The sequence below is a fragment of the Lygodium microphyllum genome, chromosome 6 (genome assembly GCF_053477565.2).
Source record: "Lygodium microphyllum isolate KBCC chromosome 6, Lygodium_microphyllum_v1.1.10, whole genome shotgun sequence".
Lineage (NCBI taxonomy): Eukaryota > Viridiplantae > Streptophyta > Polypodiopsida > Schizaeales > Lygodiaceae > Lygodium > Lygodium microphyllum.
In genome coordinates this window covers 86967170-87039258 of record NC_141140.1, presented here as the reverse complement: position 1 = coordinate 87039258, position 72089 = coordinate 86967170, and positions in this window count along the sequence as shown.

The window sequence follows — 72089 nt, the reverse complement described above, 5'->3', positions numbered from 1 at the left end:
CCCCCTCACCATCTTCATCATCTTCCTCTCCATCCACATCAGCTTCCTCCTCGGGTCATCGTTGACAGCCTCCTCGTCCACACCACCAACCACTTCATCATGGTCCGCGTTCTTTTCCTCTCCCACTTCGTCATTATGCCACTCTCTCTCCCTGTCGGTGACGACAGGGGGGAGAGGGAAATTAAAAATTTTGCATAAAAAATTATAGGGGGGAGGGGTTTCCTACGCGGAGCGGCTAGAGAATATTACAATAAGGGTGCTTGGCTTGATCCTAAGGAAGGGAGAGAGGCTTGTGTGATCTCAATTGGTGACATTGAGGGCTACTTTGGAGAAGAAATGGGGTTTTTTTTTGTTGAATAGCTATGGCATCTTACATAAGGAGAGAGAGAGAGAGAGAAGGTCTGAAGCAAAAAAGTAACTAAGGTTTTGCTCCTTCTCTAACTAGTGTGTTGTCATGTAACCCCTAAAAGTTGCATAGGAAAGATTGAGATTCTACTAATTTAACCATTTTATCTCCAAATATTTCAAAAGCTTCAGCCATAGCTTTTACTTGTCTTCAAGAAGCCTGCCACTAATTATAGTACTCCCTACTATTTGCACCTATTTCCTGGGTAACTAGGGTTTCCAAATTTGAAAAGGAAGCTAGATTGGGAAAAGGGAAAAGTAAGAAAAGACCAAAGACTAATGCTTTGATGCCAATTATAATGAGGGAGAGGAGAGGGAGATTGAAAAAGAGAGAGAGAAAGAGAGGAAGAGAAAGAGTGAGAAAGACTAGGAGAGGAGAGAGAAAGACAATAAAGGAGGGAGAGAGAGGAAGAAAGCCATGGAAGCCAAAAGAGAAGGTGAAGAATTAATTCTTGATTATATGTCAATGCCCTAAACTAGGTCTCTTACACCTTTTATACCCTGGTTGTTAGTGTGACTGGCTATCTAACTTCTAGTTCTCATGCATCTTGTTGCTTGTTACTGATACACTATTAGATCAAAATAGATTTGGTTTCCCTTTATACTATGGTTTAATTGTCCAAAGTCCTCTCAACACATCAAGCATCCACATCTCCTCTATCATCAAAGTGGTGAAAACCATTGTTTTCCCATATATTTGCCTACTAAACATATTATTTATCTCTCAATCAATATTTATCAACACCAATATATCAAGATCATAAAAAACCATGACAAAAGGATGAGCCACATTGGATGCTTCAATTTCATCTAGAGTCTAGTTTTCTTGGTTTTTACTTAGATATGAGCTCTAAAATGAAATAGAGGAAGATTGATATGAAAATTCGAGTTTGGTGAGTTGTCATCTAGCATAACTTAGAAGTTGGGGAACCATTGTAGTCAATTTTATACTCAACCACCTAAAATATGTAGATAATGGGAATTATAAAATTGTAGAACCCTAGTTCCATGAAAAGCTATGCCATGTTTGATGGCATGCTCTCATCTAGATCCCTAGATGCATCTACTTTTATGAGTGGTCATTCACCTTCAATCAATATTTCTCTCGTGCCTCAATTTTTGAAGATTGTAATATCATTACTAGGTGCTAGCAAGTCTTTAGGTAGTTACAAGGTATGTGAAGTTGGCCTATGACATGAATATATGGTATTGAGTTTAGGGTCTTCAAAACTTGAATGTCATCCCATTTTTCTATTAGTTATATACCTAAGTTCTATACTAGAATCCAAATTCACACGTAGAACTTAGAATAAAGTACATTCTATAGCATCCTTGTTGAATAGATCCACCTTCAAATAATTCTAATGAGTCTCCTTTGCCCATTAAGAAATTAATGCATTGAACTTAAATAGAACTTGTCTTTATCATAGCTTTACATGATGTAGCACACATTCCTACTTCTAATTTTAGAAGCCTATGCAACATGAAACTTAAGTGACTATTTTCTTTAAGGTTTTATAAGTAAAACTATCACAAATTGTAGATTATGTTCACTATGTTTACACATAGTTGTGTGTGTGTGTGTGTGTTGTTGAGAATCAGCAATCACACTCACTCAAACAGCCTCTTTGTATGGAGCTTCAGGGTCAAGGATATGCAGGCTAACCTATCCCATATGCACAATGGTGCCTACTGCAGTTTCCTACTTTCCTATAAAGCATTGTACTTGCTTCCTTTTCTTAATGCAATGATAGTACTCTTTTCTTTTCAGTGAAGTGTCAATGTCATTGTCCACATACACAAGATTGTGTTTATGAGTCCAAGTCTCAATCTTGGAACCTAATTCACTTGTGTAACAAACAGTGTCTTTTCCATCATGAGTCCACACTTCTCCTTCCATCCTCCATAGCTTCCGCCTTTGCCATGCTCTAGATCCCACATTTCTCACATGGTATCAGAGCCCAGTTGGGCATGGCATTGCTTCTCCAACCTCTCTTGATTCCTCTGAACCTCAATCTAGCTCAATGTCAGCTCATGACTTCATCTCCCAACTCTACTCTCACTGAAGCTTCCATGGCAGCCATAGCCAGCAGCACCCTATCAGATTGAGCTGCTTATATCTCACTCCACAGGTCAAATATCTTGAAGTTTCCTTCTGGAAAAGTATTCCCCAACTCACAAAGCTTCCCTGTATCACATCAATCCAGGACATTTGACCATCTGGAGCTCAGCATTGTGAAAATTCTCAATCTTTGCTCTGTGTCTGCCATAGCCAGACATGACCTACCTCACTTGGAGCTTCAATAACTTCTCAATCAGGCCACTTCAGCTCTTAATTTCTTCTAGGGACTTGTTCCTCTACTCAAGGCGCTTCATCCTGGCATGAAAATCGATCACATTGTTGTGCCTTGACCCCAGCATTGCGGAAATCGCGAAAACCTGTCCTGAACTGCGCTGAATCTGTTCGACATGCTTGCGTGCTTCATATAGTCCACGATCTTGACGATTATCATGGGGCTTTGATAGCCCATGAAGTCAGCTTCCTAGGCATGTAAAAATTTTTGAAAATGATCAAGCATAGCTCCTGCAATGTTGAAAAAACCAGGCCCCTGTCTCAGAAACCCCAATTCCACCATAGCCAAAATTTCTCAAGCTTTTTTTTTCTCAGATTTTCTTTCTCCTGACACTCAACCCAAGCCTCTATCACTCTAATCCATTGACCCAGCATCAAATCAAGGAGGGGAAGGGCCTGAGAAGATTGAAGAACGATCGAACGATCTCGAACAAGAAGAATCAAGCTCAACATCAACACTGACATAGTGTGTTTTCACACTGTCACTAACTGTGTCTCTTGACACACTGCATTCTGCTCTTCTACTGATAAAATCTCAGAATTCTGGTGTTGATTTGCTACTGATCTTGCAACCTCAACATGGGAAAAGACTCTCCAAATGCTCGATTCAAAGGAGTCGGGTTTCACATCTGGCAAACCCGCATCAAGCTCATCTTGATGAAAAAGGGTCTCTGGGCCATCACAAATGGCAAAGAGAAGAAACCTCGGGACGCGGACCTTGCAACTACTTGGAAAAAGAATGATGATAGAGCCCAGGCCATTATCAAACTGGGGCTAGACGATAGTTATATCCACCATGTGGATAACTGTGAGACCTCACAGGATACATGGAAAAGACTTGACACCCTGTTCGGTGCACAATCTAAATCATCAAAGTATGGTCTCCTGATTGAGTTCTTCAGGCTTGAAATGAAGTCCAACACATCACTTGCCACACATCTCAAGTACATGGAAGGACTCCTAACCCAACTTGCAGGAATCAACATTAAAATGGATGAAGATGTTTGCATCGGTGTTCTACTTAAGAGTTTGCCTCCTGAATATAATAATGTATCAACAACTTTAATCAACATGCCAAATCCTGAACGTGTTGATATCCAGGCATCACTATTAGAAGAAGAAAAGAAACTTAAAAGCAAAGAAGAGCCCAGCACTTCAAAGGATGAACAAATGTTATATGTAAACAACAGATACAAAGGTAAAAAGGAACCGCTCTTCTGTGACTTCTGCAAAAGGACCGGACATACTGAAAAGTTCTGTCATGCTAGGAAGAGGTCCCAAAAGGCCTCTCTTGCAACTGTGAAAGAAGAAGAAGATCATGGACCAAAAGATGAAGATGAAGACCACCCGGATCGGAAGGACAAGACTCATCAGTCCTTCTACTCTCATAACTCTGATAGACTGTTTTAAAAGCCTTGTACTTCCTTGCCCTAATGCTTCCTGCCATAAGCTTTGTAAAACTCCTTATGTAACTTGGCATTACAGTCCCTGTACACTTTGTGAGGCCCCTGTTACAGCCTCTGGATGTCCACCATGTTTATGGTACCCACACTTAGCCTTTTCTGCGACAGCCTCTGGTGTTTTGCCATGTTTGTGGTATGCCCACACTTTGCAGGTGGTTCTCATTACAGCCTCTACACACTTTGTGCCTTTCTAGTTGTGATTGAGGAGGGGTGTTGAGAATCAGCAATCACACTCACTCAAACAGCCTCTTTGTATGGAGCTTCAGGGTCAAGGATATGCAGGCTAACCTATCCCATATGCACAATGGTGCCTACTGCAGTTTCCTACTTTCCTATAAAGCATTGTACTTGGTTCCTTTTCTTAATGCAATGATAGTACTCTTTTCTTTTCAGTGAAGTGTCAATGTCATTGTCCACATACACAAGATTGTGTTTATGAGTCCAAGTCTCAATCTTGGAACCTAATTCACTTGTGTAACAAACAGTGTCTTTTCCATCATGAGTCCACACTTCTCCTTCCATCCTCCATAGCTTCCGCCTTTGCCATGCTCTAGATCCCGCATTTCTCACATGTGTGTGTGTGTGTGTGTGTGTATGTGTGTGTGTGTGTGTGTGTGTGTGTGTACAAATATCACTCAGTGCATGGGTCTTTAACACATGGGTCTTGTTGGATTGATGGCAAGGACTAATATGGCAACCTACTCCTTCCCAACCCCACTTACCATTCCCACCCACTTGTCTAATCCTTCTCACTATGAATTTAATGAATAGAAGTTTAGATAAACACAATCAACTCATAACATTTTTCACATCAAATATTTTCTCCAACCAATAACAAAATCTCTTTTAAATAGACAATACCTCATGTAATACACACATATTTTTGCTAATTTACTCACTTTCCTCTTTTTCTTCCAATCCCACTTAACAAAACCTTACACTATACACACTCACTTTTCTCTTTTTCTTCCAATCCCACTTAACAAACCCTTACACTATACACACTAGAAATCAAATAGATAAATAATAGAATGAACCCAACCTCATCATGCCAACAACAACCATATTGTTTGATTTGGTTGGATGTTCACATTAGCACATGTTATTTCACAATTGTAGGTTGGTAATCTGCTCTATTTTTCTTTGATTTAGCATTCTTGCAAATGTGTAGTTGTGATTTGATTTATTGGATAGTGTTTTAGACCTTGACAGTACACCCACACACATCCAAATTCTTCTCTCATTCCTTTCTCTATCACTTAAATGCATAGTTAATTGATAAAATGTACCATCGCCACGTTTGGATATGCTTATGCACTAAACACACATTTTGAAGTAATTAATGTGAATCACTATCAATTTTTGCACACATGTCCATGGTAAACATACCCTTAATTGTAAAAATGAACTCATTGACACAATTGCACGTATGTTGTGTTATAATCACATTGCAATTTCAATTAAGGAATTTACATTTAGAGACCAATCCATCACATAGTTGGGTTACACCTTATCATTGCTCATTATAATAATAAATATTCATAAAGAGCTTAAAAATACATGTTATCTTTTTCTAAGGTTTAGAATGTAATAGAATTACATCAATTATTAAATGTTTTTTAAAAATAGACCAATGAACATTATTGAACTTTAATTCACCCACATTTTTACCACACCCATTCAATAAAGGAACACATTTTGGGGATGGATTATGTTGTATATCTTTATCCATTCATAGTCTTTGCAATTGTCCTGTTTCTAAGATGCCTTCTTAGTGACATTTCTCCTCCCAACCTCCTTGTATATGATCTCCAATCTTGTTATGTTGTTTATGGTCTGATCTTGTTACATTGTCTATCTTTATTCATTCACGGTCTTTTGTGGTATTCCTATTGGACATTTTTAAAATACCTTAGTGACATTTCTCCTCCCAACCTCCTTGTATATGATCTCCAATGTTGTTACGTTGTTTATTGTTTGAGGTATTACTTGTTGATAAGGTTATGGATTCTTGACTTCCTTTTCTTTTGTGTGCTTGTCCCCATAAGGCTTGGATGCTATTTGTTGCATCTCATGAAGCTATCAATTCCATGTTTCTTGTAGGATTGTCATGTTGAATATTTCTCATTGTCAAGACATTAAAGATGCTTATCCAAAACTAGAGGGGCTCTAACAAGAAGAGCTTACAAATGGAAAGTAATAATATCCATAGAAGAATAGGACAAGAAACAATAGAAACAAGTGAAACACAGGGAATAATCAAGATCCCATGTACAATATGTATTTATCATATTCGAGCTTTGGCTCACATTCAATATAGCATATACAAACCCTTTCAAACAATTAAATTGAGATGATAGCTTAGAGAGACCCCAGTTTAATTCAGCCCGAAAGATTTATAGTATGCCATACGTTAATGCAAGCTCAAAACAATGTAAATTTGACCTAAAACAAGGATTTAGACATGCATAAATTAGATAAAAATCAAAGCAACCCATATCTATCAACATAACTTGTTCTTGCCCTTAAAAGATCCTAGTTTTTTACATAAAATCTCTACTTTCAGTTACCTATAGGAGTGAGAAAGAGAGATCCCAAATCTGTCCATAAAAACCCCTCAATTGGGAGTATAACATGCAATAGAATCACATGATAGGACTCACTAAGCAAATAGTGAATAATAGTGGTCAGCTTGAAATCTTTGAACAAAGTAGTCCATAGGAGTCCAAAGACTCTTAGATCAATCCTCCCACATATCTCAATCATCCACAATCAACCTTTTATACAAAAACATTACTTATTCCCCCCATTATTCTTCAATTTTCCCTCAAAAGCATCAAATCCTAGACAAAAAACATGTAGCAAATAGGCACCCTTTTTTGCTCCCATAAAACTACACCAAAAAATGTAGGCTACTCTTGCAGGTCACTTCTTAGTGTAAAACACTCATGTCCCTTGTCTAGGGTCACTTAAATGACCACTAATGTCCTAAAAAAAGGTCCTACCACTTGGTACTAATCATTTAGGTGTAAACTAACTTCAAAACAACTGACATCTGAACATAGACAAAGTTAGTTTCAGTATAAACATTGACAAACAAGTCCCATAGACTCACACATAAAGTCTAGTCACTAGTAGTTATCCTATGAGATTTTAGTGTGTAGACATGGACCTGTGCAGCCTAACAAATGTTGAAACTTTGCATAGTTATCCTTGCAAAAGTATTTGGAATAATTTACCACTTGATCCAAATCCACTCAAGGTTGAATATATCCCTCATAATTGGAAAAATTGACAATTCAATACCACTCTGAATAATAAATTCTAGAAACCCCTTAGAGGGTGTGATTTTTGAATCTGGGGTCCTCAAAGGGGATTTTCTAGTGCTAGGACTCCTCTTTGACATCCTTGCACATCTTGTGTTACATGGAGAAGTGGTTGAAAGTACATCAAGGACTAGGCCTTTCTTTCCTTTAGCTGAATCCTTGGATGCTGTTGTGGAGGCCATCCTTCGTTTTATTTTGAGACTCAATTCTTTGGAAGAAGAAGTATGCAAGGACCCTATGTCTTAAAACATGGCAAGGTCAAGATGTAAAATAAAGGAAGATAAAGAAAACATGAGATTGAGATCCAAAAATAGAACTCCAAAGCAGATACAGTGAAAACATAAGATATTGTAGCAAGCTAGACTTTGTAGGTTGCTCCAATTTGGTCTTCTTCTTGCTAGTAAAAGGGTGTGAGGGGATCTCAACACTATGACAATATGGTATGAGAGGAGGTACTAGATGATCCAGCCGTAAGTGTATCAGTCATTCCGTATCTGTATGGTGAAGGTTAGCAATAGCACAAGGGGAGTTGTTGGAAGATTGAGAATTGTCTCAATTGCTCTATGTTAGGGGTGAAAAGGCTAGCAAAAATAATATGTAACCGCCATGAGGTATGATTTAATAGACTAGGAGATTATCAAAATATGCACGAGGTAAAAGAGTGAAAAAAAACTTTGCATAGAAGCAAATAGGATCTTTTATTAGGTCTACATGACATGTGGTAGAAATCTAACAATTAACAAATTGAGGATGACACGTGGCACAATTTCGACCATTGGATTCAAACATAAAAAATAGACGTTGGAGACCCTAGCATCTCAATCCAATGAGGCCTTGACATGTGACACTAGTAAGGTCATTATTACACCACCTTCAAAAGTTCAAGACAGAAAAGCCCCAAGAATTGGAAATGGAAGACAACCCGAAAGCAAGAAAAATGGAAGAGAAAGGCAAGCTTAGAAAAAATGCAAGAAAAGCCTCAAATGTAAAGGGAAGCACACAATAATAAGTGCATAGAATATTCTAGGAAAGAAAGTGCTAGGTGCATTGTAATTCATTTTGTAAAAGAGTACCAGGCTCCCTCTTGTGTAATTTATAAATGTAGACAAGCATGGGTGAAGGAACTCTGCAAATATGAAGGAATAAGGAAAGATGAGAGCAGATTTTTGGAGCCGGTTTTTGAAGCGCAAAAGTGGCTAGGAGGCATAAAAGACCAATTTTTTATGGAAAATAGAACAAGTGCGAATGGTCAAGCTAGAGTCTTCCTAAATGGATTTTGACGCCAGGAATGCAATGCAAGACTCGGTTAATCAATTGGAGTCTGTTTAACCCCCCATTTAATCCTCGGAATATTTAGCTTTCTAAAGAAATTATGTGATTCAAGAGTTGGAAGGAGTGTGAAGGAGGCCAAATTGATAGATTTCGACGCCATGGGGCTAGCTATCTAGTCAGATCACGATTTTGAGGCTGCTTGCACCCTCAATAGAGGTAGAATCACTTGCCAAACAGTGTGAACACTTTGTTGGTGAATCTGATATTTGATAAATGACATGCAATTAAATGTAAATGAAATGAAATGATTAAAAACTAAAAAATTGCAGTTGACAAGAGGAGGGGCGTGCCTCATCATGCCTCAATTTTGTGTCTCTTCCCAGGCTAGGATGATTTAGGAATGATGCCATGGCTCTGATCTATGTAGAGAGATCTCGGTTTTGATTGTATTCCTGCAAGATAAGATGCAATGAATGAAATTGTTGATTTCTAGTCTTTCTCTCTCCTCTGCATAATCTATGAGAGAGGGGGATGGGTCATGGTGAGAGATTTTGATCATGGGATGATGCTGAAGCGTGAAGGAGTGTAGATTGTGCTAATGGACCCTCGTTTAGAGTAAAGGCATTAAAAAAAATGTTTTCATACCTTCATAATGCTGATTGTTGATGGAAAATTTGTTTAAGCACTATAAATCATTCACAATTGCATTGCGTGCAACACATGGCATCATCTTGGATGCACAACAATTGTTTTCATTGAGAAATGACCTATGTTGACGAGGGGAGGTACCCTTAGCTATAGGGTTAGTGGTTTGTTTCCTTTTGGGGATTATTTAGTGAGGAATATATTATATTTCCTAGAAAGATTCATTAAAAGAGTAGAGCATGTGTCGTATGTGTTCTATGTATGTGTGGCACATCTGGGGGCTAATCCTCAAGGTGTAGGAGAGCCGTAGCGGGGTTGTGACAATCAATCGAGGGGAACTCCCTTTGTTTGTGCTTATGTGGTGTATTACACCGATATATGTAGGGTTTCCCTATGAGGAGTGTGGGAAGGGTTATATGTTGGATTACAATCCATACAAACATGAAGTTCTACATTAGGGGTTTGGATAGTATACCCCTTAGACGCTCTTGGGGCGAGGCCGAGGGGTGGTTTGGGTGTGTAGTAGAGGCCAAACTAGTGCCATAGAGCCAGTGTTGTGTCGGTTTGAGGTCCTAACACATGGTACATTTTCTTAGAGTTGCTAATAAGTGACAGTCTCTAAATCTTGTTTGGTAGGGACCAATTTATTAGTGTATGCCAAAAGGCAGTGAGATAAATTCAAAAGACCATCAAGTTGAGCTTCACAAGCAAGAAAAGAGTTGACCGGGATCGATGGTGAAGTGAAATTATTAGGAGATATTCTCCTCAATCAAAGGAGTGGTCCGATACCCCAACTAGGGAGGGGCTCAGTAACCCTAGCCCCATGCATAGTCCATTAGGAGGAGGAAGTTTCAGTACTTCCCCTCTTCCAATTAGTCAGTCCACTTCAAGTGGAGTAATAGTTCCCATCGTTCAAACTCCTTTAGCAAATCCAATTGTCATCATGGTGCAACCCATTGTAATCCTAGCAGGAACACTAGATTTGCTAGCCTTAGGATTTCCTCTATCCATTTTCAATGGGTTAGTAGAGGAAGATGCAAAACTATATATTAATGAATTCCAAAAGTTAATGTTCAATTTTTGAATCCAAGATGAAGGACACTTGATGATGTTCTTTGATATGACTCTGAAAGGATAAGCTATAGTATGGTATCATAGGCTAGAGGCTGGAACCATAACTATGATTGACCTATTTTTTGTGGCCTTCTGAAGAGAGTTTGCCCTTGAAGGGGGAGGTCAGTACTATTGGCTACATGTTCTTAATGTAACATGTCAAGAACCTCACGAGAATGTTTGAGGCTATGCCAAATATTCCTATTGAAGCCATTTCTCTATTGAAATACTTTTTGCATGGGCTAGACTTCAACATTCAAATGCATCTGAGTAGTGTTGCTCTTTGTTGACATTGATATGGCTATCACACGAGCATAGGAGGTAGAGTCGCAATTACAAGCAGTCTATACATCTAGGGAAAACTAGAATATGAGTAGTCTAGGTGTTGGAAATACTTTGACACTGACAAATGGAGGTCAAGGGATGCCCATGAGTACTTCCAATGGGAGAGGAAGCATGATTGAGAATGGGCCCATGTTGCCAACTCCTCCTAGTGTGACCATGCCTATGGCTAGTCAGATGGCTCCACCAAGTGTTGGAGGTCAAACAATAAATCCTAATGTTATTCTAGGGAATCAATGACCAATTTCTAATCAAGCAGTTAGGCAAATGGAATGATAGGTAGATGATGGCAGCTATGAGTCAAGTGCCTCGAATGTCCTTGGCAAAGTTAAGGATATGATGAAGCACTATACTGACATGATTTTTGAACAATATAGGCAAATAGTTGTATATGCCAATTTCCTTAGGAAGCAGTAGAATCTGATAGGGAGTTGATGCCCTTAAGAGGGTGTCCCCTTAAGATTTAGTTGTAAGTGGTGTGGTGGCCAACACTTCCCTAGGAATTGTCCAAATATTAAATGCAACATATGGGAAAGTCAGACCACTTAGCTTGTACATGTTAGAGCAAGATTATCTCTCTCAAGCAAGGAAGTAAATAGCCAGGTCTAGTCAGCCATTGAGCAAGATTATCTCTCAAGCAAGGAAGTAAATAGCCAGGTCTAGTCAGCCATTGATCACAAGGAAATAATCTCTAGCAAGATGAGGGACCAAAAAAAATATTACAAAGAAGGAAAGCTATTGTAGAGGATTTGCCCAATGGTGATGGAATCAGCCTTATTGAGGTAAAACCTGTCGAGGAAAATCCCAAGCAAGATGACAAGGGGATGCAAGTTCTCCTTAATATCCTGACATGGAAGGCAGACTCTAAAAGTCATTGATGGTAAAACTGACACAAAGAAGGATAAGGAATTGCCAAAGAATAAGGAAAAATCTAGAAAGAGACACCAAATCCTATTGAAAGAACAAAGGAGAGAATGGTGTGGTAGGAGAAGAGAGCTATTGCTACTCTCATGAATTTGATTTAGCAAGATCTCTTTGTGAAATTAAGCCAGATGTAAACCTCCTACAATTGATTAAGCTATCTTTAAGTGTGCATAAGAAATTTAAAAAGATTCTACATATTGGGTATATCATTGAGCCATTGGGCATATAGTAGGGGTAGGAGATGATTGATTTGAGCATGCTGTCCAAGGGTAGTAGCATATGTTGATGGCATATTAGTGGAATATGCCATTATAGATAGATGATCCTTTGTTAACATTATGAGTTTGGAATTGATGGAGAGGCTAGGGATAGAAATCCAAAAAGATGTCTCCACAATTCTTTGAATGGTTGATGACAGTTTAAGGCAACCTGAAGGTTGCATCACTAAAGTCCACATGACCATTGGCAATGTGGATTGTATTTTGGACTTTAGGGTTATCATGTTTGTAGGGCAACCTACCTATCAAGTATTTCTAGGTTGGTTATGGATCTTACAAGCGAACTATTAGGTTGATATACCTGTTGTTCGGTTGATCTATGGCAGAGGTGCTAGATCTGTAGTAGTAAATTCCTACCCTGAATCTCCTCAAAGTGAGAAAGTTTCTTTATCCTCTATAGAGATAGATACATTAGAGGATGTGGCTAGTAGTGTGACATCATCAAAGTGACAAATCTAGTAAGGGGTCCACTACTCCAGAGGTTATCTATTAAGTAACTTTGAATGAGCCAATAGAGGCTCAAGATAGGATAAGAGATGTAAACATAATTGAGTTGGACCTTGGTACGTTGAATGATTCACGACCAATTGGATTAGGGTCCACCATGCTCAGTTTGGAAGAAAGGAAGGACTATGTATCCTTGATTCAGAAATTCTGTCACATCTTTGCTTGGAGTTATAGTGAGCTGAGAGGTATTCCTCCCAGCCTTTGGCTGTTCATAAAAGGTAGCCACCCTATGTGACAAAAAGTAAGGTGTATGCCTTTTGAACTAAGGGACGGGCTATTCGAGGAGTTGACAAAACTACAAAAAGCTAGCCTAATATTTTTGCTACAACACACAAAGTGATGTTCACTAGTCGTTATCAGGAAGAAGAATAATAATAAGAATCGGCTTTGTGTAGACTTCAGAGAGCTTAATAAGAAGATGGTTAAGGATTGCTATCCATTACCATTCATTGATCAGATTTTAGATCAATTAGTTGGTAGAGAAATCTATTCATTTATGGATTGCTTTGTTGGATGCAACCAAATGGCTATTGCGGAGGAAGATAAGCTGAAAATTACATTTATCACTATCTTAGGTATCTTTGTGTATCATGTGATGGCCTTTGGGTTATGCAATGTGCCTGGTTCTTAGCAACATACAACAGATAAGACTTTTGGTGGCATCTCCCCAAAGTAGTTAAAAGTCTTCATCGATGATTTGGGGGTAGCCACCAGAAGGGAAAGACAACCGATTATTTTAAGGAAATATTTTGAGCATTGCAGACAATTTTGCATTGCTCTTAATCCATGAAAGTGGGTCATTGGGATGCCCTATGGGTTGTTACTGGGATATATGGTTAGCTCAGATGGTATCGCATGACTGACCCTAAAAAGATAAAGGTTATAGTTGCTATGAGTCTGCCACACACTCCAAAAGAGGTACACAACTTTCTATCATTAGTGGGATATTATCATAGATTGATCAATGCATTGGCAAAAAGAACATTGCCATTGACAAACTTGTTATCTTCTAACTATCTATTTAATTGAAGCAAAATTTATCAAGTATATTTTGAGGATGTGAAGTAGGAACTAGCAAAATCACCAATCTTAAAAGCACCCAAAAGAGGTAAGGTCTTTTATATATTTTCAGCAGCAACAATGCATAGTATTAGCTATTGTTTAGTCCAAATTTGGGAAGAGAAATGGTATCATTCAATAGCATTTGCTAGTCATAATTTGGGGATATCTAAAGTCAACTATACTTATATGGAGAAATTGTGCCTTGGAATGGTTTTTGTGAAAAAGAAACTTAGGCACTATATTCTCTATGAGAAGGTGGTATTTTTTACAAAGGCAGAGGGGCTTAGACTGTTGATGAACAAGTTCCAACCACTTGACCATTTAGAAAAGTGGTTAATTACCTTGTAGGAGTTTGAATATGAGATTAAGAGTAAGCCACTGCAGTTGCAGGACATTGTGGAATGTCTTGTGGATTTTAGGGAGCCAAAGGAAATTTTGGTTGAAGGGAGTGACATCGAAGGTCTATTCAAAATCCATACAGCTTCCATCCCTTCTTGATATGCATCCATAATGCATTATCTATCTATAGGAGAGGTTGGGGCTACTCTATCAAAGTTTGAGAAGAGAAAGATTAAGCAACAAGCACTACACTTTTCAATTATAGCGAGTGTCTTGTTTCGGAAAGGTGTGGATGAGATTTATTATTGATGTGTAGTACCTGATGAGGTACCATTTATTCTTGAGGAATGCTATGATTCAACATGTGGGGGACATTTTCCTAACCGGCTTACTTCCTAGAAAGCTCTACATGATGGATATTGGTGGCCATTGATTTTTAAGATGGTTTTAATTATTTTAAGCAATGTGATGTCTATCAAAGACACGATGCCAGAGAGAATTGTAAAAGTGGCCACGCTGAATCCTATTTTAGTTATGTTACCCTTTGAAAATTGGGGTATCGATTTTATTGGACCAATATACCCTTCATCGACTACATGAAAGCGTTATATCATTGTAGCAACGGACTACTTTTCAAACTGGCCTGAAGCTTGAGCAACGATGCATGATAACACTAAGGAGATGGCCAATTTATTATGGAGCAGATTGTTTGCCATTTTGGTCCACCTAAGAAGTTAGTGTCTAACAGAGGGACGCACTTTTTGAATAAGGTTATAGTAGCCTTAACAAAAGATTTGAAGATTAAACACAATAAAACTACCCCATATAATCTGCAAGCAAATGGTCAAGTCGAGAGTACGAACATCTTGTAGAGATCTTATCTAAGATAGTGTCTGAGAGTAAGCGAGATTGGGATAAGAAATTGTATGTGGTATTTTGGGCTTACAATACGCCATTTAAGAGAGCTACAAGCCACACCCCATTCAAGTTGGTATATGGGAAGAGTGTGTCTTACCATTGGAAATAGAGCTATCCTTTGTGCGATTTGCTCTCATGGGTGAGGCACAAGCATTGCACGAAAGATTTATTTCTCTTGTGCATATTGATGAAATTTTATTACAGGATCTATTACATCAAGAGGCAGGGAAGAAGAGAATGAAAGTGCTTCACGACCTTCGAGCTAAGAAATATAAATTTGTGAAGGGTCAGTTGTACTATGATGCTTGCCATCATGAGCTATTTCATGTTAAACTAGAACCCAAATGGGATGGGCTATATAAAATTGTATGTATAGAAAAAAATATGGCTCTATAGCCCTTTTAGCAGACTTGTAGGGGGGTAGGGTTTAAAAATAAAGTTAACTTTAATAAGTTGAAGCCTTATTATATGATGTAAGGGCTGATGTCAAAGTTGGTGCTTGTGCAGGTCCTTCATGATTCAGCTTTAACTTGCAGTAGGTACCAAGACAACTAGATGGGAAGGATCGTTCCTTATCTTGAGTATCCATATTTAGAGCAACGTTATCACCAAGGTTGAGTGATCTAGTGGAGTAAAGGTTATCAGGTTACTAAGTGGTAAGATAGATATTTCATGTGGGATATTAAGGTCTACTACCACCATTACCAAAGGATTCTTACGAGTATTCCTATCGAGTTCAGCAAGGGAGGAGAGATTGTACCTATCATACATCCTCTCTCTCGGCTTGACTTTGATTATCATGAGTACAACTGAGTTAATCAGTATGGCGTGACCTATCAATGATGAAGTCTGGTTCTATACTTTGTACTTTGATGGAGCTTTTAGAGGGCCTGCTAAGCATGCGAGTATTGGTGTGTTCATTAAAGATCCCCAACATAGGGTTGCTATGAAAATGAAAGTATATTTAGGACACTCTTTTACTAATAATATGGTAGAATACAAGGCCTTGCTTATGGGATTGAATGTAGCCCGATGTGGTGGTATTCACCACTTATTGGTGAAAGGTGACTTGCAATTAGTGATTAACTAGTTTAATGGGACCTATAGTGTATAGATCCCATCCTACGGATGTATCACCATGCAGCCTTGGATATGTTGCATATTTTTGAGATGGTGACTTGTGTGCTTGTTCCTCACAGTGGAATCACTTTGCAGATTCCTTGTCCAATTATACTTTTGTTGAAGATGTCTTTTTCAATTGTGATCTCGGGGAGCTCTTACAATTACCTTCTAATATTAGCCTAGAACTACTTTGGGGTCCTCTTGCTGACACACCCTATTTTGGCCACCAATGGCTAGTATGGGCTATGAGTCAAGTAGTAATTGAGACCTTCCTATTTGGTCATGGATACATAGGATCGTTTATTGTCATATTTTTCAAACACCCCTTGCTATTTATGTAGGGGGTTAGCCAATAACTTGATGCATTTAGTGTAGTAGGGCATGAGGAGCCCTTATCCTTAGTCCTAGTCAATCTTATGCTTCAATGGAGTTATGTCATGACCAAGGGTTTGTTTCAGCAGTACACTCTTTTTTGTGAAATATCTTGTTAGGCCAGCCATTCTGTAGTGAAATGTCAAATTTCATTAGGCCAAGAGGGCCATGTATCTGTTTAGTGTAGGTGCGGTTAATGGGTTTTGTTTTAGTATTGTGCGAGATAGATTTAGCAAAAGCTAGAGGGAGCCTCTTGCTGCGTAGAAGCTTATTGTGGTAGCCAAGTCTAGGTGATGTTCTTCCTTTATGACTACTTTTCTTTTCTGTTATATGCATTTATGTACTTGGGGAGAATTGTTCTTTTGTTGGGGACTAGCAATCAAGGCATGAAGTCCCAAGGTTAGGTTAGGTATATCTGGGGAAGATTCGGGTACTTGTCTACCTCCTGTAAAGACATTGTCAAGCATTGAAGATATGTTTTTAGAAGGTAGTTAGAGAAGCCTGCTGAAATGTAAAAAAAGAGACAAGCATGAAATTGAAGTATAAAAACTACAGAGGTATGTAAAAAGGGGATTCTAACCCTAAAATAGAGAATTCAAGAAAGAAAAATCTTTAGGGTAGTTAAACATTGCCTTGTGAAGGCTTGGTAGGTTCTTGGGGATGAGTCAGACCCAGGGCTGATGCCTTATCTTCCTAGGGATGACATCTAGCTAGAAAAATACTAAGGAGGGCTGGAGCAAAAACAAAAGTGAGCGGAAGAGGAAAAAAATTGAAGTGTCACCTTGCAAGGCCTAAGTAGGTTCTTGGGTGCCAAGTCAGGACCTAAGGCCGATGTCATATTCTCCTTGGGTCACTACGATTAGCTCTCTCCTTTTTACATGCCCAAGTATAGAAACTTTGAAAGAAAATGTGTTAAAAGAAAATATATATTGACCAGGCGATAGGAGTCCTTGCCTAGTAGGAGCTCATAGTCTAATTGTCCTAAGTTGGGTAGGTAGTCCAGGCCACCACCTAGGATGACTTATTTGATAGTTATTTTTATCCATATGTGTTGGAACGATTGTTTAGTGACTTACTCTAGACTTCTGTAAGTTATGCTGGGTCTATCCCTTGAGGATTTTCATGCCTTGATTTTGTCAGGGGTTAGGGTAAGAGCCGTGCTTGTGCTTTGTTTAGTATTTTGTTTTGTGGCATCTTGATATTTTTTATACTAGAAAGAGCGCGATGAAGGCCAGGTTGATAGATTTTGATGCCATGAAGCTAGTTAATAAGGGCTGATAATATGTTGAATTTTGGTTGTTTTTATTATGCATAGCATATAGGACACGTGGTTTTTAAAGTTAAGAGGGTCTAGTAGCACGAGCATGTTTAGTGTGCTAGCCCTATACAATGCAACAATCTCGTTTAGAGTAAATGCATGAAAAGAAATATTTTTGCACCTTCACAATGTTGGTTGTTGATGGAAAATTTGTTTGAGCTCTATAAATCATACACAATTGCATTGGAGCAATGACCCATATTAAGGAAGGGAGGTACCCCAAGCTATAGGGTTAGTGGTTCATTTCCTTTTGGGGAGTATTCAGTGATGAGAAATATATTATATTTCTTGAAATGATTCATTAAAATACTAGAGCATGTTTTGTATGTGTTCTATGTATGTGGGGCACATCTTTGGGCCAATCCTTGAGAGGCAGGAAAGTAGTAATGGGGCCGTGGTGATTAGCCAAGGGGCACTCCCTTTGTCTATGCTTATGTGGTCTATTACACCGATATGTGTAGGGACTCCCTTTGAGGAGTGTGAAAAGGTTATCCATTGGATTACAATCCATACAAACACAAAGTTCTACATTAGGGGTTGGGATAGTATGCCCCCTAGATGGCCCTAGGGCCACAAGGCTGAGGGGTGGTTTAGGTGCATAGTAGAGGCTCGGCTAGTGCCATAGAGACAATGTTGGGCCCATTTTAGGTCTTGACATGGCCTAGGCTAAAATAGCCAATCATGTAAAAAAAGGGATGGGCGCCCAAGGAGGAGTAGGGCATGTATAAAAAGGCAAAAAGTGAATGAAGAAGCTTATTCTTGTGCGTGACTAAAACTAGATCTCTTCTTCTTCTTCTTATTCTCTTGCTTGTGCTTCTGCTTCTGCTTGAGAGAGCAAGTGTGAGGGAGTGAGTGTGTGAGGGTGAGGGATCGGGGTGGAGAAGCTCTCCATTTTCTCCTCTTATTCTTCTCTCTCTTATCTCATGCACGGCTATGGAGCTTGGAGCTTGGAGCTTGAGGATCGGAGCTTGCACCTTGGATCGTGGAACTACCGAAGAGCTTGTGGGGGGAGGCAACTCGATCAAGTATGAAGATAAGCTCACTACACTCGTAGATGTGAGAGCGTGCACAACTACATGAGAGGTAGCCATTGCACTTGGCTTGAAACACTTGAAGTGATAAGCAGTTCGTGGGTCTTGAATCACTTGAAGATAAGCTCATTACACTTGTAGGTGTGAGAGCGTGCATAGCTACATGAGAGGTAGCCATTGCATTTGGCTTGAAACACTTGAAATGATAAGCAGTCCGTGGGTCTTGGCGATTGAGTGAGAAGCTGCCACATTTTAATTCCATTGTTGGGACAATGAATTCAAGCTTTGAGTGCTTGCGTGCTCTAAATTAAGTGACAAAGTAGGAGTTCAACTTCAAAATGAAACTTGGTTTTAGATAGGAAGCAAGGGAGTTGGAGGCTATTCAATCTCTTTTAAGGATTAGTTTAATTTTAGGAAGCTTCCTATGTATAGAGTAGGAATTGTGCATTTTGATCAGACTTGAGACATTAAGGTTTGGGAAACAAGGGAAAAAATAAAAGATAACTCTCTGGATAACCAGGAAACAGGGAAATAAGGGAAGAAAGGAAATAGATTTTTCATGTCCAAGAAGGAAAACTGAGTGTAAAGGGAGAAAGAGAGAAAAGAAAAGGTGAAAAAGGAGGGAGAGAGAGCTCATTTGCATTTAGTGAGATTAAGAGAGATCTAGTGAGAGAGACATGGAGTGACATGTCCACAGGCTACTATTGCACCAACGATTCTTGCCTTTGACACTTGCTCTTCCAGGTATGCTCTGAATCCTTGTTGCTAATTGTTGCATTGTTTTGGAATCCTGGGTATTATATTGAATGGTGTGCATTAAGTTATAAAAAAGTATATTTGTGCCATTTGGCGGGTTGTTGGGCACCACTCAAATGATGACCGTAGGCCTGAGACAGCGAATCGTGACCTTGGTTCGGACGTCCAAGCCACTTAAGTGACCCACTCGGGCATCTAACTCAGAGAGAGACTTGATCACTCGATCTTGGATGGGTAAACTTGGGGCCTCGGGATGGCCACTCGGATGGTCGGATAGGCACTCCTCATCTAAGTTTGAGTCTAACCACTCGGACAGTCAGCGGAACCAATGACTTGGATAGCTGAGTTTGGGACTAGGACCAGTTGTTTAGACACCCTATTTTGACTTATTTTTTATCTTCAAGGGCTTGTAGGGTCTACTCTCAACTAACTAGTAGCTAGTATGCATGTAAATGAAACCATAGGATTGTCTACACTTTTAAAAAAAATATGCTCAATAAAGCGAATGGTAAAATCATCTAACAACCATGAGCAAATCTTCTAGGCTGTGTCGGAGCCACTTAAGAGTCCCAAGTCTCCTACACCCTCTTTTCCTAAACGGACACAGGAAGCACAACAACAATCATCAAGTGCAGTTGCTCAATCCCAATCTCTATCTCCATCTAAGCTTCCAAATGTCTAAGAGGTGGGACATGACACCATCCGTAGCTCTCGGCCCAAGGATATGCCTGTGCACCCTAATGTGACTAGATCAACTCATGTTAGATCTACACAGGTGAATGCTCAAAGGGCAAAAAAAGACACACCCACTTCCGATCGCCCTAGGGACTTGACATCGCAATCCACCAAGATCAGCTAGCCCACTGGACTAGCCGCTACCACTTCCAATCAGGGATCACAATAGTCACAGCCCTTGGCCATGACAACGACCCTTGCAGAATGTGTCCTTAGCAGTTCACCTGGAGGGGAGGTGTCACAACCAGCATCCTTGACAACTCCAACACTTCCAAAGCACCTAAAGCCTAGGCTTGAGGAGAAACCTCTCAATGATGTGGCCAAGGAGATGGCGCATCTGACCAATCAACCTAGCAAGGCTATCCAGTAGGGTGCAACTACATCCCATGAGGACACACCAGAGAAGGGGAAAGCTGAGGCCCAACCAAGCACATCAACGGCTATCCTAGTTTAGGGTCCTGAGTCGTTAAGTTATGCACCTTCACTGACCAAGAAAGAGAGGAGAAAACAACGAAAACAACAGCATTTACAGGTGGTTGTGGACCCCAAGAACATTGAGACCAAGAGCGCTGGAGAGCTGAGGAATAAAGCATCAAGTCCATCCACCAATGAACCCATTGATGTCTCTCCTAATAGCAGTGAAACCTCATACACATCAATGTGCTCTGAAAAATCAAAGCAGCCGTTACCATCAACGGTTGCTTGCAATACTCAATCCATCGACAACAGAACTCGCATTGACCAATCAAGAGTGGATACAACACTGTCACAACAGGGTGACAAATTTATACCAGTCACATCCAAGGAGAACCATGACGCAATAACAAGGCCTCAGGAGAAACATGGAGACCCCGAGAGTATAAGCAATCCTAGCGTTGACCAATCTTGCTCATCTAGGCCTGAGCCCCCAGCTATGCTAAAGCCTAGGCAAACTCCTAGAGCCTTGCATGAGATAGCAACCGAGCAATCCCTCATTGAACATAGAAGTGTCACAAAATGCTTAACTGAGTTGGATGCTAAACTCAAAGTATTTGCATGTGTCTATGTCCTTGCGGACATGGGTGCATTCCCCAAGAAGAAGCTCAGGGAATACTTGCCATTTCCCCTATCTTGGGAAGAGCAAGAACATCTTGACGAGCACTATGACAGGGTTCTGCATGAACGCATGTGACTCACCTCTGACGAGGAAGTCGAAGAACTATGCTTAGCTGTAACATTCAATGATGTGCTCTGCCAACCAAATCTCTTAGAGATAGAGCAACTAAAGTGACAATCAGAGGGTCGAAGTCAATTTGAAAAATTTTGGTTTGAAAACCGCGTTGCAATGGCCGAACTAGGAGCCCAAATTATGAGAGTCTCAGAGGAGCGATTGGCCAGATGGCGGTCTCAAAGAGACCCAACCTATATGGCACCAACTTCCTTTCAAGTGTTGACTACCGTTCTTAGCTGAAACTAGCCAAGAGAACTTTCTGTCTGATAAGATTCTCACTGAGGAGGAGTTACATGCTGCTAGTAGACTTGGACAAGGTTCCATGCTACTCGATATTGCAAAATATCTATCGCTATTGAGTAAGTTGCCATGAGTACTAGATGCGTGTGCCACACTCCAATACAATCTGGAGTTCTGCAATTGGCTTTTATCCTCCTGAAGTGACATGGATTTGTAAATATATATATAAATAAACAATGAATTTTGTGACCATGTATAGACAATATCAAAACACACAAACAATGATAGTCAAGCGCAGGGAGAAGAGTTGGGTTTGATAGGCTAAGCTCCTCAGGTCCTCCTCTCACCACACATTTAGAAGTTGTGTGACCATTCCCACCTTTAGGTGGAGGGCATGCAACCCTCAGTATTTTGCAGGTCCCCCTACGGTAGTAGCCATGGACCACATAGTGCAGCTGGCATGCAAGGAAGCTCTCCGCCCTCGGAAAGAGCATAAGGCACTAGTGCCCCTACAGAATGCTACGTACCTACTCTAAAGAGGTACGTGCTGAAAAGAGTCCCTAAACAACACCACCCAAGACGCAGGCTGAAAACCCCCCAAGCCAAGAGGATGAGGGCTCAAGGGAGCACACGGGGTGTAGCAACACCAGCTGTGCAGGCTCCCACCAGACACTTGGGCACCATATGCTCGAAAGAGGAGAGGGCAGCTCGAGACAAGCAAGAATTTGACGCATTGTTTAAAAGCATTCTGGAAATAGTTGTGGTCAGGGACTACACCATCCGGGTCCAGCTGATATCTTCCCCGCCCAGCCTCACAGGAGCCCCTCACCGGCACAGCCTCAATCACCCGACCAGCCGGACTCGCCCCGCGTCATGCAAATAGAGTAGCCCCTATGATATATAAGCAGCTTAACAAAGGCCATCATGCCATAACTTTTTGTCTTTAAATGGTTAAAGGGGCAGGCTCCCCACCTGTATACACTTTCCTTACCTATTGCTAATATATGCCATGTCTTTAACAATCACCAGAATATGCATCGCAATTAGTATCATAGGATTTTGATAAAGTAATATCTTGACATGATTGCATCTATTCGTTGTACTTGAGGCATGCGACTTACATATACTCTCATGAAGTGACAAGTGGATGCAGGACGACGCAGGTCTTCGTGTGAACGAGTTCAATGCCCAAGTCACTGGAAGACCACCAACCTCACATCCGCAACAAAGCCACGCTGCCGAAAGTGAAAATCACCCTTGCGAGTGCCCACGTCGCATGGCCCAAAGCATGATCTTAACCACTTCCTCTTTCTGGGTTACACTCTACGTCGGGCACTCACGGCAATTATTACCCTAGTTGTACCAATATCACACATTCCAAAGAGGGTTGCAATATCTCAAGTGTATCTCCCCATCTCAACAACTGCTTCTCTAAACAACGAGGCTAGGACACAATCATCACTGTAATATCCATTTCCTGAGCCTTCGAAGCTTGAAATTTCCCAACCCATTGAAAAGCAGATAGCCTTAACATATTGCAATGGTTGTACTCAGGCAAGTCCAAAAAAAAAAAAAGAGAATAGAAAGAAAGAAAGAAAGAAAGAAAAAAGCATAAGAAAAAGAAAACAGAAAAGGAAAAAAGAAAATAAAAGAATGAAAAGATACGAAGCACCCACGATCACAGCACAACACCTAGGGGTCCTCAAATTAGGTATGGCCAGTGACCTTGGTCGGCTGGCTCCATCCCTAGTCCCCTAGCCCTTTAGCATCACCCACAATTGTTCAGGGTACATCAAGGGCAGGACATACCTAGGGAGTTTGTCTCCCTATGGTTAGACCTGTCACCTTGACCCATTCGTACGATTCCCTCTTGCACTCTGCCTTAATACCATTGCAATCAATTGTGGTAAGCACTGCACGAATGTGTTCAATTATGCTACATCATACAATCACAATGCAAAAGATATCTCGTACACCTTCACGTGTACTTCTTCTCAACATGGACAACTTTGCTTCATCCACACATTGTTACAAGAAACCAGCACGCGGTCTTCTAACTACATAATATCTAAGTATGCACGAGCACTCATATAATATCTGCACTAAAATATATACACAGTTTGGATCCTCAAGTGCAAGACAATACTCTTAGCTTTCTTAGAGTTCAACATATCTCCCAAACTAATTGAACTATATATTTTGCACGATAGAGAAGACTAGCATTACCCCTAGGGAGAGACCACCTATGAGAGGTTTTCAATTGCAGGTATTGAAGACTCCAATGAAAGTGTCATTCGCTCTTCATCGAAACCCAACTCTGAATTCTTATCCTTTATCATCCTGCAAGCCCGCCAAGAATCGTCGTGTGCAGAATCCTCAACAAACTAACACTTGTGCTGGCCATCAATGCAATCCCCAACAAAGAACAACCCTACCACCAACTCCAACAACCCTACCACCAGCCACCTAGGCCACCAACGTGCCCCCAACAACCTTCCTCCATACCACCACCAACACTCCTCCATGGCAACCACCGATGTCCCTTCCACCCATGTCTTTAGTGCAGGCCAAAGCCTGCTACCTACGATGGTGAGTGCCATGGAACTAGCACTCATCTAGGAGGGGGGTAATGTTAACCGTCGGACGAACAAGGTGGAAAATTTGGAAAAGCTAAAGTAGAAGACAAAGGCCAAGTTAAAGTGAAACGAAAGATGAAGGCGTGCCAAGAAAAATCTAGAAACACAAGAAGTGCAGAAAAGTCCTAAATAAGGAAAAAAGGCACACAAGGAAAAGCGCAAGTCAATACTTTTGTAAAAGAGCACAAGCACATCATGATTTAATTTAAGGAGCGCCGACTCTCACCCGTGCAATTTGTAAATGTAGACGGGCGGTGGAAAGGAAGCTAGGAAGATAGAAGGACAATGGAAAAAAGGGCCTCGGCCATGTAAAAAAGGGGATAAGGGGATGATTGCCCAAAAGAGATTTAGGGTTTTGTATATAAAGTTGAAAAGTGAATGAGAAGCTCATTCTTGTGTGTGGCCAAAAGTGGCTCTCTTCTTCTTCTTCTTCTTCTTCTTCTTGTTCTTTCTTACTTGAGCTTATGCTTGAGAGAGGGAGTGTGAGAGTGTCACGGAGTGAGTGTGTGAGGGTGAGGGACCGGGGAGAGAAGCTCTCCATCTTCTCCACTCTTCTTCTCTTCTTTTCTCTTCTCTTCTCTTCTCTTCTCTTCTCTTCTCTTCTCTTGCTCGCGGCTATGGAGCTTGGAGCGTGGATCTTGAGGATGGAGCTTGCTTGAAGCTTGCACTTGGATCGTGGAGCTACGGGAGTGCACAGGAGAGGAGGTAACTCGATCAGCATGGAGGTAAGCTCACTACACCCGTAGATATGGATGGCGTGCCAGCTATGTGAGAGATAGCTATTAGTGCTCAGCTTGGAACACTTGAAACAATAAGCGATCCGTGGGTCTTGGCGGTTGAGCGAAAGCTCCCACGCAGTGAGTGCTCAATATCTTTGAGTGAGAGACTCGAAACATTACTTATAGTGGATACAAGGTTCTCAAATGGATCCTTGTTTACACTTACAAGCAGTACGGCTATTGCTTCATCTTCATCAATATTCTTCTTAAGAGTTACAAGCTGGGTTTTTAGGCTCTTGAACTTGTTAATGTGCATGGTCATAGAAGCACTATCTTTAATATCTAGTTTATAAAACTGCATGAGTTTTACCTTTGAGTTCTTTGCTTGGGTACCAAACATTTTGTCAAGTTCCTCCCAAGCGGTTCTAGCATTTCTAATGCCAGATATATGATGTAGCACATCATCACTTAGTCCCCAGGCAATGATGCCTAGTGCCTTATTTGGTGCATAGATCGGACGCCGTATACGTGCGTAGTGAGCGTCAGAAGGTCCCCAAGAACAAAAGAGCTCTACTTTTTGCACAAAAAACAATGAAGAAAGCTTGCACGACATGAAGCAAGAGACTAATTGGATGCAATCTCCCCCCATGCCTTGTGTGAGTGCTCCACAAAGCATGTATTTTTATATATTATTCATCTTCAAGCTCAAAAAATAGCCCAATTTACAATTAGCACGCTTTAGCTTTTGTGTTTGCTTTTGTGTCACTAAAGAATTAAAGCTATTGGGCGCCCAAGTAGTCAAGCGGTACCCAAATACAATGTCCAATACAAATATGTAAATCGTGCATTCATGCGCATACAAAAATAATAAATAAATATCAAGTACTTTAAGCGCGTCAAAATATGGACGCCATGCCTAAGATACGCGCCCATAAAAAATTGATGATAATTTGAATACATGCTATCCTCCAATGCTTCCCACTGCCACCACTGCTTGCTCTACATATCAACTGAAGCATTCACAATTATTAGAAAAATAATACAATTAAACCGATAAAAGTGAATACCTAGCAGTCTTCAGCTACAAAAATAAATTGGTTAGAACTCAACCTTGCCCTTAATTTATTACGAGTATGCACTCTAAACTCATAAACGTTTATTAATTTAAATATGTATTTTGCAGAATCACCCGTTATGGAATCACCCACTTACACATTAAATTAACAAAATACTCGAAAAGGATAGGCGTCCCCATCAACTTTTCGCGCAAAGAATCCACCTTGTGTATGAGCCCCGGTAATAAAATTTTATGGAATCCATCGCAAAATCTCACGGAATCCACCTTGGAATATGCCTCCTGGCATCATACCCTCGGGGTGGGATAGCAATTGTCCTCAATTGCTATTAGCTCAATGTGGAGCTAACAATGTGGGGAAAGCACTTAGGTCTCTAGCGTGCATCCATTGGGCCTCTTCAACGGGATGATTTTTAAACTTGACCAAATATCTAGAATATCTACGGCTAGTTCTAGTGGTCATAAAGTCAGTATCTATAATAGTTTCAAGCTCAAGGATTTCAGTTTCGTTGTCTAGCAAAAGAGGGTTTTCATAGATAGGGTGTACAAGTAGTTGTTCTCTAAAGGGTCGTAATAAACTGATATGGAAGGTGTTGTGGATTTTCGAATGTTGTGGTAATTCTAGTTTAAATGCATTGTCATTGATTTTGTATATGATCTTGAATGGGCCATAAAATCTAAGTGCTAATTTGACAACGAGGTGTTTATTTACACTTTATAATCTTTGTTTTTCAATTCGTAACCAAACATAATCATCAACTTTAAAACTCATAGCTTGTCTTTTCTTGTTTGCTTGTTTTGTGTATGATTGCTGGGCTTTGGCAATCATATCTTTAACTTCATAAAAAATAGTAGCATGCATGTTAGCAATATCATCAGTAGTCTTAATTTTGTTTGATAATGATGTAACAGGTGTAGGCAATCGATATCCATAAATAATTTAAAATGGTGCTTTCTTTGTAGCTGTATGTGGTGTGTTATTATATGCAAACTGAAGTAAATGTAGATATGTATCCCATGTATGTGGTTTTGAAATGGTGTAAGCATGCAAAAGATCTAAAATAGTAATGTTAGTAGCTTCTGTTTGACCATTTGTTTCAGGATGAAATGCAAATGAAAAATCAATCTTTGTTCCTAAGTTAGCAAATAAAATAATCCAAAAATTCTTGCAGAATCTGGAATCACGATAAGAAATAATAACTTTTGGTAAACCATGGTTAGTGAAAACAGTTTTAAAAAACAATTGAGCAACTTGAGATGTAGTTAAGGTTTTCTTGCATGGAATAAAATATGCTTGTTTGCTAAACCTGTCTACAACAGTCCAAATCATATCATGATTAGCTTTAGTGTTAGGTAGACCAGTGATAAAATCCATTGAAATCTATTCCTATGGTCGTGATGGAATGGATAATGGCATTAATAAACCATATTGTTTACCATGGTGTCTTTTAACTCGTTGACAAATTAGGCATTCAGATACAAAATTAGATACATCAGTGTCCATGTGTGGCCAATAAAAATCTTCAATCAATGTACGCAAAGTAGATATAATTCCTCTATGACCTTGATATGGGGGACAATGAATTTCATGCAAAACAAAAGATCGAAATGGAACAGTTACACATAATCTTTTTTCATAAAACATAAATTCATTAGTGTAAGACAATGAATCAATAAGAATCCAATTATTTGCAGCTAGTTTATTCCAATCAGCTTGAAAAGTAGGATCCTGATGATAAGTATCTTTCATAGGAATAAGGAAATCAAATGATATCATAGAAATATTTTGAATTGTCGGTCTTCTACTCAAAGCATCAACAACAACATTCTCTTTTCCAGGTTGATATTGTATAAGGGGATGAAAACTTTGAATAAAAGCAGCCCATTTAATGTGTCGGTCAAATATTTGTGGTTGACTAAGGAGATGTCTAATGCTTTGTTGGTCAGTTTTGACCTAGGAATGCAGCCTTGATGCGATAATGTGTAGAAACAGTATGTAAATTCAATTCTTTGATTAATTTTACAGAAATAAAGTCATGTGTGCTCCCATCATCATGTAAAATAGTCTTTTCTTTACCATACACAAAACATTTCATTATTAATAAGGAATGGGGAGTTGGCATACCTGGCAAAGTATCAGATGTAGTATCAATGTCGTCATCTTCTTCCGTAAAGTCCGGAATCTCTTCACGTTCTTCATCTTCTATTGCTCCCAGATAATTGATATGAACAGATGGCTTTTTGGATTGACAATTGGCTGCTAGATGTCCAAGTTGATGACATTTGTAACAAACTATGGGTTTTGCTTTGGATACATTATTGGTAATGGCAGGAAGTTTAGGAATGTTGGGATTTAACTGTAGAGATGGCTTAGGGTTTGGATTTATGTTTGATGGCAAGGCAGGTGGTCGTGTCCAAGATTTACGGAATGAAGATGGAAGAAAACTACTTTGATTGAATCTTCAAAAATTTGAATTGAATTTTTTGGAACCAAAGTTACCATTAGTTGGGAATTGTTGTGGTCATTTGTCTCGTTCATGAATTTTGTCTTTAGTGTCATGGGCCAAGGAAATTGCATCTTCAAGGGTTGTTGGCTTGAACATATTGACCTCCGCATAAAAATGTCCAAGTAGGCCAGACATAAACTTGCGTTTATGAGTTGCTTCAGGTACATCTTCGAGCATTCGTAGTTGCAATAGAGCATTCCAAAAATGTTCAGTATATTTTGAAATAGGATCGCCATCCCTTTGTTGTAGAAGATCCCATTGCTTGATTGTTTTTTCGTGGAATTGGGGAGGAAGGAAATTCTGCAAAAATTTCTTTTGGAAAGTCTCCCAAGTAGTGGGACAATCAATGCTTTTGCGGACCACAGTCCACCATAAGGATGCTCGGTCAACTAAATGGTTAGTGACACATTTAATTTTTCCTTTCTCAGCATATGATTCTTCATGGAAATAATTATCAAATTGACTGATAAAAGCAAGGACAGTCTTTCCATCGCGTGATCCATTGAAAGTACAAAATTTGAAGTTTCTTTTACTTATCTTTGTTTCTTTCCGAATAGATTGGGCTTTAAGTGTTGCATCAATGGTACGTCGTATAAGATCTTCAGGTTGCGATCCATCTTGGTCGGTGGTAGATCATTGCAGATTGGCCAATTGAGCTTGCAAAGCTTGTCGTGCTCTTCGTTCCTCTTGAAGCTGCATCATAATCAAATCCAACTTTTGTCCCATTGTTGGTTCGGGTAGATCACCTTCAGCCATAAGATCGTCCATGGTTTGATCAGTCATCCTGCAAAATTCCAAAAGACCTCACACACTCGAAACCTTGTTAGCAGGATGAGCGTAGCTCAAAGGCAGGTTTACAAGGCTTGTATATATATGTTTTTTAGTTTGGCCTTTGTAGTATTTCTCCTTTACGATTGCAAAATTCAATGTCACAATCGTCTTCCAAGAAAGTAATTTTGCGTATAGACTGCGTATAGTCTGCGCATTGATGATTGATTGCTGTAATCTGCTTCTGTCAGTTCACATGTGTGAACAGGGGCTTCGAGAGGGTAGTAGACTGATTCGTGAGTTGCTGAATACGAATTGCCTCTATGGTAGTTGTTGAAGATGAATTTTATGACCTTAGTGACTTGGGTAACTTAGAGTTTTAGTCTCTCTAAGTAAGCGTGGATTTAGAGGACCTCAGTATCTTCTCACCCGATTCGGCGGGCAGTACATGCTGCCGCCGCCGACGGGTTAAAAGAGATTATGAAGCTTTTAAATAAGATTCTTTTGAAGCCTTATAGCTTATGTTTAAAGCTTGTAAAGCTATGGTAAATATTTTCTTATCTGAGAAGAAAGAACCAACGACTTCATCAAGGATCTTCCCACGTGGTCCTCTGCCTGCAAAGGTCGATCTCCCGCGATCTGAGTGTACAGCAGGGGGTTCTTAACTGCTAGGAACACGCTGGTATCGACCGTTTGCCACGAGACTGACTGTAGAGCTCGATCGTTCCAGGAGCTCCGCCTTCGCACGAGATGGTAAGCGATTGGAAGCTCTCGATCTCAGCTTCGCTCTGATACCATTGGCACAGATCGGATGTCATATCTGCGCGTAGTGAACGTCAGAAGGTCCCCAAGAACAAAAGAACTCTACTTTTTGCACAAAAAACAATGAAGAAAGCTTGCACGACATGAAGCAAGAGACTCATTGGGTGCAATCTCCCCCCATGCCTTGTGTGAGAGCTCCACAAAGCATGTATTTTTATATATTATTCATCTTCAAGCTCAAAAAATAGCCCAATTTACAATTAGCATGCTTTAGCTTTTGTGTTTGCTTTTGTGTTTGCTTTTGTGCCACTAAAGAATTAAAGCTATTGGGCACCCAAGTAGTCAAGCGGTACCCAAATACAATGTCCAATACAAATATTTAAATCGTGCGCCCATGCGTATACAAAAGTAATAAATAAATATCAAGCGCTTTAAGCGCGTCAAAATATGGACGCCATGCCTAAGATACGCGTCCATAAAAAATTGATGATAATTTGAATACATGCTATCCTCCAATGCTTCCCACTGCCACCGCTGCTTGCTCTACATATCAACTGAAGCATTCACAATTGTTAGAAAAATAATACAATTAAGCCGACAAAAGTGAATACCTAAAAATAAATTGGTTAGAACTCAATCCTAACCTTAATTTATTACGAGTGCGCACTCTAAACTCATAAACCTTGAATTTAGCTATTTGCTCAATCTTTGCCATGTTGCTAAACTTCAGTTAACCAGCAAAAGATTGTATTTTAATGTGTCAAGAGACACAAGAGAATCAATGTCAAATTGACACTAGTTGAGTGTTAATGGATACTAGTCGGTACTTGATCTGCTTTCTCTTAGGAACTTAGCGGACGGCTTCTGAGCTTTCTCAAACACTTCTAGAATAGTAATGAACTTCAGAGAGTATTGCTCAGTGATTAAAATCATTGTTGATGATGGTAATGAGAAAAGAAACAAGGTTGCCAAGCTTTTCAAATTTTTGGATATGGCTTCCTCTAGGGTTTCAGACAGCCGATTGTTCTTTTATTTCGTGTAGCTCAACGAGTTGGCCATTGCCCAAGATATTGCATGGGGAGTAGGCTTGCATAGTGAGCTTCAAAAGCCCTATGCTCACAGGTCGATCGCGAACTATATGATTGGAGACAATAGTACGACGGTGGACAAGCGTAGACATGACATCCCTATGTCGTCAATTGAGGTGCCATGATGAAGCGTCTTGAGCAGAGGAAGATACTCCAGAAGGAATCACTTGAAGATATGGCCCGTAGAGAGAGATCCAAAAGCTCCAAGGTAGGTAGGTGCAGTCTGGCTATGGTTGCCAGAAGGTCCAACTGAGATTTGAAGTTGAAACAGGAGATGTGAGTTGAATGTGAGCTAGTTAGAGATCACTAGAGGTGAAGGGAGACTAGAGATTCAAAGTATGAGCTGTGCCATGCCCAACTAGGATCTGATACCATGTGAGAAGCTGTGGATCTAGAGCATGACACAAGCTATGGTGGATGAAAGATGAAGACCAAACTCATAATGACATGAATAAGTAGAGACAAACTGTTACACAAGTGAATTAGGTTCCAAGATAGATTAGCTTGGACTCATAAACACAATCTTGTGTAAGATCGACAATGACACTACACTTAACTAAAAGTACAAAGCATCATGACATTGTATTCATTTCATATTCAAGTACAATGCTTTATAGAGTTTGGGTTGTTCCCCCTTCCTCATTGTGCATATGGGATTCAAGACAACTCTTCCTAGAGCATACATCATTTACATCATTTGTCTATTTTTCAACAGGTGCAACTAGCAAGCACCTACATACCTCAGCTCATACCAGTAGAAGAAGCCGAAGTAGCTGACAAAGAAGAAGCAGGCCAAGATGAAGAACAAGTCGAAGCAACAAATGAAGAAGAAGAAGGCATAGGTGAAATATTGGAAGAGGAAGAACAACACATAAGAAACCATAAAACAAATCACAGAGGAGAAGGGTAGGCCCAGCATTGAGGTGTAAGCGAGCCATGGAGAGTGGATTTCTTTCTTCTTCTGCTCTCCCTACTGAGCCATGGTTGTAGGATTCAGGATTCGCCTCCATAGGTATCGAGCGCATACACTCAAAATGAAGGAGAAGCCAAAGATTATGTTCCTCTTCCCTCTCTGCAAATCGACCCTAGGCTGAGCACATTCTATTCGTCTTTCCTCTCTACTGCAATCTGAAAAGGATGAAGAGTTGTTTCGAATTAAGTAGTATTTGTTCCCTTCTACAATCATCCATCAAATACTGAAGGCTCTTCTCCATGTACTTGGACATGATGATGCAACAGTTAATGAATGGACAAGATCTAGGTAGATCCTAGATGATGATGTTGTCAGTGCATTGAAGAACTACAGTCCAGTTTATGACGTCGACCTGAAAGGATGGGACATGTGTGATATTTATCTGGAAGGTATTACATAAAAATTGATGTCAGAAGAAGCACCTATAGGATATCTTGGCCAACAATGGCCACTTGTTGCCAAAAAGATGGCAATCGAAACCATGAGGCACAACAATTACAAAAGGGAGCACGAGAAAGCTGCAAAGGACTTTGCAGATGCAGAGTTGGAACAAATGGTAGCAGAAATTGATCTGAGGTTGGCTATTGATGAAGAAGAAGAAGATAAACTAGCCATTTTTCTCAAGCCTCCTTGTGCCATGGTTCTTTCTTATTCTGCCGTCTTCCTCTCATTCCCCATATTCTGCACAGATGATAATAGCCACTCAACTTTCACATATCTCTTTATCCCCCCTACAATGAAAATTAAAAAAACAACAAATCTCTTTAAAGACTGTTCACATGCTTTTCTCAACTAAGAGCCTTACTTAGAATAGTTATTTTCCTTTTATAAATTAAATCACTCTCCTTTCCTTTTGTACCAAAAACACACAAATACATCAATCGGGTGGAGCTCTTCATTGGAAAATCTTTTGTGAGGGTGCACTTAAAGGAAGATTTTTTTGCGGGTTAAAGTTCCATGGTACTTTCCATGGATCGGTCTACAATGTGTTTCAAGATGAAGGTGGTTCTCTTTCCTTCTTTGTTAAAGATTGTGGACAGATTTGTGTTCTTTTGGAGGGTGTTTTGCATTGTGCTCTTTTCAAAGTGAAAGTGGAAGGTTTTACAAATGTTGGTGTGAAGAAAAAGTTAGAGATGAGATTTGAATGTGGAAGTGTGAAGAAGCATGGTGTTTTTGGATAGGTACCGGCTGAGGTGGTCGAAAGAAAAGTGAAGTAAAGTGAAGAGTTGTAGTTTCTTCATCAATATGATGTGCTTACTCCAAGGTAAAGTGTCTTTTCAAAGTGTTCGCGAGGATGCTCACAAGATTGGAAGAGGAGGAATGATAACCCAAAATTTATGCAAGAAAACGGCACAAAATGTGGTCTACATCAACAAAAAAAAATTCAAGCAGCTATCATTGACAATCACTACTCTGTCACCCTTTTTAAATTTCGTAAACCGTTTGGGTAGATCCTGCAGTTTCTTTTGCCTCTCTGCTTCTGAGCCCTTTATTGAGAAATCAAATGATGTATGCCTAGAAGAGGCTTTGTATAAGAGAGATGACAAAAGTTGTATGCTCCATAAGCTCAAGGAAGAGATGTCCAAAATCCCATAAGCACAAAGAAGAAAAGTTGTACTATCCATAAAGCTATAAAAGCATGTACTTGACACTCATTTTTATATATGGTACAATCAATTTGAGTCACTCAAGATTGTGTTTACGAGTCCAAGCTAATCTATCTTGGAACCTAATTCACTTGAGTTACAGTTCCTCATTTTGATAATGTATCATGTGTTTGACTTGCATCCACCATAGCTGATCTAGTTCTAGGTCCATGTTTTCCAACATGGTATCAGAGCCATGGCTGAGCTAGGTAGCTAGTGGGCATAGTCTTTCACCATTTCATTCTCATTTTTTTCTCCATGTACAAGCCATTCAAGATTCATTACTGTATACGAGGTGCTGTGTAGGAGAGGTGAAGAAGCTTAAGGATGTGTTGCAGTGCTGTTCAAGAAGATCTGTTTGGAGTTCACATTGAAGGCTGGCTTCTGTTCGAAAATAAGGAATAGCCACAAAGGAAGAGGCAACTAGATAGAGACAGAGAAAAGAAAGGTGTGTGATTGCAACATCATCCAAAAGGATGTCAAACTCCTTGGATCTTCGGAGAAGGACGTCTCTCACAAGTGCAGACACATATGGCCGTTCTGTAAGAAGTTGATCAGCATTGAACTGTTCAACAACAGATTTCAACACCTCATTTCCAAATGAAGGAAGCATCTTCTCATTGTACTCTACACCAAGGCACTTAAATATATCCGGAAGTTTGTCAACATCAGGCCTGTAAAGAACACGGAGGGTAAGGTTCACCATTTGCAAGTCCTTGGTTCCAGTGACTAAGGAGACCGAGTGAGTATACTATAATGGCCGACACGGAAGTCCTTCTTGACGAGAGTGCCAAAAGACCCCAGGAAGTCAACGGAGATGAGTCAACAGCAGCGACGGTGGCCAAGCCGCAAAGAAACTGCGTCTGGACTGCGAGGATGATAATTTTGTGATCGCCACAGAGGGAGCAATTAAAAGCCATAAGCAGAAAGACCCCGTAGAACAGAATGGTCAAGCGGTGGAACTAGATGCACACAAAGATCAGGGCCCTGCTGAAAAAGAGAAGCACGAGAAAGGAGGTGATCACTCAGCTAATGCAGTAGAACAAGAAAACGCATCTACTTGCTCTAGCAAATCAAGAGAATGAGAAAGAAATTGATGTGGCAGACGAAGTCATGGCTCCTACGCAGGAAGGCGTGAAGAAATCGTCGACAGGAGTAATGTATTTCTTTTAACCTCTCTTATCCTTCTAAATACCTTAAGATTTTTTTAAAAAAATTAACAGTATGATTAAATCAAACCTATTCACACCCTCTCCAAACCTTATTGACATTAAGGTACCATCTCTTTTGCCATCAAGTGTCTTTTGACACTAGCATTGTGTGCTTCTCAATTTCTCTGAAGCATTTTTTGTAATCGACATTAGACACTGCTATTAGGTAAGACCTTCCTATATCTCAAAATCGAAATGATTTGCTTATACCATGCCATGTCAAGCCATGTACTCCAAATTCGAGAGAGATCCAAGGAGAAATATGTTCATCTTGTATGCCAAAATCATTGCAACATCCATTCTAAGCCAAAGGCCAATCCTATGTATGGCAAAGAAAGCTTGTCAAGAGAAAGGCATGTACCTATAAAGCACAAAGATCATGTCAAGAAGACTAGAGAAAAAAGCATGTATCACGCATCAACAAAAGGGATAAAGAGCACCATGAAGACCAAAATGCTAGAAGCTCAAACATTGGAGCAAAAGACCAAGAAGAAGATCAAAGAATGCCAAAGAAGCATGAAGGAAATGAAGAAGATAAAATACTCCGCTCCTACAAACTAACAAAATGTTTTGCAAAAATTTCCCATAGTGGCTGTAAAATCCCTACCAAGATGTAAAGTTTCAAGCCTTAACTTGACTAGGCTGCCAAAGAGCTAGTCTCCTGGTCCATGTTTACATGCAGGGGGGGCAAAAGCCAGCAAGGGTAGAGACTCATCATTTGAGGGGGGGTATTGAGAAATCAAATGATGTATGCCTAGAAGAGGCTTTGTATAAGAGAGATGACAAAAGTTGTATGCTCCATAAGCTCAAGGAAGAGATGTCCAAAATCCCATAAGCACAAAGAAGAAAAGCTGTACTATCCATAAAGCTATAAAAGCATGTACTTGACACTCATTTTTATATATGGTACAATCAATTTGAGTCACTCAAGATTGTGTTTATGAGTCCAAGCTAATCTATCTTGGAACCTAATTCACTTGAGTTACAATTCCTCATTTTGATAATGTATCATGTGTTTGACTTGCATCCACCATAGCTGATCTAGTTCTAGGTTCGTGTTTTCCAACACCCTTCACTCGTGTCTTGGCCTCCTCCTTTAATCTCCTGCGCCTTAGGTGGACTACCAAGTCCCCTTTTGTGCGTTTGACCTTAGAGGATTGGGGTATCTCGGGATCACTCTCAGTGCTGACTTTCGACTCTGAGTTAAACTCGCATCCCTTGCTCGAGGAAGGAGTTTCCCTAGGGGGTCATAGTTCAGTAGGTGCATCTGTCTTGAGCACTGGGATCACTCATGGTCGTGCTACTCTGGCTTGCTCGTAATCCACGGCTCCCATGTGTTCTAGCCAGGATCTATCGCACTCCATCCGCATGACTCCTTTTTCACTCCAATTCGTCCTTTCCTTCCTGCGTCTCTAGTCTGCCTTGATTTGTTTTATCGCTCTCCCTTCTGTGTCATACTCTATTGTATCTATCCCTTCCTCACTTTCATCTCCTGTAGAGCGGCAGTCCTCGTATTCCTCGTCGTTAGAGTCTTGCTCTTCAAACCGTTCATCATCACCTAAGCTTTCCTCTTCAGTCTCCTTGTCGTCAGAACTAAATCCCAATTGTATGACAAATTCAGATTGTGGACTTTGGTCCATTTCCATAAGCAACTAAAGCCCAATTGTATGACAAATTTCCATCGTGGACTTTGGTCCATTTCCATTCTGGATTAGTTAGTAGATCACGTAGAGGCTTTAGGTTGGTAGCCAAGTTGCCCTTCAGTGTGTCTAACAGATACTCTACGATTTCCTGGAGTTCTAGCTTATTGTTGGGGATATGGAACGAGACTGGTTTCCTTGGGTTGAGTGAGCTTCCTGCCATCATGCAGAGTGGCACAGTTGGATCCTCTATTGGCATGGTTGCGGCTTTAGCAGCCTGCCGATATAGTTCTTCCTCATCTGAGAATGGTAGGTCAATGGTTGCCAAGACGTGCATCCAATCCTGCTCATCCTCAGGGCAGGGAATATATTTAGTGAGTGATCCATAGGGTTTGGTCGTTTGAGCATCACCTTTCAGCATGGCTGAGATGGCATTTAGGTCAACGGGGGTCGTCTTCCAAGTGACCATCTCTACCCTTACTGCTTCAGTTTTGCTCCCTAGGAAGATCAAACCATTCCCCCAATCTTCAATGACTCGAGCGTTTCTCATCCAAGGTCGGCCTAGCAGTATGTCGTAGTCCACTCCCTTCATGACAATGAAGTTCACGGAAAACTGCACACCTGCAATCTTTACTGGCCAGTTCTTTAAGACTCCGAATGGCCTTATCTTTATTCCATTTGCTAACATGACATTGAACCTGGCAGTCTCTACAGGAGGGTTTCCCCAAGCCTCTAAAATTGCATGGCTCAATACGCTAACACTGACGCTTGTGTCTACAATTCCCTTCCGCGTCATATCTCCTAAGGCTAGAACAAGTAGGACTGCATGCATTTCAGTGCCTTCCCAGAAAGCATTAATGTGCAATGACTTAGGAGTTGAGTGTAGAGTTAGACTTGGGATTTGCGTAACTACATCATGATCTTGCTGATCAGTACCCGTAAGTCCTGTGTGTCCCTCCACCATATCTTTTAACTCCTGCCACAAAGAAGGATTCTGCCTAAGTAGGTCTTCTACGCTTAGAGTTATTAGGGTGGACAGCAAGGTTGCAAGGAGACTGCTGGGCTCTTGTCTTCCCCTAAGGCTAGCACTCCTAGGCCATGCATTCTGTCTGCCCTGGTAAGTCCCCCTTTGGCCTTGCTGTGCTGAGTTGCCCCCTGTTGGCAGGATGTACTTTTAGTTTGTGGTTTTGTGGGTGAGACAGGTGTGCTCGCATTGGAAAAATCGTCCATTGGATCCTCTAGTATGGGCTCAGCATCCTTAAGGTGCTCCTGGGCATCCTTGACCCACTCCTTGACTTTGGCTATAGCTTCAAGTTGCCGTTTGGGATGGGGATATTCCCCTACCTTGGCACTCCCTAGCTCAGCTGTCTTTGGAGCTGAGGTCTCTGCCTCTGCATCCGAGACCTTCTTTTTGGAAGGCAAAGTCGTAGCACTCTCGGTTTTTAGTGCGAATTTAGCTTCCGATCTCTTCTTCTTCCGCTTGTGGCTTTTCTTCCCTATCGAGGCTACATCAAGATTGCTAGGTCCTGGCAGAGAGATGCCTGCTTGCCTTGTTTGAGCTCGCGTCATAACCTGTAGTGGGATAGGTGTGTCCTCACTATCAAAAGTTTCCACTCCAAGCAGCCCCAGAGGTACTGACGATACATTGGCAGAGCTAGCTGATGGTTTCCTCCTAGGACAATCAAGAAACAGGTGAGTGATCCCACATTCTGTGCATCGGAGATCCGCTTTGTCCTTGTTAGCCTATTCCTTCTCTGGGCAGTGTGATGAAATGTGGCCTAGATGACCGCACGTCCAGTATGTGATCGGATCTTGGCTTGGCCCTCCAAAGCCTCTGCCTCTTCCTCTACCTAATGCCATCACCGACATTGGTCGATAGTCCATCAGGACTGGGTTGCCCTCCTCGTCATAGGATATGTACGGGTTGACATACGTTTCCTCTTCACTAGGCTCTTCCACATAGTGAACTGGAGCATCGCTCGGTAGGTGGGTTACAAAAGGCCCTGGTGGACTTGGTATACCTATTGGGTTCATCTCCAACCTAGATACGTCAGGTCTTGAGTCATTTGGTGCAGGGAGTGCTAATTGGGCTCCCCTCCCAAAGAAATTGGGTGGTCTATTACCTAAGTACGGAGGATTGTACTGCTGTGCATATGGGAATCTCCTCGGCATCCTACAATGCAATGCATCATGCTCGAATCTACCACAATTTGAGCATGGCCTAGATCTAGGATCTTGGAATTCAGCTGGGAGGTGATTGTCGCAGTATATACACTGTACCTGCGATCGCACAGGCTTCCTTATCAGTTCCTGCAGTCGTGCAATCTCCATTCTCATCTCCGCCATCTCCTGGCCTTGGTCCATACTCTTCCCCTTTTCCTGCACACTAACGGTTGCTTTTTCTCCCGAAATAGTTGATCTCTCTAGATCCCTCTGATTTTCACCTTCTCGGCTGGTAGTCCTCATGCTTCGTTCCCTAAGCTAATCATCTACACGTATTGCCTCTTCGAAAACTCTAGCTAGCATGTCTCGTTGCAAGGTAGAGTTACTGGCCAAAGCCTTGTAGAGCTTCTCACTCCGAATTCCGTTCATGAATACTGTAGACACTGCCCTCTCAGTAGGTCGTTCATTGGCAGGGATCCTTTTGAATAGGCTACGCACATGAGTGACGTAGTCCGTGACGTCTTCCTTCTCCCTTTGGTTGATATTCATCAACCGAACGATGAGGTTGTCAGAATACCCTACCTCCGAGAATCTCTTGATGAAGAGGTTCTTAAGGCGAGCAAAGTTTGTACGTTTTGCATCATCGAGGCTAGAATACCAGATTCTCCCCTTATCTCCTAAGCATAGGCCAAAATCTTGTGAGCATTGCGTAAGGTCAGTAAGACGGTTTGCTTTGCATACTTGCTTGAACTGCTCCATGAAGCTGTATGGGCCACTGCTAGGCTCATACTTCGCTAGCTATTTTGCTACTACAGGGATTCTAGCCTGCCCTTTAGCCCCTTGCGTGACTCCCAATCCCGAGAGCAGTGCGGTGGCTAGGGCTGTGGCACTCTGCTCAATGGACGTATTGTCCATGAGTCGCTTGGCTGCTGCAAGTTCGCTCAATGTCATGTCAGCCTCTGTTGCCCGTTCCCTTTCTTCATTCAGTCCTGACTTGGCTGCCCCAGCTAGGTCTAGCACCCTTCTAGCCTCATACATATCTACGTCTTGCTATAGCTTTCTGGCCCTTTGCTCGTGGTTGTAGGCAATTATGCCTTCTAGCGCTCTCCTAATTGCTCTTCTCTCCTCTTCGAGGCTTGCTACCACTTCTTCTACAAGTCTGCCCTGGATCATGGTCCTAGTAAGTAAATCATAGTCATGGACTAGTTCCTATACTAAGACTGGGAATTCTCCTAGGTCTAGCCGTCCTTTTCTCGGTCGCCTCTTGATCCTGACATTGTTTCTGCCTCCAATTCCACGAGGTCGTCGCCTGATCCTCTATGTTGTCGTCTTCTGGATCCTCACGTCCACTTAATGTCCTCCTGGGTCCTAACCTTATTTGTCTGCTAAGTCTTGGGGTTCACTCCTATTGGTGGGTTCCTTGAATGATTATGTTCGAGTGTATTCCTTGTTACTACAACCAATCCTCAAATTATGTACACTCAGTGTGGTGTCTGTGCATTCGGTGCAAAATCTGGCTTTTTGCTCTTTCAGTGCACAACCAATGTGGCCTAATGTGTGTGCTGGATTACGACACTCAAGTGCAATGTCAATGCTACCTTCAGCTCTTGGCCACTGGGTATGAGGTCAGCACACGGCTACCTAGTCAAAATCTGGGTCTCTGCTGTGTCTCTCAGGTATGTGGGGGTCTGATGTCTGGTCTGCGGTTGCGACTAGGCTGCGTCAACAAACTCTGCTAGGTTTCCTTGCCACACGACCAAGTTTTCTATGATTTTCTCGCGCCTACAAGGTCGCACTAGTGTCGGCAATGCGGGTCTGGGCTTAAATCATTAAAATAATGTCAAAAATGCATTTGGCCAAAATTGGCCCGAATGGTAGGGTCCGAATCCCAGAATCGGCGTCTGAACCGCCGAAGCCCGAATGTCTCGTTTGGCCGGGTCGAAAGCGGAATGGCCGAGTCCGAGGGCCGAAGTCGAGTTGGGCCGAATGGCCGGGTTCGGACGGGCCAATTCGATCGTCCGAACACCAAATGGCCGAATCCCGAATTCGGAGGGGCTGAACCGCCGAAGCCTGAATGCTAAGGTCCGAATGGCTAGATGGCCCAAAGGCCGAATTCCGAAGCCCGAAGGCCTTCGTTCGGGCGGGCCGAAGCTCGAAGCCCGAATGGCACATGGCCGAATGCTCGAAGGCCGAACGTCGAACCCTAGTTTCGAGGCAGCCAACTGCCCGATTCTGGGGTTCGGGCGTCCGAGCGCGTCGGGGTCGGTGCACTTTCGATGATGAAAATGGTGCGGAATCTAGTGTTTTGCTGATGATTACCTATTCTAGGTTGTTAAATACACACAAGGGCATGCCGAGGAAGAGATTTGTATACCTGTAGCACCCCGGAAGTGTGATTGAAGGGCGTTCGCTCCTCTCCTGTGCCTATAGCTCTCTCTCACTCTCTCTTGCTCTCTCTCAACTAAGTCAGAATGCAAATGAGCTCTTCTCCCCTTACCCCAGCCTTACATAGCATTGCCCAACCACTCTCTAACCTTAGAGTCTTTCCCCGTTGCGATTTCCCCCTAAAAAATGTGATTTTTGCCTTCTTTTTCTTATTGCACCCAGATTTATAGCAGCAAAAACCCTACCCTTTCAGTTTCGAATCTTAATCCTAGCCTACCTAATGCTAACAAAAAATCACAAAACCAAGCATAAGTTGTATTTACCTACTCAAGCACTCATCAAAAAACTCAAAATACTTACTTGTTCCAACAATTAAACCTCCTAAATCTCCTATCTATCTCAAGCACTATTTCGGGCGAAGGCCCTACTCCTATGCTCGATTTGATGCGCACGGCGCTCAAGGCTCGATTCCGTCGGTCCCGGCAACGGAACCAAAATGGAGGGGAGCTACAAGCTCTACCCCGAGACCTACGGACCGCTTATCGATCAAGCGTTTCAAGCCGAGCGGCCATGGCTACCTCTCACATAGCAGACGCGCCATGCCTACCTTACAAGTGTAGTGAGCTCACCTTGATGCTCGATCGAGTACCCTCCTCTCTCTTGCACACCGGTAGCTCCACGATCCTTGATGCTAGCTCAAGCAACCTCAATCCCTCTCCCATGAGCTCCATCCTCCATAGCCGTGTGCGCAAGAGAAGAGAAGAGAAGAGAAGAGAAGAGAAGAAGAGAAGAGGAGATGGTGAAGAGCTTCACCCTCTTGATCCCTCACTCCCACACACTCACTCCCTCACACTCTCACACTCCCTCTCTCAAGAGCACACACAAGCAAGAAGAAGAGAAGAAGAGAAGAAGAAGAGAGCCACTTTTTGCCACACACAAGAATGAGCTTCTTATTCACTTTTGAACTTTATATACATGCCCTCCCTTCTTTGGGCGGTCATCCCCTTTTTTTTACAAGGCCGGCCATTGGCCTAAGCCCATTTCTCATTTCCCACCATTCTAATTTATCCTGTTCCCAACTAATGTATACAATTTGCACAGGAGCGAGCCTAGCACTCTTTTACAAGGATTCGGGAGCGCTTCCACATTTAATGGTACGCCTTTTACTCTTTTGCTGTCTCGGGGCGACACTAAGACTTTTTGGGGGTTGTGCCCGAACATTTAAATTTTTCGGGGTCTGATTACTGGTCAAGGCGCCTTTTCCTTCTTTTATCCTGTGCCTTTTTTGTTATTTCCTTTTTTTCCATTTTCCTGCTCCTCTGCTCCATTTTCCTGCTCCTCTGTGCTACAGTAAATACGGTAAACAAATACCCAAAGGCTGTAACCCCCTTTGGTCTACCATCCAAAAATGAAATGGAGCTGGCAATAACTCTTCTTGCTTATTTGCCAAATATGTATGTTCAAGAAGTATATTAACTCCTGAACCTCCATCCAACAGAACATCATCATACTTACTACCTGCATACTCAACCTGAATGGTAGGTACTTGATAATCCACCACTTCCTTTTGGGTTGGTATCACTACTTGACAATCAGGAATTATTTGATCCTGAACTGCTATTCTTTCAAGGACTTCTTGTTGCTTCTACCTGATCTTCAGGTGTAACTTCTCCTTAAATCCCAGTATTAGATCCAAGATTTGCTCCAAAGTTAAATGCAAAGAACACTTTGCTAAAGCATAGAATAGCTCTTCCAAGCCTCCTTGGTGTAATTTTTGAGCAACAATACTATCAGGAAACTACTCCTAATCTTCAGGAGGAGACTGGTGCTGTTGTTCAAGAGCCTACTTCTGAAAGTCAGGAAATTGCTCCTGCAATTCAGGTCTCTACATACCTAAATTCCCCACATCATCAAGTTGATCAGCTTTACATTTTTCAGCAAAGTGTTTGCACCTTTCTCACCTGCTTTGTTGCCTTTTTCCTTATCTTCTCTTGTTCCTGCCAATAAAGCTTCATACCACCTTGAGTTCTAGTTACTACTAAGACCATTGGTTCCTCTTGACATTCCTCTATTTCAATGCAATTATAACAATCACAATGAACATGCATACTTATAGCATTAGTGTTAGCTGACACCTCCTTTGCCTCTTCTTGAACCTTCTCTTATTGAATTCTCTTACAACTAGCAGTTCCTATATCATCAAGAGATTTCCTTTTCTCATATTGATCAGGTAACTCTATAAGGACTGCTGCAATTGGGGCAGGTGGATGTTGTTGATGAGATGCTCCTGTAGGTCTTCCTTCATTGCAGGACCTTGCTACTGGCATTCCTCTCTCAATCCTATGCCTTGCCCAAAGAGCATAGTTTGGTCCAACAAAGTGTACCTCCACAATAGTGGCATGCTCCCATTTGGGTAGTTTGCAGCTGTGCCTGAAAATTTTTCCAAGGCTCTAACCTGCATTCTTCTAGATCCTTTGAAGGGTCCCTGTGACATGGTGTCAGGAATAATCTGATTTACTGCAACTGGTTGGATAGGTCTTGGGCTAGCTTGCATTACTGGCATGTGCTATGCCATCCTGGCATTAGGATTATACCACCAAGTCCTAGTCTCATGGCACTTTCTCTGGCATATCCCACAATGCTTTTCCTTCTTGTTATTTTCAGAAATACCCAAATCTTTTAGCTTCTGTTTTATCATTTTATCTAACTTGATGTAATCTTCATCAAAATTTGAGTCTGAAGAGTCCTCATCTTTACTGTTCTTAGATCTAGAGGTACCAAGTCTTTTTTCCACTCTCATAGTTGCCCTTATCAATCTGTCCAATGTATCATTCTGACCCATCTCTACATTGCCAATAGGATTCCAAATCTTACCTCTCATGCCCTTCATAAAATAGGTAATCTATATTTCCACTGAAGGTGTATCATCATCATCCAGCCTATTCAACAAGTTCCTAAATTTTTGGGCATAGTCCTCCACCAACATAGTCTTTTGTTTGATCTTCTTGGTCTTCCCTAGAATATCTCCCGGAGTTTTGTCCTTACGGAACCTACCTAAAAATGCTATTTTTAAAGCATCATATGAATTGAAGGTTGCCATACCATAATTGGCAAACCAGTCCATAACTTTCCCCTGAAAGGTGGCAGCAAACTATTGATTTTTTACATGGTCCCCATACATTTGATTGAAGCCACTGGATGTCCATCTTGTCTCAATTTGGGTCACAAACAATCAGGGTCTTCTTTTTTCTTTCCTGAAAACTTAGAGACTCTAACTTTTGGGTTAACAATTTGATTTGGATTCATTATGTTCGGCTTATGAGACCTCTGCAATGGTGGCAGAGGATTAAATTTTAAAGACTTCTTAAATTGAAGAGTCGTACCTCTCAGTAAAAATGATCTCCCAAGCACTATATGGTGTAGTATTTCAAGTGCCTGCTTAGGAGGAGTTTCTTGATCTTTAACTGGTAATGATAATTCCTCATCTTTTGAAACATCAGGTGAAACTTCAAGAGTCTGAGGGGTTGGAAAAGATTCTTCAAAATCAGCAGGAGAATTATAAATGGTTGTTGTACCCCTAGAGGGACCCACATCCTAATCACCCTAACTATTAGGTACATCATATTCTTCATCCAACTGCCTAATGTTGCAACAACCTCTACATCATCAAGAAAAAATTCATGTTGTTGCTGCCTTACCAATGCCTCCCTTAATTCCCATGATCTACTCCTAGTAAGAATAGTGTTTGAATGATAAGGATAATTGCCTGACATAAATGCTGCCCATAAAAGGTGCTTGGTACATGATCAATGCCATCAACATTCTTGTCGTGTAAATCTCTCAGGAATTGGTTCCAGATCTGCTCCTAAATCAAGAAATTATTTTCCTAAAATTGGCAGGGATTGCCAAAGTGTTTTGGCCTCTTGGAATGCCATAACAATTCAGACACAATATTCTACTTGAGAAAAAAACCACAATACTGTAGAGAACTTCCTGAATAGATTTATAGCCATCAACACTACATAACGTTCAAGAAATACATTCAAACACAAAGCACACATCATACTCAACAACATAGAATTGTTGATCATCAAATATTACATTGTTTCCTATCACCATAGCCATCATTGATTGAAAAACTTGAAAGAGAATAACACTAAAATTCAAGAAACAATCAAAAGATAATGGGATCAAACATCAGTTGCCATTTTTGGGCGATATACTCAGTCGTATTCCATTCATGATCAAAAAGCAACTGCCCGAAGACAACTACCTCATGTTTCTTACCTGCACCCTGACTTTCAAGTGAAACATCATATGAAGTATAAGGACTGCTTTATATATGTTGATCCAAAAGACTACATGCATACTAATACTAAGCTGTAAAATAGTACTAAATATATGGTGAAGTTCAAGCCCTACAATATATAACTCCACATACATACACAACTAGCTCCATTGTCATGCTACTATGTTTATCAATCCTTTTTGGGGTTGGGGCTAGATGCAAACAACAACTCTAGGTCAAATCAAGAGCTCAAGGATTAGGAAACCATAAGTCAAAGGAAAGACTGATGCTTTTGTACTTGTTGAGAAGAAGGTTGGGTTATCGAACAATGTAAGTGACCTATAGAACTTACATCGTGTACAGAGTTTAAACCCCTAACATATGCCTTAGCCAAAGGAAGGGAGTGTTAAGTAAATTTTACATAGAATTGCTCTTCGATCCCAAGGGGGAGAGAAAATATGCAATGGAAAGGTTATCGTGACTATTCTTGAAAGGTTTGGAAAAATACAATCGATTTTGTTGATTGTTCGAATGAGACAGTAAATGTTTTTACATTCAATTGATTGTTGGTTTGTGGTTTAGATGATTATTCCAAGTGCTTGTGATTGATGGTAAATGCATGGCGGGGGTCTATGATGACAAGTTGTCATGGGAATAAAGGAATGTTTTCTTGGACAATGATATTAGGGCTAAATGCCTTGTTTGTGCTTGATTCTTAACTGGATTATTCAGAAGAGGATATTTTGCATGGGTGGATCATCTCCAAGGTCACACCGTGCTTCAACCTGAGAAGGGCACTACTCAATTCACGGGTCGAAGGTCGAGTGGTGAAAAGGCCAACCACGGAAATGACATTTCACTCCTAGGGTGCTTATGGGTTAGCAGGTGGAGCTCTGGACACCCCTTGCTAGTCCGCAACAGAGTTGAAGACTGTCGTGGTCCCAACATCTGTAGTATTGGAAGATCCTATTCTAGATAAAGGATGGAAATTATGGTTCCATGTGACTTGGACCAGTTACTTCTGCAAGGCAGAAGGGATACATAATTTCTCTTGTATAGGCAGGAGACAAAGATTAGCGTGAAGATAAGTTAAGGAATTTGTTTGAACTTGTTTGTCAAAGGATTGCTTGCTCTGTATTCATGTTTGTGCCGTAAATTACACGAATGAACTTTGTTCTCTAAAAGGCCTAATTAAGTAAGCTGATTTTAAATGTCACATATAATTGTGATAGGATCTAAGTAGATAATTAAACAATGCCCATTGAGGGAAGCAGGTGGGCATAACCCCTGACGGGTCTGTCCTACGGCAGAGTGGTCCCTAAGAACTGGGAGGCTTCTCATAAGGTTTTACTACCATTTGACCTTTAGGTATTGTTAGGTTAGAACCCGATTCATGTCATTTTAGGGGATCGAAATGGGACTATGCCCCACGGGCAAAGAGTTGAGCGGCGCGTCCCTTTCATTTTCTATTCTCTTTGAACCCAATGTGGCATGGGTCTGCTTTGGGTTGGGTATCTGTGTGTAAAGTAGGATGTCCAAGACCTGCAACGCTAGAATGCTATCAGGAGACCTTGACCCCTAGGGACCCAAGTTTCAAGTCGATCCTAGTGGGTGCGGCCACGAACGTTCCATTGCAGACTCGAAAAAACCTAGGCAACTAACGCCATAACATTCTATGGGATTGCCAGGTGGCATCACTTAGACTCGTCTCTCGATGGACCGCTAAAATAGGCGGGCACATTACACTTATCAAGTGTTTTCGCCCAAGATCTTTCCTAGGGAGTAGCTTGCAATTTGCGATGCATTTTTTGTTAGCCTCTTCCTACTCCTTGATGTTCCTCCCCACTTTCCTAACACACAAACCTTGCTTCCCTAGCTCCAATGGCATCCTCCAAGCCTACTTTGACCTCCCTATTCCCCATTCTTGGTAATTCTTCACAAGTTTGAAGTATTGGGTTGTGGATAACAAGAAGGGCAGCCATAGCCACTCAACTTGAGCTTTCATATTCCCCATAACCTCTGAAATCTCAACCATTAGGAGCTCTTTCAACAATTATTGGCCACAATGTTTCAAGAATCCCGTGGTGGAGGGACTTGCTTGAGCTGTTGTGCCAAACGCACACCATACACATAAGAGGTAGCTTACTCAAGAACACAAGAAAAGGGATGGAGGACAAAACATTTTCTTGCTGGTTTCTTCTTTTTTCACACACAAATGTATACAAAAGTATAGATAAGATACAACATAAAGAAAAGTAGCTTACTAAGTCAAACAGTGTATAACTAACTATACTAATCGACTAGCTCTATAACTATGCCAATTGTAGGTAGTTGTAGTAAATTAAATATTATAGGTGATAAGTTAGTGGCAATGTGAGAATCATAATGACCATCGACATGCTAAGTGTAGATGTGCGAACCCATCTAGCTAGGTGGTCCATCATCAATGTCCACACAAGTTGAGCTTTCCATCTCAACACTCCCCCTCAAGCCCAACTATATCTCTCCAACTCCAAGTAAGCTTCAAAACTTTCAAAGCTTCTCTGTACCCAATGCCTTTGTAAAAATATCAGCTATCTGATCCTATGTGAGGTGTGTATGAGGGTAGTCCTCCTTTGAGCTCCCTCACCCACATGATGGCATCGTGTGATGCGCGTTGATAGCTCCACCCTCCACATGTGAAACCAAGTCCCTCAAGCCTTTCAGCTTTCTTGTAAATATGCTCGTGCCTTAGTTGCATCTTGGAATACATAATTGGGCCTTCTCAAGGACCCGTCATTTTTCATACCATGTTACGTTGTCCTGTGACGTGTTACGCTTCTGCGATCTCATGACGTGCTACACTTTCGTATTTTGTGTCGTGTCGTGTTACGCTTCCACAAGTTGTGGGACCGCCGATAGGTGGGTGTTACCCATGAGGCGGGTTCCACGAGGTGGGTGTTTCCAGACCGAGAGGTGGTCCGTCACACTCAAGTTAATCTCTCCTACAACTATCTTCTCTCTCATAAAGTGGTAGTGCATCTCAATGTTTTTCGTCTTAGCATGGAACAATGGGTTCCTAGCTAGTTGTTTAATGCTCATGTTGTCATAGTGAATGGAAACTAGACCATCTCCTTACACATCCAAATCACCCAATAAATTTTGCAACTACACCACCTCACATGCTACCATAGCAACACCTCTATACTTAGCCTCTGTACACACTCGATATAGCAATTGTAGACTACTTTTTGCTGCTCCATGTAATGGCTACGCTACCAAGGGAAAACATGAATCCACTGGTATATCTTCTATCCCACATGCTACCAACCCAATTTGTATCTATATATCCAAACACTTATATATCCTTATCTACCTTATAAAAAAGTCCATAATGTAAAATGGACCTCACATACCTCAATATGCATCTAATTGCATCCAAATGAGGCTTTTTAGGCATTTTCATAAACTGATTGACGAGGCTAACAACATAGCTCAAGCCTAGATTTGTGATAGTCATGTAAATTAGACTCTCTACTATCCTCCTGAACATAGTAGGATCTTCTATCTCATCCCCAACATCAAAACTTAACTTCACATTTTGCTCCAATGGTATTAAAAGAGACTTACATGCTATCATACTTGGATAACATATTCAAGCCATACTACCTTTGGGATAGCCATATACCATCATCACATTTGATCACCTAAATACCAAGAAAATATCTCAACTCACCCAAATCCTTCATCTCAAATTTCTCCTTCAAAAATTCCTTAACTTCAACAATTTGATTGTCTTTGTCACCCTGTAATAATCAAGATGACTATGATGACCAAACCTACATCTCCCTTTCTCACATAAAGTGAGTGATTAGCATCAAAAATATAAAAGCCATTATTGAAAGATACTCATTAATCTTTTTAGACCATGTTGTAGGTGCTTGCTTCAACCCATAGAGCACCTTCTTTAATCTACACACATATGTGGGATGCTCTAAATCCTCATAACCTACTACATGATCCATATACACCTCTTCTTACAATTTACCAAAAAGGCATTCATGACATTAATTTGGTGAAAACTTCAACCTTTGGTTGCTGCTAAAGCAATCACACATCTAATAGTTGCCATCCTAGCAATTGGCCTAAATGTCTCTTCATAATCTATGCCATATGTTTGAGCATAGCCTTTTGTAACTAGCCTAGCCTTATACCTGCTAACCAAACCATCTACATTATGCTTGTCCATTTTGTAAACCCACTTACAAACAATAGCTTTCTTGCCCTTAGGCAAGGGAACCAAATTCCAAGTCTTATTGGCTTCTAATGCATCCATCTCCTCATCCATTGCTACATTCCAATGAGCATGACCAATAGCATCCTCAAAACAAGTGGGCTCAGCATCCTCAACTACATTTCCCATATAAGCATAATGGTGAGCGGCATAACCTTCAAAACCAAATCTTTTAATAGGATAGCTAGCCCTACTAGACCTATATACCACTAGATCACTTAGTGGAGCCTTTACATTACTATATGCTCTCTGTACACCTGGTGTCCTAAATGAAGGAATACTAAGCTCATCATCCAAACTCTCTAAACCACTAGAATCTCCATCAAATCCCAAATGAATGGTAGATGCATCATTACCATCCAACACTTTCTTCTTCCCTTTGTTTTTACCTGTAATACTTCTTCCCTTTGTAGATCCATCTAAAGATGTGGGGCCACTCAGTCTCCTAGACCAAGGGCTAACTATAGGTGTAGTACCAGATGATGTTTCTGGTCCACTAAGGCTCTGTGATTCTTACTTTTCTTTCTATACATAGGTATCATGACCATTATCATCATCTAATTTATCACCAAGAGATGTATACCAACTGCTTGTCTAATAAAAAATAATATCCATGCTCACTCTAAATTCACCTATGATAGGGTTATAACAATGATACCCTTTCTGCTCTAAAGAGTATCTAATAAAAATACATTTTTTAGCCTTTGGATCAAATTTCATAGCTCATCTGACACATGAAGATATGTAATATAACCAACACTTTCAATTGTGACACATTAAGTATCTTGTCTGTAAAGCATTCTTTGGGGGTCATCCCATGAACTGTAGTTGTGGTAGTTTTGTTTATAATATAGACAGCAGTATGAATAGCTTTAGACCAAAAAAATTTGGCATATCCTTCTTAGCCACCATCAATGCCCGTGCAATTTCTGCAATATGCCTATTTTTTCTTTCAGCAACCCCATTTTGCTGTGGGATATATCTATAATAAGTAAACTATCTCTTTATCCCATGAGACCTCAAGAAGTGACTAAACTCGTTAAAGAGGTACTCTCCCCCTTGAAGCACTTAACTTTCAAGTATATTTTTGTTTCAATAGCCACCTTGAAAGATTTGAAGTGCTCAAATATATCACTCTTTTCCTTCATGAAATATACCCATGGCTTTCTTGAATAATCATCAATAAACGTGACAAAGTATTTGTTGCCACCAGGAGATACATTCTGTGTAGGCTCCCCAAACATATATATGCACAATATCAAGTATACTTCTACTCACATCTCTGTCATGCGAAAAGGGTTATCTTGCCCAATCTGGCATGCTTCACATACTTTATGAAATTTTGTAACTCTAAAAGCAAGCAACCCTATAACCAATCCTTTGGACTTCATTAATTTAAATCTTTGCATATTTACATGTCCAATACATTTATGCCATATTTCAATGTGCACTCCTTTTCTTTTAGCATACATAGCAACAATCATTGCAGAAATTCCAACATCTAAAGTGAACATGCAGCTAACTCTACTTCTGTGACCAACCTACACTTATCATTATAGTCTTCTACAAAATAACTTTTTTTAAAAATCAAACATGTAACATTTGCTCTACCGTTTGGCCACCAACAGACACTAAATTCTTTGTGATTGTTGGCACATGCAATACATCTAGTACTCTTTGTCTAACCATCATGCAAGGACAAGGGAATCTTTCTAATACGTGAATTTGGGTGGCATGAATCATCACTTGTTTACACATAACCTAGATTTTGTAAGTCCTATATCTCTCCAAACCATTCAACATGACTAATCATATAATGAGATGCACCTGAATTGACATGATATACATCATCATGTATCACTTTTCTTATAACAACATTCATCATATATTGCATAACAAACAGACGCTCATTTTTTTTTAAATTTTGTCATAAAGACGATGCATAATTTCTTTACTGCAATTTACCACTGTAGATATCATCCTTCTTAGCATAATAATGGACTGCAATATAACTTGTTTTGCCACAATAATGACAAATAATAGCAGATTTTCCAAAACCTCTGTTCTTCCATCCATCTCTTCCTCTAGATCTCCCCCTACCTCTAAAGTTTCCACGGCCTCCTAAAACCTGCATTTTACCAAATTGTTGATTCAGCTTGTTTTACTGGTTATCACCAACATGTCCCATACCACGGCCTCTCGAAGAAGATCTGCCACGTCCCCTTTCTAAAATTGAGTAGAATGCTTGGACTTGTTCACCATTTCTTTTAGATGAGTCACCTTTCATATTAATCTCTTTGGTAATCATGAGAGAGACCAATTCATCAAAGTCTGGAAATGGCTTCCATACATATACTGAAGTAACAAATGATTTCCAAGCCTTCTCATTATTAAGGCCACCCAAAGTAGATAAAACCAAATCATCATCATCAAGCATTGCATCAATCACTATGAAAGCATCTCCAATGCTCCTCACCTTCAAAAAATACTCATTGACAAAGATTTTTCCTTTCTTCAAGGTATTCAACTCTTGCTTGATGAGAGCAGATTTTAGAGGCCATTTTTTGAAGCAAAACAAAATGAAATAGTTGCGGATCAATGAGCTGGAGTCTTCCTAGATGGAGTTTGATGCCAAGAACCCAAGCAAGTATTGCTTTGTCGAACGGAGTCCATTTGACCCCCCATTTAATCCCCGCAAGGTTTCATGTTATGAAGCAACTATGTGATCCGAGAGCTTAAAAGTGCATGACAGTGGCCAAGTTAAAAGATTTTGATGTCACAAAGCTAGCCATCTAGATGGATCTCAAATCCAAGTTCCTTTAATCTAAACTAGAAAATCAATACTTATCAGTAATTTTCTATAAATAAATAGTGAAAAATAAGAAAAAATGGAGACAAATAGATTTTCACATTAGAAAAATAAGAAAAAATAAGATTTATGTTTGTGAATGTATGGTAGAGCTGAAGCACAATGTTTAGTCTCAATTCATCCCTATCTTTTTGTTAGAGTGGATTTTTATCACTTTCATAAAAGAAAAAATACATGAAAAACATGCATTAAACCTACCAACGCATGCATAACTCTAAATGGTAGAGAAGGCGGTTGTTGAGTGTTTAAAGCTTAGTACTAGCCCTAAGCAATGAAGCACTATTGTACTAGAAGAAAATCACGAAAAGAATTATCTTCACACTTTCATATTGTTGATTGCTTATGAATAATTTTTTTAAAGCACAATAGTCATATACAATTGCATTGACGCACCATGTGGTATCATATCTCGGATGCATAGCACTTGTTTGTATGAGTGATGACCTACGTTGGGAGTGTGAGGTATCCCAAGCTGTATATTTGGTTTCTTAGGGTTTGTTTAGTGAGGATTATCTATTAACTCCTGGATTGATTCAATCAAAAGAGTGGAGCTTGTTTTGAATGTGTTCTATGTTCACAACGCAACTTGGGGCCAATCCCCAAGGTGTAGGAGAGCCCTAGTGGAGCCATGGTGATCAACTAAGGGGTGCTCCCTTTGTGTGTACTTATATGGTGTATAACACCAGCATGTTTAGGGACTCCCTCTTGGGAGTGGAAAAAAATTATATTTTGGACTACATAGTCATACAAATGCAAAGTTCTTAGATGCTCCTGGCTATGAGGCTGTGGGGTGGTTTGAGGTGAGTAGTAGAGACCCGGCTAGTGCCATAGAGCCAGTGTCGGTGGGCATGTTTTAGGTTTTGATACTTGAGTTGAATCTTTCGTACCTTTGTATTTATTAAAAACGTGTTCTCAAAAATTGTCCAAGCTACATGTGAAGTTTTTGCATTCATGATATGTCCCAGCATAGTATTATCAATGATTGCTGATAGCTAGTATATCACCTTTTTATCTTTTACATTCCATCCTTTCCACGCCTTTAAGTCATCTGTAGTTGCAAGGATACTCAGCTTTCTAACTCCTTTTCTTGACTTGAAATGAACTCATAAAGGCTCTTTCTTATGAGGAAGTTCATCACACAAAACTTCCATGAAGGTTAGTTGTTCTTGTCCAACTTCTCAATGATGGGATTTCCATTGTTCTCTGCCAATATCACAAAAATGATATAAAAAAGCAAGAAAGTCTTCTACAACCTTTCACAATAAGTGCACAACAATACACTAAGCAATATTTTTCACTGATTACTCAACAATACATGTAATCTGCAATCTATTTGCATATAAAACTTATGTTTGCTTCCTGGAAACACCTTTAAAATTACATATTCGAAATCTCCAACCCATGCATCCACTTCTAGTCAATATAGTCAAATTTGTAGTATACCCTAGAACTGTTGTGTGCAATCTTGTGGCTTTAAAAGGGGGATTGAAATGGCCTTATATGCCCAAAAAAGTAGCATATAGTGCTCTACTCACACACCAAAGCCTCACAACAATTTGAGATTTTCACTTTGCCCTGCTTCTAGTGCCTCCATATGCACTATCCAAGAGAAAGAGTGGAAGAATGGAAGAGCTTCTTACCCATTGCTTGCTTGCTCAAATCCTTGTTTTATCTCCTTCACTTCAGCCTTCAAAACCAACCTCTCTCAATGGCATTGCTCCAATACCATGTCAAGAATTGTGTGGTGGGGGGACTTGCTTGAGGTGTTGCACCAAACACACACCATACACATAAGAGAAAGCTCATTTAAGAACACAAGAAGAGAGATGGAGGCCAAAATTTTTTCTCCTTGGTTTCTTCTTTTTTCTCCACACACAATATAATGTACACAAATTATAGATAAGATACAACATAAAGGAAAGTGGCCTATTAAGTCAAACAGTGCATAATTAACTATACTAATCGATTGGCACTATAACTATGCCACCTATAGATAGATGTAACAAACTAAATATAACAAGTGATAAGTCAGTGGCCATGTGAGGATCATAATGACCATTGACAAGCTAAGTGTAGATGTGTAGACTCATCTAGCCAAGTGGTTCATCATCAATATCCACATGTGTTGAGGTTGCCATCTCAACAAAGTGATCAAGATTGAAGAGATAGAGCCAAACATGCAAAAAAATTTTATGGGCAGCCATGAAAGCTCCACATAAAGCTTTCAAATGAAGAGCTAGCATGAGATAAAGCATAGAAGTTTCCACCATCAGAGCAGAGCATACATCAATTACTTGAAGATTTCAACCCATTGAAGATGTTTTGCTTCCCTGGGTTGAACTAATGAAGGATATGAGCTTCATTGATTGGTCAAGTCTCATCCATCTACTCCAATCAATGACAAGGTATACTGATTCAAATTTAACCTCTCATTGGTCCATTTTCCGATATTGATCCTCTTATTGGAGAGATTTAAGGTTTCTATTGCCTTAGAGCCTTTATTGAATGCATACTGTCCAATTGAATCAATAGCTTGCTTGCTTGCTTTCCCTACTTTATTATAATTTCAATTAACAATGGCAACTCTACCTAATTGGTTCATATTAACTCTAACACTTCCCTTGTCTCATGTGTATCCTAGTTTGATCCCAAGAGAGTAATAATCCATTGTTAAAGGGTAAGTGGCAGTCAGTGAGTCACTAGACTAGCAATGTATGTAGTCCATCCAAGCTCTTGTCCAAATCTTGCATTTCGTAAAAAGTCCAATTTTTATTTTTCCACATACATCTCATGCTAGTTGAGTAATTATAAATGTCTCCCATGTATACTTTGGCTGAGAAAAATGTTGGGGGTTAAGGCGCCTCCGCCTAGCCGCTCGTGTATTACTACACTGATAGTACCTGCCACTGCACACTACAGGTGGCGGTCGCCCATCATAGTCACTTATTCTTTATTCTTTTAGTGACAGTTTGAATAAAGGAAGGCCCGACCACACATTGTGGTTGTTGGAGTTCCCATTTGTGTCTCTCTCTCTTCTTGCTCTTGCTCTCTGCCATAGCTCATTTCCAAGCAAGCTTCGATCCTTCTCACCTTTCAACTGGTATCAGAGCGAGGCTTCCCAACTTCTCGAGCTTAGTTCTTGGCAATATTAGCTTCCAATCAAATACCTACAGCATTGGGTCTCCTTCTCAGCAGCCATAGCCGACCTTCCCGAGCTCCCGTCACACTCCCCGGCTTCCCAAGCACCTTCCTGGTCTATTGAGGCACCCTTAGGGCATTGCTATACAGAGGTATTGAAGTGTTCTTTTAGTGTTTCTTTTCTTCAGTTCTCAAGGTGCAGTCAAACAGGGCAGCCATAGCTCAAACCCTTGGAGCTTGGATCTTTCTCCCTCTTGCATTTGGGCACTTGAGGCTTGTTGTGGGCCTCTTCCAACCACTACCATTGAGGCCATGTGGATGCAAAGGAGAAAAAGAAGGGATCAACAAATTTGTGCCATTTTTTTGACTGTCCTAGATAGCACACTACAGTAGCTCACCTACTCCTCATTGATGGCTATGTCATGCTCCTTCGGGCTTGTCAATGCACTTGGCAATGGTCTCTAACTTTGGTTGAAGCCTCCTTGATCATTGGCATCAGTTTTGGATCTGATCTATACATTCCTAGTACTGTTTACAACAGTCCCACAGTCAAGTTATGTAGAAGTAACATTGGCATCTAATGCTATGCTTGTTTGGGCACTTCTACTTAACCGGTTTGGTACATATTGATGCCCGATTGTTTGGGGGATACAAGGCACATGTTATGCCATCATTTTGGACTGATTTTCTTGCTGAAAATACTCATTTTTGAATAGTAAATCACTATTGTACCACAATGGGCTGAAGCCTATTATCTCATGTTTGGTCATGCCTATTGGTTTCGGGCTATGTCTTTGGGATATGCAATGAAGTATTGACCTTTGGGGTATGACATCGAGCTTGTCTTTGGTTCCGGAATGCTTTTGAGCTTGTATTAAGCTCCGACTTGATTGTTCTTCACTAGTATTTGGCTTCGATTGGCATGCTTTGGACCGGTCTTTGCCTATTGTCACTACTTGACATTTAGGCCTCTTGCATTTATGCTTTGGTCAGATATGGATGCCACTTGGTTTTCCCATACTTGATAGTTACTTGAAGCTTCATCTTCAGATATATTTGAGCATTTTGGATCTACTAGACATTACATTTGGTTATTTGAATGCTTTCAGGCTTATGCTTTACGGGTCTAATAGCTTGGGATTTATGCTCTGGATGTACCCTATTGGGATTTGGCATGTCTGATGCTATGTATTTGATGTATTAGAGCATTGCTTGCTCTCTTTGAATCTGACTTCACTTCCCATGGGAGCCTCTTGGTAATTGGTCTCTTCTCTTACCCCGAGACCTATTACATGCATGACTTCTGGACCTATGAGATGTCTCTTGCCTGACAAGTTATTGGTTTGACAGTTCTTGGTACCTTCTTGCCCTTGGAAACTCACTGTTGGATGTATCTTGTTACGTGGTAGTTGCAATGACATATGTATCAATGATTGCTTCATTTTTCTGGGATAGTTTTATATACTACTGTCATTTATAATAGCAAGCTAAAATTTGCAGATTTTGAGCACTTCTATGAGGGTCATGCTTACTATTTGATGTTATCTTGGTCATATTTGGTGGACAGGTGCTTCTCTTGGTGAAATCCATCATTTTAGCCAATTTTAGTAGTGGTTTTAGTGCATTTTTTGCTAATTACAGCAACCTGTAATTTTACCTTTTTGCTTTGATTTGGGACAGTATGGCTGGTCATTTGAAAGATAGAGCTCTCTTTAACATTGCCAAGTTGGATGGTACCAACTATGGGTATTGGAAGTCCCAAATATGGCAGGTTTTGGTGCAGAAGTTGCAGATTAAACCCTTGCGTTTCAAGGGTGTCAAATCTGAGGATATAGATGATGATGTTTGGATGGAAGTTGATGAGCTATGCAAGTCTACCATTATTTTGTCACTCTCAGAAGAAGTCCATCATAATGTTGTTGAAGATGAGAATCAGAGTGCATGGATTTATGGAAGAAGATTCAAGAGCTCTATGCGCAGCAGAGTCCCACATCACAAATGTATTAGCTAAAGCAGTTAATGGACCTTCGCATGAAGGAGGGGATGATAACCCAAAATTTATACAAGAAAAAGGCACAAAATGTGGTCTACATCGGCAAAAAGAAAATTCAAGAAGCTATCATTGATAATATTCTTTGTAATTTGCCATGGTATTTAATTGGGTCCACATTGTAAAGCCATGAGCATGAGAAGTAGTGTGTGTGTTTTGCAAAAGTTGAAAGGTTTTAATGTTTCAATGTTCATAGATCTCCTTTCTAAGGTCTAAGAATGCTCGTGTAAAACAAACCCTTAAAGGAATATGAAAAGGTGGAAATGAAGAGCCATGCAATTTGTGGGAAAAGGTGGTTTGGGGAGTTACAACTTCTCTTCCTCTCCTTTATCTAGCTACTTGCACGTATCTTCTTTTCTCTCTTTCATTGGCACAACTCTTGCTCTCTTTCCTTTCTTGTGCTTTCTTGCTTTATCTCTTCCATGGAAGAAGGAGAGAGTGAGGATGAAGATTATGGTCATATTTCTTATGTGCTAGATTCTTGTGTGTGTAAGCATGGTTTCTTGTTGAGAGGAAGGGTGTTTCTTGCAGATTTTTGAGGGCACGGGCATTGTAGATGCCACCATGAGGCCTACTCTCTTGGTAGACTAGGTGTTATACTTGGGCTATTCATTTTTGGCGATCCTGCCAGGGGCCTACTCATGGATGCTCTCAAGCTTTGCAAGAAGAAAATGAGAAAAATGTATTGCAACCTGTTGTGTGGAGAGAGACGAGAAGTTGAAGGCTTGATGTGGCAACTACTCTGACTTGCGATAAGCAAAAGGAGGAGGACATGCATTGTTTCATTTTATACTTTGCCAAGCGAAAAGAGGTGGTTTCAAGGCTTCTAAGAGGAAAGAGTATTGGAAGGTTATTGTTGTTATTTCTACAAAGATTAGTGCAGGTGACGCAGATTCTGGCGAGGCCATAGGTAAGTTTGGGGCATGCTGAGGAAATGACCAATGTCAAAGATCTTTTACATTAGCAGCATCTCTGAGATGAAGATGGACAACGTGAAACTGTGTGCAATCTAGTGACTTCTCGCACACATAGGGATTCAGTACAAAGAGCTCTGAAGGAGCCAAGCAAAAGCATTGATGGAAGGATAACTGTGTGCAAACACATTCTCCTCATCTTGACAGAGAACATGATGAAGAATAAGGTCAAGCATGTATAAAGGGTGCCAAAGATAAGTGGCCAACATTCAATGCGCTCATTCTCCTGCAGCCGCTGCCTCTTCTCATTTCGCAGTACCTACCTCTCCACACTCTTCTCAGCATCTTCCTCTCAAAAGGGTTACACTCTTCTTAGCATCTTCCTCTCAAAAGGGTTACAATCAAAGGTGAGCGAGGTTATGACCTCTCTTCCAATCTCTTTATCTGCAAACAAAATCATTTGCCCAGGCACGCATTCAAACATTGATCATGCGATCGGGCGAACTCAGTAGTAGCAACAGCTCCTATTGGTATGATGGTGCAAACATCCCATAGGAAGCACACTAGCAGGTCGATTCTGACGATAAGACCGGTGCACAGGAAGAGTTAAAAGCAGCAATAGGCATGGAAATAGAGGCATATGTTGTCCAATTGGAACTCAAAGAAGAAGATGATGCTGAGAAGAAGAAGAGGATGGGGGAGGAGATTCTCTATGCTTCCATCTCCTCCAAGAAGACGACGGGACGAAGACAGCCTCTCCCACTCCAGATCTTTGCCTTATCCCTTTGTACACATGGCATTTCTTGACCGATCATAACATCTATTACAAATAAGATCCTTAATGTTTTAACCTTTAAAATAGAAAAATCAATCCCTCTCTAGTCTGTTCACATGCCCTTATCCACTAGTTTTTTCTAATGTCATTCATGAGCCTTAATTCCTCACACAAGAATCAAAATAGCATTAGTATAGTTTGTTTTTTCTCAAATAAAACCACTCTCCTTTCCTTTTGTACCAAAAACGCACAAATACATCAACCGGGTGAAGCTCTTCATTGGCAAATCTTTTGCGAGGGTGCACTTAAAGGAAGATTCTTTTGCGGGTTAAAGTTCCATGGTACTTTCCATGGATTGGTCTACAATGTGTTTCAAGATGAAGGTGGTTCTCTTTCCTTCTTTGCTAAAGATTGTGGATAGATTTGTGTTCTTTTGGAGGTGTTTTGCCTTGTGTGAAAGTGGAAGATTTTTTAAAATGTTGGTGTGAAGAAAAGTTAGAGATGAGATTTGAAGTGGAAGTATGTGAGGAAGCATGGTGTTTTTGGATGGGTACCGATTGAGGTGGTCCATTTTGAAGTGAAGTGAAGTAAAGAGATGCAAATTCTTCATCAACATAAGGTGCTTATTCCAAGGAAAAGTGTCTTTCCAAAGTGTTCGCGAGGACGCTCACAAGATTGGAAGAGGAGAAATGATAACCCAAAATTTATGCAAGAAAAAGGCACAAAATGTGGTCTACATCGGCAAAAAGAAAATTCAAGCAGCTATCATTGATAATATTCTTTGTAATTTGCCATGGTATTTTATTGGGTCCACATTGTAAAGCCATGAGCATGAGAAGTAGTGTGTGTGTTTTGCAAAAGTTGAAAGGTTTTAATGTTTCAATGTTCATAGACCTCCTTTCTAAGGTCTAAGAATGCTCGTGTAAAACAAACCCTTAAAGGAATATGAAAAGGTGGAAATGAAGAGCCATGCAATTTGTGGGAAAGGTTGGTTTGGGGAGTCACAACTTCTCTTCCTCTCCTTTATCTAGCTACTTGCACGTATCTTCTTTTCTCTCTTGCATTGGCACAACTCTTGCTCTCTTTCCTTTCTTGTGCTTTCTTGCTTTATCTCTTCCATGGAAGAAGGAGAGAGTGAGGATGAAGATTATGGTCATATTTCTTATGTGCTAGATTCTTGTGTGTGTAAGCATGGTTTCTTGTTGAGAGGAAGGGTGTTTCTTGCAGATTTTTGAGGGCACGGGCATTGTAGATGCCACCATGAGGCCTACTCTCTTGGTAGACTAGGTGTTATCCTTGGGCTATTCAAGGTCCTCTTTCCCCTTCCCTTCTACTTGGCCTATTTCTTTAGCCTATGCCCATCTACCCTTGTACAATTTGCACGGGAGGGAGCTTGATGCTCTTTTACAAAAGTTTCGGGGCACCTTTCACTTAAAAATGTGCTTTTTCTTTTAACTTGATTTTAGAGGTTGCTCTTGCACCTTTTCTTGTTCTCCATCTTGCTTCTTCCATTTTGTCTGTATTTTACTTCTTTTTCTTCCGTCTTGAGCTAGGGTTAACATTACCCCCTCCTAGATGAGTGCCAGTCCTATGGCACTTGCAGGGCTTTGTTGTTGAGGGTTTGGTGCATCGAAGGATTGTTTCCTATGTGGATGATGGGGCCTTGTTTTGATTGATAGTGGTTGAGGAGCTTGGTAAGGATTGCATTGTTGGAGACTGAGGGTATATTGAGTAGATGGCAGGGCCTTCGATGTTGGTGGTTGCAATAGCTGGAGTACCTGAAAAGAGAAGACATGCGCTACCTAGGGGGAGTGTCTACCTCACCGTGTAGGGCATCGTGGTTGTGATGGTGGAATTGGGAGCTAGGTTTGACCACATGCCAGGTCCTGGGTGTTGTCCCTCACTTGAGGACCCCGTGCATGTGGAAGTGAGGTGTGGTAGCTATGGCTCAAGGAGACATGTCCAGAGTGTTACCTTCGTAGGTATTTCTTGCCCTTGAGGTGCCTTAAGCATGCGTAGTGGGGGGTCAAAAAGGGCTAGGGGGATAGACACGAAGCAAACCAATCGAGGCCACCGGTCACGCCTAGCTTGAGAACCCCTAGGTGCAATTATGACTACGGTCTATGTGTAGCTTGATGTGTCTTTGTGCGACTTCTCTTTCCATTTCCATTCTCTTTGCTTTTCTGTATGTTTTGTACTTTCTTGCCTTTTGGTTCTTTCTTTCTTTAAAAAAAAAGGTTACATAGTCATGACAGAATTTAGGCTTCATCATCAGAGTAAGGTAGAGATGGGGGACTAAGAAATTTATTCAAGAATTGCCTACTTTGCAAGTACCCTTTGAGTTTTAGGCAAACATTCATATCTTCAAGGAGGGAAGAGCAAAATGAAGGGAGAAGAGCAGCTTCCATTATCAATCAAGTCATGGCGCACGTGTCTATGGCATTGCGATCAAAATAGAGGGTTGGAAGGCCGTGTTCTTATGGAGTGGGATTTTTCCTAAGTAGTATTCTAAGTAGTCTAAGGTAATTACATGTGGTGATGAAAGCAAGGTCAAGGCAAGAGGAAAATTGATTTATAAAACGGACTATAGAGTCCTCTAAATCTTCAGGTGTGAAGATGAGGGCCCCTTCAGGATTAGTACAATTAGCATTGTAGATTATAGGGAAGTTGTATTGGCCGTGGATATTGGGATGAAAATTGCCTCCTACTCTTCAATTGTACGGCATGAACGTTGGGTTTTTTTACTTGAAGGGCAGGGTGTTACAAAATGCTAGCCAAGTGTTCAAATTTACATCACAAATGTGCCTTCTCCATGTGGGTTGACACTCATAGCCAGGCACAGATCTAGGAACTTTAAAAACTTTATCTTGCTAGAACTTGATGTCTTTTGTGCCCCACAAGGTGGGGTTCTGCTCTCTTTCAGCCAACCACTTCTCCCCGAGTCTCCCTCCGATGTTAATATCCTCTTCCACCACTTTGATTGGAAGAATCCTGTGCAAGTTGGCAGGGAATTGGAAATTAAGATTGAAGGGTTCTGTTGGCTGTCTCTTGTTTTTCCCAGATTATCAGGTTAGCATGGAAGCTTCCTGGAAAATTGTCTTGACTTGGTGGGATGGACACAGATGGCCCCATAATCGGTTTAGCACCTAGTAATACAATATTAGTGAGTTTGGGAATCTCCCAATTCCCATTTTTTGAATACTAAAAAGGTGGCACACGGATAGCATGTCCATAAGTTTCTCAAAACCATATGATGTGACCTATTATTGGAAAGTTCTTGAAAAATGGAATCTATTGAGCTATAAAGCATTTGATTTGGAGTTATAATATTCAAGTTATGACAAATCCAAATATTTGACCACATGTCCCAAACTTATGGGAAATTCCCATATTCCCCAATATGGTGTTTAGTCTCCTTTGTGCTTCCTCCTTTCTTTAATTGAAACTTTTCTTTCTGTGGGGGCATTTGGTTGTTGCTAATCTTATGGCCATGGAGGGAAAGGAGGCCGTGGGACTAATTCTTCGTGTTGAGGTCCCAACTCTAAGCTCGGTCCCCAGCCCCTTCTCCTTGTTGTTCTCCTTGGGCTGCTTCCTCTGGATCCCTATTGCACTTATTTCTTGTGGTGTCAAGCCTACTTGTAATAGATATTTCCGTTGCTCATCAAGGGTTAGGCTGATAACCATGGGTTGTGGTGGTATCTGTAGATTTGATCGTAGGGCTCTGCATGCAATCCCTAGCTTCTTTTTAATGGTGTCCACTGCCTCTTCTGCCTCTATCTGTGTGAAGTCCAACAAGGAGTTGCGAAAGGTGCATTGGTGGGTTTCAAAGGCCACTTGGGTGGCCTCTACTTTGCTCTCAACTAGTACTCTGTCACTCTCTACCTGAGCCAAATGGCACACCAAGGTTTTGACTCTTTTCTCATTGAGGCTTGCTCAACCTTCAACTCTCTTCTTCAATTCTTCAAGGCCTTCCCCTTGCCTCTGAGCCAATACCATGAGCCTTTATTCTTGGTCTTCAATTTCTCTTTTGAGTCTTTATTGTTCCTCGCATTCCAAGGCTACCTCTTGTTTCAAATTTTCTATTTTTTTGTGCAATTTGAGGGTCTAATCTTGTCTATATGCTTCCAATGTTGTAGTAGCATCCCAAAGGTTTTCCATTTCTGCATGTAGTCCTTTATATAGCTCTCACAGATCTGCAGCGTTTTGTTGCATCCTCATGAAGCTTTGCTCTTTTTTGTTCAGCCTTTCCTTCCACCATCATTTGTCTCCTTGCTTTGTTCTTAGTGCTTCTCTCAGCTCGTGTATTTCCTTTTGGTGCATGGCCACCTATCTGGTCTTTTCCATTTGGATGGCCACCACTGACTCCTTCTCAGCTTTCAACTCAACCACTACTATTCTCTTCTCCTCCTTAGCTTTTTCTAATAGTGAGAGTAGCTCTTTGATATATTCATCGTAGTCAATAGTTGGCATCATCGTTGTAGAGATGGGAGTTGTGGAGGTTTCCAGTCTTTGTCGTTTCAAGTCGTCCTGCCTTGATTCCACGTATGCTGTTGTCGGTCTCTTCTACCCCCAATGGTTGTGGTCTCCACACTCCTCCCCTATGTGAGTTCCTTATTGACGAAGTACTACACCCAAGCCATGAGATTCTTGGCATCTACTATGGACGGGGTGCCTTGAGTGGGCATTGTTGTTGTGGTGGTGGGTATCAAGAGGGTTGGGATGGGGTTGATAGGGGCTTTGCCCTTGCCTTCAGTCACTACTGGTGGCATCATGTCTAGCACCTATGCACTCGAGCTTGGGCCTTCATCTCTTCATGGGCTCAAGGTACCCAGCTTGTCTAGCCTGCCCTGTTGTTCAATGGACAAGCGCGTGTGGCTAGCGCGATGTCCTCCTCTTCCTTTCTCTTCAATTCCTCCTTGTCTTCAACGGTGTCAAAGAGTTTACTGTTCATGATATAAATCATGGAATTCTTATGAACACAGGAAGAGTTTCACTGGAAGTTGTATGAGATATTTGCATACAAAATTCAGGCATTATTATCCAATATCTACCTTAGTTATACAAGTTCTTTTGTATTTAGCATATAATTTGCAGATATACCATATACATTTATGAAAAATAAGTCTATGGGAACCTATAACTTGGACATCTGGAAGTAATTGATAGTCTGCTGGATAAATCACATTAATTCAGGTACAAAAATATGGACAAAACCCAAAAATATTGCCAAAAATTGTCAAAAAGTCCACTAGGTCCACATGGGACCAAAAGTAACTGACTTAGGTGACCAGCAAGTGACTTAGGCTGGTCAAAAAGTGACCAGGGTTAGAGCAGAGAGAAGCCCGCATTTTTCGGTGCAAAATGAGGGCTGCACTGCTTGAGGAAGACTGGAGAAAAGTTGGAGCTGAGATGCATGAAGTGGAGCATGCAAACTGAAGATGAACAGGCCCAACTACTGAAGATGTAAACTTGGTGAGAGATCCACTTCTCTGCCTCTTTGGTCTGACGAAAATGCATGCTAAAATTGTCTATAAAATAGGGGAAATCTGAGAGAAGAGTATTCAGCCTGCTCTTATGCACGACTTCTCTCATCTTCTCTACCTTATTCTTGGTCCCGATGAAGCCCGACTTGTACCCACCAAGTACTTGAGTGACTTTGGGGCAAGCAAAGGGTGAGGATATTGAAGACTTATGGACTGTTATGGGCTGGAATAACCAGTCATAAATAGGGCAGCCCACTATTTTGATCTATTTCTATGAGCAATCATGGGTTTTTATGGTTGTAATAGAGGAAAATGACCTCTTTTCTTCAGGACATTGTTCATAGATGATTAAGAGTGCTTCTTCTTGAGTTTATGCACTCATTTTGAATTTGTTTATGGGCTAGAATTTTCTGTTTTAAAACAGGGCTGAAGCTAAAAATATGCTTTTCTCATTCATTTCATGTATCTTTGGCCCAAATCTTGGATGTATTTGATTCTAGCATCAATCTACTTGACCCAAAGGATTGAAATCCATCTATGTACATGAAATAAATGCCAATAGAGCATGACATTCATAAATGAATTAGAAATCTGAAAATAACCTTTATGAAATGATGTATGCATCCTGAAGCATTTGATGTAATCAAGTTAGTCTTATTCCTTCTGTTCATGTATGCTAAGTACAAAGTGAGAAGGCTTGAATTCCTCTTCTGTACCTAAATCATTTCTAAACCCCGAATCTTATTAAAACCCAATCCATTTTTCCTTTCCGAATCTTGAATCCTAAACTCTTCTTCTGCACTAAAAGCCCCGATGGTAGACCTTCAACTCTTAACGTGACAACAACGGCCTTTCTCTTCCTCTCTTCTTCGGCTCTTTTTGACTCTGCTCTGCCGGCCTCTCAAACTATTCTCTCTCTTTCTTCTTCTTTTCCTTCATCCTATGTCATCTTCTTCTTGAACTTATTTGATTCCCTTTTGTTGGACTGAGCTTCTTGCTCTTCCTCCCCTTCACTAAATGTCATCTCACTTGATTGTTCTCTGTCATGATGAGGAGGTGACCTGTTAGGTGTTTCATATGCTCCCTCTTCTCCATCTTGTGCCTGTTTTATTACTTCTTGGATAAGGGTGGTCAAGATTCCTCCATACCCAATAAATGAGGCTTTAGTTGAAGGCTTCTTCCTCGTGGTTCCTTTCGATGCTTATGCCATCGTTCGTCAAGACGTTCTTATTTTTCATCTTCATCATGGCATAAACATCTCTTTTCTGCCTCTTTTCCACTTTTGGTTGTTCCAATCCCAACGCCTTCTCTACCAAGGCCTTACTGAGTGGAACATGCACTTGCTTGATTCCTTCTATGCTCCCCACGGTTACTGTCCCCATACTCCTTGTTGGGGTCATATGTCCTTAAGAATTCCACACACTTAGTGTGGTTATGGGAACTTTTCGATGTATTTGGCAAGGCTGCACTAGCCTACAATCCTCTTGACAGCCTCCTCATTGACTACCACCTCTTTAATGTTGTGAATACTCTTGAATTTGAGCTGTTTGTAGGCCCAGTTTTCAAGGGAGAGGCCATACTTCGCTCTTTCCTCTTTCGTGAAGGGAAGGCAATGGGCTCGGTCTTGTTGTGATATCTTCAGCTCCTATCATGAACCATGGTTCACCATTAGTGTTTTCCAAAACAGTTACTTGTTGAAAGAAAAGACTTCATGCTTGCTTAATTGAAACATTTTAAGTACAAAAATAGACTTTCCCTTCAAGGGTTACTTCAAAACTTTGTGACATTTTACTCAATCTCGAGTTAATGTCTTCCTTTCTTTTCTATTCTTAGGTGTGGATTGAGGCTTTTAAGGTTTTTTTTTTCTTTTCTTGCCTCCTTATGTGTTTTATTTGATTTTGATTCACCTTATGATTCACCTTACACCTTACCCCCTTACCCTTGCCTCCTCGATATTGAGAAGAATCCTTCCTAGGATTGAAGGTTAGAGTGCAAAGGGTGTTCACCGCATGGGCATAGTGTTTTACTTTTGCATAAGCCAAGCGTAGAAGTTTGGATTATATTCCATATGAGTGTATTGGTCCATGTCAAAAGGTTGGATGTCTACCTGGGTGATGTAAGTAAGTACATTGAGTAAGAAGTCATCGGAGTCTACGCGACTAGCAATGTGTGGTTCCTCCTTGATGAGGATATGATCTAAGTAGGGGTGTCCTTGAATGTGTTCCACCATGGGTCAGTCAAGAATGGTCATTAATACCCTATAAGAGGTTGGAGTGACATAAGTTGGGTCGTACTCCAACGTTTTGATCACATGTCGTTGCTCAACATTTGTCATGCTCTGCGAGTTCCCATTAAAGGTGAAGAGTGTACCATTTCCTCAAGAAAGGGGAGTTGCTGGCAGCAAGCTGTTTCAAGTCTTCTAGCTCTTGATTGTTGGCATAAGCTATGTGCTTGTCATATGAGGTGTTGTTTTTGTGCTTGTTCGCGGGAAACATCAATGGCAATCAACTCCTCAACTACCTTGGAAGCCTTGACAAACACAAATTTCGATTCTTTCCAAGAATAAGGAAGTGTCCGTGCTTCCATTTTGCTATAGGCTTGTCCAAGAGTCCCAAGTATAAGTGGTCATATCTTTTAGCAAGCGGCATGAAGGTGGTATCTAAGCATGTAAGACAGGCAACCAAGTCATCCCTTGTGTTCTCCGCTAAGTCCAGGGCCATTGTCAAAATTGATTGTCGCTCATAAGAGGGTGTAAGGCCAGTGGGGGTTTGGGGTTTGACAGAACTAGAGGGTTCATCAACTGATATGGTGGCCACTTTGGTTGTTCCTAAGCTTGTGGTTGGGGGCCTTTTGTAAACTAGGCTGGGTGTGGCCTGATAGTGCATTGCTACATTTTGAGATGTTCCATGAGCTATAGGACTAGTCATGGCATGTGTATGGGTGGCACACTGCGGTTTGGGGGTCGATAGACTTGCTCAGTTTTCACTGGTTTGTGTATTGGTGATTCTGAAGGCTTTGAATCTGGAGGCTTTTGTGGCCTTGGCCTTAGATGTGGCATGTGGGTTTGTGTGGTCAAGTTTGAGGGTGGTTTTTGATTAGTGCCTTGGGCCATTTTGGCCTTAGGAATCCATATCCAGGTGCTACCCTCATAATAGCCTTGCACTCGTAATAGGGTCTTGGGGACCCATCACGGCTTGACCGTACATCAATGTCTATAGTTGCATCTTGGCCTCATAAGGTGCGAGGTGGGGTTCTTAGCCTTGTGGGGTTGTGGGTGTCTGCCCCTAGGTGGAAGTTGCCGTTTAAGAATCCATTGAAGATTTGGCTCATGGAATTTAGCTTTGATTTTAGTGATTTACTGGTCTTGAGGCTTGGTGGGTTGACGAAGCACTACCCCCTCCTTAGACTTGATGGTAGGTTTCTCTACTGGTGGCTTTGCGGACTTGGCAGGAGCCACACAACCCTTTCTAAAAGTTGTAAATATGCGGATGTTGCCCATGGCTAGGTGGATACACTGCGACTTGTAGTCGACATTACAATGAGCTTGCTTCTTAAAGGTTTGTCCTAACAGCGACTCTATCCTAGATTATTGGCATGATTTCAGACTCGATAGAAATTTTAGCCTTGCACTTTCTCAAGAATCCGTAGTATGATCGGCCCCCATACGGGATGAGTTTAGTGTTAGTGGGCTGTAACTACAATTTGCCAATTTGGTAATGATCATGAGTTAAGACATTAAAGTCAGCTCCCTCATTGATCAATTAATTGAGGGTGCATGTGTGCTTGGCAGTGACCATTATGCTTAGGTAGGATGTTTCTACAACTTCCTCATCCCCATCATCCATGTGAATGATGGTGGCTACTTGTACATTGAAAGGGGACTCCAGCATTGGAGGCTCATGTAGTGGGTGTGTGGGAGGGTAGTACTTCTTTATGCGGCTGCCATTGAAGAAGCCTATGCCCTCACCTTCCAGGGTTTCGAGTTCCACGTTGCATGTTACTTCATTTTTTGTTTATGTCCCTTGATTGAGTATAGTAGTACTAAGTTACTATGTTCAAAGGCTCGCTACTTGACAAGCTTGTCAAACCAACTTTTGTGCCAGGCCTTCTCGCATATTAGCGCATGGGTGGCTAGAAGCCAAGTTTTCGATAAGCATTCGAGCTCAGCTAGGCATTCCATCCATGCCTCCTTCCTGTCTCATTTCTCTTGAAGGGCTATTTGTAGGCTAGGAATGAAGAATTCTAAGGGTAGAATTGCTTCCGTTCCATAGGTCAACCTAAAGGGAGTTTGACCTACCGCCATTTTGTAAGCTATGTGGTAGTCCCACAAGGCAGCCATCAACTTGTTATCCCAATCACTACGCGAACCAAAAACTACCTTGGTTAGGACATTCACTGAGATTTTATTTGTGGATTCAACTTGGCCATTTGCTTGAGGGTAATAAGGCGAAGACTTCCGATGGATGATTAGGAAGGTGGATAGGAGATGAGCTATCACTTTGTTGATGAAGTGTGTACCTCGGTCACTAACAAGTTTGATGGGGCAACCGAATCGTGAGATCACTTGCTTCCATAAGAACTTGGTAGTGGTCCTAGCATCGTTTCTTCTCATAGTGCTTCCATAAGAACTTGGCAATGGTCCTAGCATCGTTTCTTCTCGTCGTGCTTCCATAAGAACTTGGCAGTGGTCCTAGAATTGTGAGATCACTTGCTTCCATAATAACTTGGTAGGGTCCTAGCATCGTTGCTTCCATTAGATAATCAGTGGGCAACAATTATGTATTTAGCTTGTGAATACTGTGCGGTGGGACTAATGGGTTCGATGAAGTCAATTTCCCATTTCTTAAAGGGTTTTCATGCAATGATTAGGGTTAGCTCCATGTGATCCTTACAAATAGGGACCTTAGTCAGTTGGCACTCATCACAATGCTTTATGAATCATGCTGCATCTTGGAAAAGAGTGTGCCACCAAAGTTGGGAGGACTATAGCACCTTGTGGGCTATCGTATCTCCATTGAAGTGTCCTCCTACGATTCCACCATGTGCCTTTGTCGGTACATCATGGATTTCATGCTCAAACACATTTGTGTAGCAATCCGTCTTGCCCCAACCTATAGATTTGGCCTGCTATCAACTGATAGGGTTGGATCTTTAGGATGATCCGCCTAAGTCGGGCCTTTTCTATTGGTTGTTCAAGTAGTCCGTGCTCAAGCACTTGAACTATATCATCTGCCCAATACGGCATCATGTCAGCTCTAAACAAATCCCTTTCACTGGACAAGCTAAATAGATGTGCGTCTGGCAATTTGTCTACAATGCCTTGCCTAGCGGATTCTCCTGTGGTGGGGATGCGATACATATGGTTAGCCATGTAGTGATACTTCCCTTTATGTACCACCATGGAGAAATCAAATTCCAAAAGCAAAAGTAACCACCATTGAGCAATGCGTCCTGTAGGACAAGGTTTATTAATAAGATATAACAAGGCTTGATGGTCGACAAAGAAGGTAAAAGCCTTAGCCAAAAGATAATGCCAAAATTTCTTTACAGCAAATACCATGGCCAAGCCCTCTCTCTCCATTGTTGAGGAATTTGTTTTGGTCTTAGTGAGTTGTCTGCTAGCAAGCTCACTGGGTAATCTAGGTTGTGTTCACCACGCTGGCACAACATAGCTCCTACGGCAAATTTCGAAGCGTCAATGTGCACATGGAACGTAAGTGTCCAATCTAGGGCTCCTAGAATTGGTGCATGGTCAGAGCCTTTTTCAGTTCCTCATACACGCATTGGTATTTCTCGGTCCATTCAAATATGATCAACAGCTTGTATAGAGGTCTAGCAATCAATTCATAGTTCAATACAAACTGCTGATAATACCTTGTATGGCCTAAGAAGAATTGAACGCCCTTGTAATCAATTGGGGGTGGAATATTGACAATGACCTTGACCTTTGAGAAGTATGTGACAATTCCATTCTTCAACACTACATGCCCTAAGATGCATCCGTGCTTTATCCAAAACTAGCACTTCAAGGAGTTCAATGAGAGACGATATAGTCAACACCATTCAAAGACCGCTTGGAGTTTGTCTATGTGTCCCCTCCAAGTAGAGTGAACACACAAGTCATCCATGAAGACATCTAACTCCTTCCCAAGCATATCTTTGAATATAATGCACATAAGTCATTGAAATGTAGTTGGCGCGCTAGTCGCTGAAAGACATGACTATGTAGGCAAAGACGACCCACTCGGTGGCAAATGCGGTCTTATGTCTATCCTTAGGATGCATTTGCACTTGATTTATCCAGAGAAGCCATCTAGAAAAATGTAGGCCTCTTTGCCAGCCACTCTCTTGAGCATGTGCTCAGTATATGGAAATGGATAGTTATCTCTCTTTATAGCAATGTTTACCTTCTTGTAATTGACACACACTCTAATCTTTCCATTCTTCTTCAATACGATGACTATGGGTGAAACCCAGTCTGTGTGCTCAATTTCGTAGATGAAACCTACTCTCATTAGCTTGTCAATTTTCTCTTTGACGGCATGGGTGTGCTTTGGATTCATAGGATATGGTTGCTACTTGACCGGTGTTGGGTTAGGCATCATGGGTGTGTTGTGAGTCACTACACTCGCGTCTACATCTTTGAGCTCCTCTAGGGACCAAGCAAAGACATCTATATACTCTCGCAAGAGAGCAGTGAGATTTGCTTCCTCTTCCTCAGTTAAGTCATTGGCTATAAAGACAGATCAAGGTGTCTCCCCTTCCCTGGCTAAATTAACCTCCTTGACCTTGGCAGGTCCTTTGATTGATTCACTTGCTTGACCTTGCCATTTGGCTCCTAGCAAGATCACTACCCTATCTCCTTTTTTGAATTTTGTGAATTGCTTTGGTAGGTCTTGCAGTTTTTGCTGCTCTTCTGCCTATGTTTCCTTAGGCAGTTTCCGTCGTTCCTCCCTCAGCCATCGGTGCCTTAGGTGGATGGGTAGGTCCCTCTT